General features: G+C 34.0%; 1 pseudogene; it reads left to right on the forward strand.

Annotated features, from left to right (window-relative positions):
- The first annotated feature begins 47738 nt into the window (after positions 1 to 47738).
- LOC114211883 (large ribosomal subunit protein eL20 pseudogene) lies at positions 47739 to 57285 on the forward strand (annotated as a pseudogene).
- Positions 57286 to 72089: the final 14804 nt, after the last annotated feature.

A 72089-nucleotide genomic window follows, 5' to 3' on the forward strand; every position in this document is an offset into this window, starting at 1 on the left:
TTGAAGAGCAGTGGTGAGAGTGGACATCCCTGCCGAGTTCCTGACCTTAGGGGAAAAGCTCTCAGCTTTTCCCCATTGAGAATGATATTCGCTGTAGGTTTTTCATAGATGGCTTTTATGATGTTGAGGTATGTACCCTCTATCCCTATACTCTGAAGAGTTTTGATCAAGAAAGGATGCTGTACTTTGTCAAATGCTTTTTCTGCATCTATTGAGAGGATCATATGATTCTTGTTCTTTCTTTTGTTAATGTATTGTATCACGTTGATTGATTTGTGGATGTTGAACCAGCCTTGCAGTCCAGGGATAAATCCCACTTGGTCATGGTGCATATTCCTTTTACTGTACTGTTGGATCCTATTGGCTAGTATTTTGGTGAGAATTTTTGCATCCATGTTCATCAAGGATATTGGTCTGTAATTCTCCTTTTTGATGGGGTCTTTATCTGGTTTTGTGATCAAGGTAATGGTGGCCTCATGAAATGAGTTTGGAAGTTTTCCTTCCATTTCTATTTTTTGGAACAGTTTCAGGAGAATAGGTATTAATTCTTCTTTAAATGTCTGATAGAATTCCCCTGGGAAGGCATCTGGCCCTGGGTTCTTGTTTCTTGGGAGATATTGGATGACTGCTTCAATGTCCTTAGTGGTTATAGGTCTGTTCAGGTTTTCTATTTCTTCCTGGTTCAATTTTGGTAGTTGATACATCTCTAGGAATGCACCCATTTCTTCTAGGTTATCTAATTTGCTGGCATAGAGTTACTCATAATATGTTCTTATAATTGTTTGTATTTCTTTGGTGTTGGTTGTGATCTCTCCTCTTTCATTCATGATTTTGTGGATTTGGGTCATTTCTCTTTTCTTTTTGATAAGTCTGGCCAGGGGTTTATCAATCTTGTTAATTCTTTCAAAGAACCAGCTCCTAGTTTCGTTGATCTGTTCTACTGTTCTTTTGGTTTCTATTTCATTGATTTCTGATCTGATCTTTATTATTTCTCTTCTGCTGGGATTAGGCTTTATTTGCTGTTCTTTCTCCAGCTCCTTTAGGTGTAGGGTTAGGTTGTGTATTTGAGACCTTTTTTTTCTTGAGAAAGGCTTGTATTGCTATATACTTTCCTCTCAGGACTGCCTTTGCTGTATCCCAAAGATTTTGAACAGTTGTGTTTTCATTTTCATTGATTTCCATGAATTTTTTTAATTCTTCTTTAATTTCCTGGCTGACCCATTCATTCTTTAGTAGGATGCTCTTTAGCCTCCATGTATTTGAGTTCTTTCCGACTTTCGTCTTGTGATTGAGTTCTAGTTTCAAAGCATTGTGGTCTGAAAATATGCAGGGAATGATCCCAATCTTTTGGTACCATTGAGACCTGATTTGTGACCTAGGATGTGATCTATTCTGGAGAATGTTCCATGGGCACTAGAGAAGAATGTGTATTCCGTTGCTTTGGGATGGAATGTTCTGAATATGTCTGTGAAGTCCATTTGGTCCAGTGTTTCAATTAAAGTCTTTATTTCCTTGTTGATCTTTTGCTTAGATGATCTGATCATTTCAGTCAGGAGGGTATTAAGGTCCCCCACTATTATTGTATTGTTGTCAATGTGTTTCTTCGCTTTTGTTATTAATTGCCTTATATAATTGGCTACTCCCATGTTAGGGGCATAGATATTTACAATTGTTAGATCTTCTTGTTAGATAGACCCTTTAAGTAGGATATAGTGTCCTTCCTCATCTCTTATTACAGTCTTTGTTTTAAAATCTAATTTGTCTGATATAAGGATTGCCACCCCAGCTTTCTCTTGGTGTCCATTAGCATGGTGAATGGTTTTCCACCCCCTCACTTTCAATCTGGGGGTGTCTTTGGGTCTAAAATGAGTCTCTTGCAGACAGCATATCGACGGGTCTTGTTTTTTAATCCAATCTGATAGCCTGTGTCTTTTGATTGGGGCATTTAGCCCATTTACATTCAGGGTAACTATTGAAAGGTATGAATTTAGTGCCATTTTATTGCCTGTAAGGTGACTGTTACTGTATATTGTCTGTGTTCTTTTCTGATCTGTGCTGCTTTTAGGCTCTCTCTTTGCTTAGAGGACCCCTTTCAGTATTTCTTGGAAGGCTGGTTTCATGTTTGCAAATTCCTTTAGTTTTTGTTTGTCCTGGAAGCTTTTTATCTCTCCTTCAATTTTCAATGAGAGCCTAGCTGCATATAGTATTCTTGGCTGCATATTTTTCTCCTTTAGTGCTCTGAAGATATCATGCCAGTCCTTTCTGGCCTGCCAGGTCTCTGTGGATAGGTCTGTTGCCAATCTAATATTTCTACCATTATAGGTTACATATCTCTTCTCCCGAGCTGCTTTCAGGATTTTCTCTTTGTCTCCAAGACTCGTAAGTTTTACTATTAGATGTCGGGGTGTTGACCTATTTTTATTGATTTTGAGAGGGGTTCTCTGTGCCTCCTGTATTTTGATGCCTGTTTCCTTCCTCACATTAGGGAAGTTCTCTGCTATTATGTGCTCCAATATACCTTCTGCCCCTCTCTCTCTTTCTTCTTCTTCTGGGATCCCAATGATTCTAATGTTGTTTCGTCTTATGGTATCACTTATCTCTTGAATTCTGCCCTCGTGATCCAGTAGTTGTTGATTTCTCTTTTTCCTGGCTTCTTTATTTTTCATCTTTTGGTCTTCTATATCGCTGATTCTCTCTTCTGTCTCATTTATCCTAGCAGTTAGTGCCCCCATTTTTTATTGCACCTCATTAATAGCCTTTTGGATTTCAACTTGGTTAGATTTTAGTTCTTTTATTTCTCCAGAAAGGGTATCTCTAATAACTTCCATGCTTTTTTCAAGCCCAGCTAGTATCTTTAAAGTCATGATTCTGAACTCTAGGTCCGACATCGTACTAATGTCCGTATTGAGTAGGTCCCTGGCTGACGGTACTACCGCTTGTTCTTTTTGCTGAGGTGATTTTTTTCGTCTTGTCATTTTGTCCAGAGGAGAATAGATGAATGAGAGAACAAAATGCTAACAGGTTAACAATGTCCCCAGCAAATATACTCTATACAAGTCAGAAAAGACCTGAAACCAGAGGAAAAGAAAGGGAAAGAATGAAAAAAGAAAGAGAAAAGAAGGAAAAGGAAAAAAAAAAGAAAAAGATAAATACAAAAACAGAACAATACGAAAAAAACTGAATATGATCAAATATGATCAGGGTAGTGCGTAGATCAGTACCACACACTAATTTTGGGTGTGTTTTGGTCTGTTAGAAAAAAGTGCCTCCTAAAATTTTAAAGGAAGAAAGACCTATATAAGTACAAAATAAGGGTTGATACAATGAAGGGATGGAAGATGACTGTAAAGATGAAAATTATAAAAGATTTTATAAAAGGAATTGATAAGAAGTTGTTTAAAAAAGAAAGAAGATTTTAAAAAAAAAGAAAGATAGAAAAAAAAAAGGGAGAGAATGTGATCAGGCAGGAGACTAGAACAAAGCCATACACTAGTGTGATTTAGGGTATATTTTGATCTGTGAGAAGAAACTGTATCTCAAAATTTTAAAGCGACAACAACTTATATATATATATATATATATATATATATATATATATATATATATATGCCAAAAATAAGGGTAACTACTATGAAGGGATAAAATATGACTCTAAAAATAAAAAATAAAAATGTTTTGTTTTTTTTTTTTTTAAACGGATTGATAAGATGTTGGTTGAAAAAGGGAAAAAGAACAATTAAAAAAAACAGTTAAAAAATTAACTTTGAAAAACTAATGAATCATGGTAAAAAAAAGCCATGAATTCTATGTGCAGTATTCCCCTAGTGCTGGAGTTCTCCCATTCTCCTTGATCGGTAAACTTGGTCTTGGCTTGCTGGCTGTTCATGCTGATCTTCTGGGGGAGGGGCCTGTTGCCGCGGTTCCCAAATGTCTTTGCCGGAGGCAGAATTGCCCCAGCCTTGTCATCCGGGCTAAGCAAGCTGCTCGGGTTTGCCCTCAGGAGCTTTTGTTCCCTGCAAGATCTGGTACAACTTTGGAGGACCAGGGTGAAAATGGTGGCCTCCCAATCTCCACTTGGAGGGGCGGAGAACTCGGGCCCTGCTCCTCAGTGCGCCCCCAGAGAAAAGCAGTCAGTCCCGTCTCCCCGGTCTCTGGCCGCACTCCGTGCTCACCCGGCCTGTGACCCAGCGTTTCTATCTCTGGCACCCGACCCCGTGTGGAGTCTCCAAACCCAGGAGATCCCTGTGGTGTGCTTCCGCGCCACTCCTCCTGGGGGAGGGAGGGGAGTCTCCCCGGCTCTGCCGCTTGTTGGGTCCCTGCTGGAGGAGCAGTGGCCCGACTGGGCCACAGATCACAGTTTATGGCAACCCCGAGCTGAGAGCCCGCGCCTCGGCTCCGTCTCTGCAGCCAGCTTCTCCGCTCCGATACCTGGGAGCTCTGCCGCACTCAGGTACCCCCAGTCTTTCTGTGACCCCGAGGGTCCTGAGACCACACTGACCCGCGAGGGTTCCACCCCCCGCTTAGCCACTGGAGCGACGTCCCTCAGCGGAGCCGGCTTCTAAAAGTTCCGATTTTGTGTTCCGCAGCTCTATCACTTGCCAGAAGCGGCCGAGGGAGGACCCCTCCCCCGCCATCTATCCTCCCGAATATCGCCTCGGATTCACTTCTCCGCACGTCCTACCTTCCAGTAAGTGGTCGCTTCTCTGTTCAGTGAGTTGTTGCTACTCTCTTCTTCGGTCTCCTGTTGAGTTCGTAGGTGTTCAGAATGGTTTGATCCCTATTCAGCTGAATTCCTGAGACCAGACGAAATCCAGGTCTCCTACTCCTCCACCATCTTGCTCCGCCCCCTGAAAAGTACTTTTTAAGAGTCACCAGCCAGCACAATTTCTGACTGGGCTCTAAGATTTACACTTCCTCCGTGTACCTTTTATATGTCTCTTATTACAACATTAATCAGTGAAGGAAGTATTTATTAGTATCCATAGCATAAAAAGATCTTTGTCAAAAACAAAAACAAAAAACCCTGAGGAATATCAATGTGCTCATCTTATGAAAACCTTAAAGCTTTAGGGAATTGAGAGATAAAGGCAGATACCTATGAATCCAGAACTGTGGTTAGAAGGCTTACAAGAGAGTGACATATTTTGAACTAAAAATCTTGAGACACTCTCTAGCTATGTGAATTTTCACAATTTAAAGTCTACAAGCCTCAGTTTCTTTATCTGTTAAATGGATATTCAAAGGAATGAATAAAATGAAATAATGCAAGCAAGTTGTTTTAGAATATTTCCTAACATAAAATAAGAACTTCAGAAAAGCCATTTTTTCTTTTTGTATAAATTCAAGGCAAATTACAACCATATGAAGGTATTTGTGATAAAGAAATTGAAATTACAGTTGATGCTTGAACAACACAACGGTTGGGGTGCTAGTACCTACCACAGTCAAATATCTACATATAATTTTGACTCCCCAAAAACTTAACTACCAATGGCCTATGTTGACTACAAGCTTTAGCAATAACACAGTCAATCAACATGTATTTAGTATGTAATATATATTGTATACTGTATTGTTACAATAAAGTAAGCCAGAGGAAAAAACATTATTAAGAAAATCATAAGGAAGAAAAAATACATTTATTATACTGCACTGTATTCATGGACGAAAATCCACATAGAAATGGACCTGTTCAACCAGACACATTTTGCTCCTTAGAGGACAGTGTATTCAGGAAAAGAGGGATTCAGAAGGGATAGAGCAGACCATAACTTAGAGATGATAATAGATTGGATTTAAAGAAGCTACTGCAGAAACCACATACAAACTGAAGTTTTTTGAAGGGTTACACTAAGTTCATGGCAATCAAAGGGGAAAGATAAAGATCTAAGAGTCCTTACTAGTAAAGAATGAACAAAATTAGGGACTCATTTTATATATAGTTAGTTAGTTAGTTAGTTAGTTAGTTAGTTAGTTAGTTAGTTCACATTTAAAAGAAATGTAAGCATTAAGTGCATAAGAGTGAGGAAAGACACTGATCAATTAAGAAATATCTTTGTCTTCTACTTATGCCGGTTTTAAAACTCTGGGGAATATGTGTGTGTGTGTGTGGGGGGGGTGATGGTAGAGACAAAGGAACATGTCAAATTTACAAATTTGCTCATTGGATTAAAGATGCTTTGGAAGAGCTAGGAGAATAGAACCTGTGTTGCTAGTGAATCCATATAGTTTCCAATGACAATTTTTTAGGTACTTATTATGTGTGAGGCACTGGTAAATTGCCTATACAACAGTAAACAAGATAAAATATGACTACCTTCATTGTCCTTATATTTTGCAAGAGGAGGCAACTAGGGAAAATAAACTAATAAACAAATAATATAAACTTAGGTATGAGTATTTGTTATATATGGATATTATTATACATTGAATTTGACAGCAGAGAGTAGGAGCTATATATGTCTACTGCAGATGTGCTATATATCACCATATATAAATAGATATTTGGTACAGGTTTACAATACATTGCCAGTGATTATAAAATTTAATCTGAAACTCAAACTTGACACCTTACAAAACTACTGTATTACATGCAAGACAAAACAGTATTATCATAATTATTAGTAATAATAATAATAGCAACAACACACTAAGGTGTTTTTTTTCTGGTCTAAAGAATAAGAGGTAAACATGCACTCTTATTAGCATGAACGCTTTTTATTTTTTTAAAGATTTATTTATTAGAGAGAGTGAGAGAAAGTGCATGAACTGGGGGTGGGGCAGAGGGAAAAATCTTAAGCAGACTCTGCGCTGAGCGTTGAGTTCCATGGTAGGGCTTGATTTCACAACCTTGAAATCATGACCTGAGTCAAAATCAAGAGTTGGATGCTTATCTGACTGAGCCACCCAAGCACCCCAACATTAATTCTTGTAATTAATTGCCAGATGTGTTATATACACCATAAATTTATTACCTAATTTAATCTCTAAAAAGCCCTATGAGTTACATAATGTTATTATTCTTCATGTATTAGAAAATTTTATATTCCATGACCTATTATGAACAAAATATCTGAGGTAAATGCCTTGCTTTTCTTATTTTTTCCCAACAATTAATAATTAATAATAGCTATCCAGAGGAAAGAAATTATTAAATGTTTTCAGATGTGACTATTTCAAATATATATTAGTTCTTTATAATATATTTTGACAAATTATTAAATCCATATGGATAAATATGGTGTCATATTCACTTTAACTTTCTTTTTCTTTCCTTTTCCTTTCTCTTTCTCTTTCTCTCTCTTTCCTTTCTTTCTTTCTTTCCTTCCTTCCTTCCTTCCTTCCTTCCTTCCCTCCCTCTTTAAGAGATGGAGGTGGGGGGGGAAGGAGGGAGAGAATCTTCAGTGGGCTCCATGCCTAGCACAGAGTCCAACACAGGTCTTGGTCTTACAAATGTGAACTCATGACCTGAGCTGAAATCAAGAGTTGGATGCTTAACTGACTGAGCTACCCAGGTACCCATCTGTTATTAACTTTAATTCCATTTAATAGCTAGTATAGTCACTGTCACACATAGGTATTTGAAGTAGCTTTTACTTTAGCTTTCTAATATCTCCCTACTCACCTCTTCCCACTTTCTAGAATTACACCTTTATTAAGAAATTTCTATTCATTATATAGACTTGATGGGAGCTAGTTTAATTCCTACAATAGAAAAAACAACATAATTAGATTCAGATTTTCCTCCCCAACATACTGAGGCAACAGTTGTATGCTTCATATTCAGTCAGATATACCCTCTCTTGAAAAATCTTGAGAGAGTGACATAATCTTGAAAATGAAAATTTGAGAGCATGACATAGGGCATGAAGACATGAGATCACCTTCGCTGAAACAACAGACTGAACTTGTGGAGGACTAGACTTTCTGGGGAGTGATTTCTGTCTGCATTTGCTATTAGTTTCTAAACTAGTCTCCATCTTTAGGCCTGAGGATAAGTAAATTAAATTTAGCTGGACCTGTTATGAAACATAATTATATTCCATTAGAAAGTAGACATGGATTAATTGGTAATTTCATCATAGACTCAAGGTTTCAAATGATTATATAATGTATCAACTTTCCATTATGTTCAAAGTAAGAAATATTTTAATGGCATAAGGACAATCTTTTACCTAACATTATTTAGGATAGAATTACTATATTTATTTCCAAGTACGGTTGTTTGGTGTTTGATTTTCACACTCCTTTTTGTATTATGGGAACAAAGCAGCAGAAATCAAGAAAGGGTATCCTTAAATATGTAGACCAAGCACATCTAAAACACTGATACTTCTTTTATCCCAATAGGCCTAATGTCACCATTCTTCAGTATGCACCTAGCTTGAAAAATATTACAGCAATGCAGAAAAGCTATAACATAAAAAGAAGAGTATCCATCATCAATCTTCTCAAATTCTATATTTGAAAACCTATTATATTAGTATATTAAGTTGCTTTCTAGTATTTCCCTGATAGTACTATATACTCTTCCACAGCATTTATTTTACTAATTTTGATTACAGTTTGGTTAAGCATTAATCCACTTTTACCATTCTGTTTCAAAATTTTTGCATTTGAATTCAGATTAGACAAGTGCTAAAGCCACAAGAGAATCGATATCTAATATATTTCTGAATATAGTCCTCAGCATTTTTATCTTGAATTAAAACAACTTGAAGTGTTCACAGTACCACCTTTAATCAAGTGTAACTGTAAACTACAAAGAATTGAAAATGAAATGAGTATAAGATATTTCACACTCCAAGCAGTCAGATGATAATAAGTTTCCACCTGTTAACATATTAATAACAGTGTTAAAGAGCACAGTCTGCCCCAGGTATTACAAGTCTGTGCAATTTTACATGTGTCAAAGAAATGGTTTGCTTGTTAGCAACTAGTTAGAGTATCAAAGCAGAGTGAAATCCATAGGGAAACTAGTTGTGTAATAAGGAAAGGGAAAATCTTCATTCCTTGAGTCATTTAAAATAACCCATAAAAAGCACTGTATAATATAGCAAGAAGGATTGCCCTCTAAAGGGTATGAGATGACCTACAGTAATAGATCATTTCAAACCCTAATATCTGTTAATATGTCATAATTTTGAATGGTGCACTCGAGAAGAAGAGAGATGATGAATACTAATACAACAAACCATAGCACAGACAAGGGGTAACCAGTACCAATGACTGAAGTAATAAGGCTAGGTGGAACACATGGATAGATTACCTCAACATAATAACTGGTTGGTTAAATTAGATTTCTAAGATTATTTACTTTCTTCCTGTAAGTGTTCCCCTCTGTTCAAAAATCTTGAAAGTATTTTAGCACTAAGCTGAAAATCTGAATATGAAAAAATTAAGCAGGCCAAACAGAACATAATGTACTTTACCTAAATTTTCTAAAAGAATATTAAAGCCTAAACAAAGGCCAAAGCCAAAATAAAAATGCAACATTTTCATTAAGCTCTTTTATTGCTGAAAAGTCAAAAAAATGTTCATAAAAAATACGTCTAATGTCCATAACAACTATTCTGCTTTGTTTTTCTTCTTTCTATATTTAATGACTAAAACATGCTAACTTTGAAAATCATGATAACTATGTTTAGTATAATTGTCAAATATTTGCACTTCCCTCATAATCTCCCAATATGTTTGTTTGACTGTATCATACACTTTTTCTTCAATGAACCAACCGTAAAAATAAAAAAACAATCCCAAAGAGTCCTCAATTAAAAATTGCTTATCTATTGGTTGATTATCCATTGATAATTCATTTGGGCTATTATTTATTCATTATCCATTGATTATTCATTTGGGCTATTATTTCTTTTTCTCTTTTAACTTGCAAAGTATTCTTTATTGCTTTTTATAAATTTAAATTCAATTAGGCAACAAATAGTACATCATTAGTTTCAGATGTAGAGTTCAATAATTCATCAGTTGCCTATAACACCCAGTGCTTATCACATCGTGTGCCCTTCTTAATGCCCATCACCCAGTTACCCCATTCCTTCACCCACCTCCCCTCCAGCAACCCTCAGTTTCTTTCCCATGGTTATAAGTCTCTTACGGCTTGTCTCCCTCTCTGATTTCTTCCCATTTTTCCTTCCCCTCCCCTGTGATCCTCTGTGCTGTTTCTTATATTCCTCATATGAGTGAAACCATATGATAATTGTCTTTCTCTGACTGACTTATCTCACTCAGCCTAATACTCTCCAGTTCCATCCATGTTGATGAAAACAGTGGGTATTCATCCTTTCTGATAGCTGAATATTCCATTGTGTGTGTGTGTGTGTGTGTGTATGTGTGTGTGTGTGTGTAATATATATATACCACATCTTTTACCCATTCATCTGTTGATGGACATCTTGGCTCTTTCCACAGTTTGGTTATTATGGCCACTGCTGTCAAAAACATTTATTTCTAATTAATATAAAAGATTACACTTCATGATGAATGAGAAATGGAACTAGCTATGTGTTATAGGCAACCTTTTTTTTACATTTATCATCCAGAATAATATGAAAATTGTATAAAATCATAGTATAAGTCAATAAGGCAAATTTGCACAGTAAACAGTAAAAAAAATTGATATTAGAAATAACCATGGTCTCCCTAAGAACAGAAAGGTGCCCTTAACTAACCTTCTACAGTGAAGAAAGACTAAATTCAAACTCTTCTGAACTAATATTAGTCAATCCCAACAGCACATAGGGAAAATTCACATGCTAACCAGATAATCAAGGAAACTCACAAGCAGTCATTATGCTAAATACATGCAGGGAAGGTCTATATAGAGGCATTTTGATCATTTACTTAATATACCAGTTTTCACAACTTAGATTGAGAAGAACTAACAGAAGCATGCTATAGAATAGTGAAAATCTGTAGTTTGTGTTTCCTACTAAGCAAAAACAAGAAAGTATGTTCTTTAAGCAATTCTAAATAGCTCATATAAAGTCACATGTAGAAATGGAAACTGACTGAGATATAGATATAGATAGATACAGATAAATTTATTTATCCTAGCTAGGTTTATAAGGGCCACACAATACTTACGCAAATCTAAGGATAATAAAAGCTCAATGTTCATAATGAGGTCTGTGCTTCAATTATCTAAATTATTTGCCCTTTCAAATGGTGCTCTGCTGGATAGGGTTGAATAGCACACTGTTAGAAAGAAAAAACTGTCCCATACTAAATATGTATGTGCAGTTCTGCTTGCACTCTAAAAAAAATACACAATGATGTAGTTTTACCTCATTAAAGGCTCAAGTGATTTAACATAAGTGGGTATGGGTCTTTTTTTTTTGCAGCATGCCAATTAATATTCTTTGGAATGATGTTATTTCAGACAAGTCTGAGGAACTCTAATCAATTACAGAGCTGAAGATGCATCTGCTAAGGGTTAGGAAAATTAGTAATTTGCCATAGCTAAGAGAAGGAACAATAACTCATATTTTTAACACAACAAATAATGTGTTGGAAAGATTTATTTTTAATTTTAAAAAACCCGTTGTTTCTTCTAAAAGAAATTAAATATAAAACCATTAGGTTATACTACAGTTTCCTTTATAAACCACTATTTCTAATAAAATATTAGGAATAGTTGAATGTCATTGCTTATTTTTTTGCTTTATCAAGCTGAAACTTGCCAAAAGACTGTGTAAGACACAGATTAAACATATCATTCAAACCATTTGGAACTTAAAAAAAAAATTCAAATCAATTTCTCTCCTGAGATTTTCTTCCCAGATAAACAGCCTCTGGCAAAGATAATTTTAAACAATTGCTACAACAATTTTATAGCTATTGCAAACACGTTTTCCCTAACCAGAGTAATAACATGTAACTGGTATCTGTGATTCATTCTCCATACAAAACTGGAATGCATTTGAAAAGTCACTCAGATCATACTATTCCCTTCTCATTATATGGAGTCTACAATTCAAACATGTTGCCATGTCATGAAAGAACATTTTGCAAACTGGTCCTTCTCTATTTTTTATCCTATCATTCACTTGCTTCTTAGGATTCAACAACACTGGCTTTATAATCTGTCCTCAGAATTGCCAGACTTAGGGGCATCTGTGTGGCTTAGTCATTAAGTGTCTGCCTTCAGCTCAGGTCATGATCCCAGAGTCCTGGGATGGAGCCCCACATTAGGCTCCCTGCTCTGAGGGAAGCCTGCTTCTCCCTCTCCCACTCCCTCTGCTTGTGTTCCCTCTCTCGCTGTCTCTCTCTCTGTCAAATAAATAAATAAAATCTTTAAAAAAAAAGAATTGCCAGATTTAGTCTTACTTTAGGGCTTTTGACCTTACCATTCACTCTGCCTGGAAAATTCTATCTCAAGACCTTGATATAACCAATTTCTTCTAGTATAGAATGTGGCTGATTTAATCACCACATCTCAAAGAGCATTTTATTAACCATGATACCTAAATAAGCACACCTACAGTCTTTGTCATTGAAATATAATGTTTTTTTGTATAATAGAGGTTTGCACTATCTGAACTGATCTCAGTTTTATTCTCTCTCCATCAGAATATAAACTCTGAGAAGCAACTTGTCTGACTTCTTCACAACTTCATATCCAGTGCCTAGAAAAGCACCTGACCCATAAATTATACTCAATAAATATTTTGGGAATGAATGACAATCACCTGGATTAATATATCATGAAAACATAAATTTGGATTAATTTAAAAATTTCTAGAATGTATACAACTAGCAATGTTTTAAAAAATGCCTTTTATTTATATCATTCCCCTAAGATACATATTTTAACTCAAAAAAGGTAACTTTATTCTTCATTTAAATAACATGAGCATCTTCCTCATAGAAGTTCATATAATTTGATGGCCATAATAAAAAAACAATTTTTTCTTCATCAGTTTTATTTCCAAGTATTATTTTTGTTAATGAAATATAAAACAATTTAGTGAAGTATGCAACTATAGAAATCAGAATGTGTGGTATAGAATGGACCTACTGGATATCTATTAATTACATGTAAATAAAACAGTAGACATCTTGATTGCTAGGAAAAAATTAAGTTGTGTCCATGGTGTTCTGGCAAACCCTCCTTGCATAGCATGGCCAATGATATATTTTGTATAATAAATATTTCAATCACAATTTAGATTTCCCAAATGACCTCTGCATAGCAAATTCTAATTATATAATAGTTCTTTCTTAATCTGTAATATAGCTATTTTATGCAAGTGCCAGCCACTGGAAATTTCTGTGGGTTATGAGAGCCTAACTTTCAAGACAAGACAGTGTGGATAGTGATAGGAATAAACAAAAAGGCCATTAACATAATTCTTAAACATGTTCAAATGTCATTTATTAGGTATGTTCAAATATTCAAATATTAGGTATGATGAATAAAACTTCAATTTTTAGAAGATTATAAATAAATTACGAGAGAAATCTCTCTTATTTAACGTTCTTATGATAGTTATCATGGGTGATTCAAAATAATTATTACTAAATGACTTCTAAAGGAAGAAATAATATTTTGTGGGGGTCCATACCTTTTAGAAAACTGCCTATGTACCATTTGTTGGTGGCTGTAATATCATGAATTTCAATGAATTTGTTCACTCTTCCTCAAATAACTAAAGATTGCACTACACCGTGAATGATTCTTTTATGAAACTTTAGCCACCTGTGAGTGACTAATCATAAAACAGTTTGAAGTTGTCATCTATTATATTTTGGTAAACTTTTAATAGATCAAGTTAACTAGGTTTGACATGCTCCATCACATCTCTAAAAAAAGTTGCTTTCACCTAAGAATTGGATATTGATCCTTCTTTAAATACAGACATATGACTTGTGTGTTCAGTCATAGAACACGCATCTCTCAAAGAAGTAAAATTGCACCTACTATTTTCCAGCAACAGTGTAATTTTATTAATGTTCCACTCACTAATCTACTTTTTATTATAGTTAGGGAGACAAACACTTATTATAAATTGAAACCACTGTTTCCTAAATTCATTAAAAATCTAATAAAAGTATCCTTTTAGAACATTTGGTAGAGTTATCTATTTGAAAACCAAACACAAGTGAGTAATAAACAGTCTCTTTGAAAGACAATACAGGTCCTTAAAACTAACTATAGGAATCACAAATATATATAATTAAGTCTCAATCATGCTTAAGGTTTTTTTTTTTTTTTGCCTCCAGATGACACAAATCTGCTTGAATAGCTCTGATTCCAGAAGGTGTGAGAGCATTTGTTCAGAAACTCTTTTTAACTAGGAGTCACTAAATCGCAAAACAAAGTGACAAGCTTTGATAATTCTTTATTTCTTTTGTACTTTTGTTTTTGGAGCTTACAACAGAAGAACAGGTTTTTTTTTTTTGGTTTTAATTAAGAGAATGCAAATTTTGGTAAAATACCTTCTACATGGCTAATTTATCAAGCACTTTTTGATTGTGAAATGGTGCTTTTTCATTTCTGTCCACCTCCATATTACTACCTCTCCAAACTGCCGGGAGTTCAAGCTACTTATTTTATAAATAACTCACATAAAAGAAAGTTCATAAAATATAAATGATTAGCTTTGACACATTATGATACAGATATTAGTCACGTAATTATCACAGCACACATACCTGCAGTACAGAAGCATCTTGCTTTCCCTATACCACCTCTTCCTGATCATACCACCTTTATATCCAGCCTTTAATTTTATTGCTTACTTCCCCTTCTATAGTTTTACTAGCTGGGTTTGCATACTTAAAACATTAATATTTATCTTTGTTTTGAAATCTATAAAAATGTTTTCTTCAAGAATCTTTGCTATGTTACATGGAGCTGTAATTCATCAATTTTTACTAAAATAGGGTATCCTATGTATATAACACAATCTTTTAGTCAGGAGGTTTGCTAAAATCTTTTATTAATTTAATTTTATATATATATTTTTAAGATTTTATTTATTTATTTGACAGAGAGAGAGACAGCAAGAGAAGGAACACAATCAGGGGGAGTGGGAGAGGGAGAAGCAGGCTTCCTGCCGAGCAGCGAGCCCGATGCGGGGCTCAATCCCAGGACCCCGAGATCATGACCTGAGCTGAAGGCAGATGCTTACCGACTGAGCCACCCAGGTGCCCGTAAAATCTTTTATTAATTTTAATAATACGCTTGTAGATTTTCTATTTTCCTAGTAGATAATCATATCCTCTACTTAAATGAAAGTTGGTATACTCTCTTTAATCCCTTTAAATTTTATATCATTTTCTTCATTAAATACATCAGGACTTCCAGAACAAAATTAGGCAGCACTGGTGATACTGAAAACCCATCTCTTGATCCTGTTCTCGAAGGGGAAAAATGTCAATGTTTTTTAGAGACCAAATATTAAGGATGATGTCTTCTGTGTAATTTTGTAGGTATCTTTTTAATTTTTTTTAATTAAGGAAGTTCTCTTCCTACTTTGCTGAGGTTTTTTTTTTCTTTCATTATAAATAGATTCTGAATTTAATCAGCTTTTTCTTTATTGAGATAATGTGTTTTCTTCTTTATTCTGTAATGTGGCAAATTGTATTTATTGATTTTTCAAATGTTAAATGAACCATGAATTTCTAAAATAAGCCTCAAATGAGCACATTTTTGTGTTTACTTTTTATAGATATGGGTTTCTCAATTTTGCTTAATAGTTTTGAATTTCTGACTATGACTAAGATTACCTAAGAATAGTATTTTCCTATACTCTCTTTGCTGGGTTTTAGTGTCAATGTTTTACCAGGGGGGAAGAAAAAAGGAAAAAAAAACTTAGCTGTTTTTTTGTTGTTTCATACTTCGGAAATTTGTGAAATATTGGTATTTATTTTTCATGCACATTTGTTAGAAACTGCTAGAAAAGCCAACTGATCTTAGAAAATTATGGAAAATTTTAATTACTGATTCAATTTTTTTAAAAAGTATATTAATATTCAAGTTTTCTATTTCTTTTTCTGACAATCTTGGTGTACATTCCTATAAATTTCCCTTTTCATTCAAATTTTCATTTTTGGCATAAAGTTTGTTTATAACTTTCTTTTATATTTTTAATGTTTACTCTAGAAGAGCTATAGTAATGTTTATTCTTTTCATTCCTGATAATAGTTATTTTTGTCTTTATTTTGTTCTCTCACATCAATGATTTTTCATAAGTCTATTAAAAATACTTGGGCATTTTTTTTCTTTCCATTGCCTATATGTGTTTCCATTGCATATATATCCTTATCAGAGCATATATATTTACATACACATGCTTTTATAAATTTCTACTAATTGCTATAGCTTTATTAATTCTAATTTCTACTCTTAATTCTATTTTTTCCATCTTTTTATTTTTCTTTGGCTATATATTGTTTGTGTTCTAACCTCTTAAAATGGATACACAGATTAGTGGTAGCTTCTTTTTAAAAAATATAAATACATAAGGCTATTAATTTCTACCAAGCAGAACTTTAACTATATAACACAAATTCTGATAGGTAGTGTTTCATTATCATTCAGTTTCAAATATTTTCTAATTTCCAGTTCTGTGATACTCTTTTTTCCTTAAGTATTTAGCAATGTGTGTGTATGTATGTGTATATATATATGTTTGTGTGTATATATATTTGTATGTATATGTATATTTATATGGATAGATATTTGTATATGTATGTAATTATACATATTTATTTCCAAATATATGGGAATTTTCTCAATTTTATTTTTGATTTCTAGTATAATTGGACTATAGTCAGAGAACACACATTATATGATTTCAGTCCCTTAAAACTTCTTGAAACTTACATCTAGTTCATAATGCAGTCAATGTTTGCAAATATTTTATGTGTGCTTGGAATGATATATTCTGCAGTAGGTGGGTACAATATACTAACAAGTTCACTAGATCAATTTTGTTGATTTGCTTTTCAAATCTTCTATATACTATTTAAGTTTTGTCAGTTTTTTTTTCTATTTATTAATACAGTAAAAAAAAAAGCATGTTAACATCTACTATGATCATGGATTTTTCTATTTCCCCTGTCAATTTCATCAATTTTCACTTCATATGCTTTGAGGGCATGTCATAGCTGCATACAAATTTAGAACTGCTATGTCTTCCTCATGAATTAGATTTTTATGTTTGATATATAGAGATAATCCTCTTTATCTCTATAATGATTATTACCTTAAAGCCTACATTTCCTGATAATAATATCAAGCAATATCAGCTTTTTTGTGTTTAATATTTGTAATTATATACCGGTTCTATTATTTTCAAACTTCTTATATTCTTTGTTACAGAATACATGTTAATGAGCAGGTTAATAAAAGCAAAATATGGATTTTGTTATTTCTCCAGTTTAACAATCTTTGTTTTAAATTGAAACATTCACCTCACTCAGTGGGAAGCCTGCTTCTCCCTCTCCCACTTCCCCTGCTTGTGTTCCCTCTCTCACTGTATCTCTGTCAAATAAATAAATAAAATCTTTAAAAAAATAAATAAATTGAAACATTCATTCCATTTAAATTTAATACAATTATTACTTAGTTTATATTTAAAGTTAACATTTTGTTTTTTCAGCTTTATTGAGATATAATTGACATATAATATTGTGTAAGTTTAAGATGCACAATATGATGATTTCATACATTTATATATTGCAAAATGATTATCACTTTAATACCTCCATCACATCTCATAATTACCATTTTCTGTGCTGAGAACATTTAAAATCTACTCTATTAGCAACTTTCAAGTATATAATACAGTATTATTAACTATAATCACCATTCTGTACACTAGATCCCCAGAACTTATTCATCTTACAACCAGAAGTTCGTATTCTTTAACTATCATCTCCACATTTCTGCAATCCCCAAGCCATCGTAACCAACATTCTAATCTCTGCTTCAACAAGTTTGGCTTTTTTAGACTTCACATATAAGTGGTATCAGACAGTATTTGTCTTTCTCTACCTGACTTATGCACATTTTATATGCTATTTGTTCTCCCCATTCTGTTTCTATCTCCTTTCACCTTTTACCTTCTTTTGCACTGATTAAAAAAAAAGAAGAAAAATGAGTCACTCAATATTTCCCTCTAATAGTTTGGAATGAATTTACATATGCTTATTCTTTTTTTTGTGGCAATCAAAAGAATAACGACTGCTCTGTTCTCTCTCATGGTATCTTGAATCTTCCTGTTCCTTGTTATCTGTCATGATGTGCTGTATATTATATTTGAAACATCATTTGTGAAAATATCTTAGGGTTAAGAATGATGTTACCTTTATTCAAAAATGATTCTTTTGCTTAATTATGTTTGTCTGCTTGTTTTTGCCAGTGATTAGAAATGTAGAAATCCCTTAATCCTTGTTAAGAGTTTGGGATTTTCCAAAGTACCAAAATGGCATGAAACTAGGAAGAAGTCCTTTCAAAGATCAAGCAATTTTGAAAACACTCTTACTTTTACAGTACAATTACAGTGCTAAGTGACTCTGATTTCTCACTTTGTTCCACTTTGCCATTTGAGTTTTTCAAAAAACACAGCTCAGCTTCTCAGCTACCTGATATATAGTAACAAATGCCTCCAGGAAATTTCCAAGTTCTTTGCTCAGTGATACATTCATACATATATAAATACATACACATATACATGCTTTTGTGTGTTTGGCATTTTTGACAAGATTTTTAAAAAAATTTCTTCTGTCATTTTAGTGTCTTCAGAGAGAGGGTTGGTATCAACTAACTAATCCACCTTTACTGGAAGAGAAAGTCCTTGAGACCGGCTATTCTTATGACTGAGGTATATGTTTTGAAAACATACTTTAAGATAAGAGTATTCTTTCCTTTTTCTCTAACATTTTTCTGGCCTTAGTAACAATTTGTATTATCATACTCTTGAAATTATTATTTTTATATGTTTGATTTTAAATATTATGATGTCTCCTAATAAATTCAAAATCCTCACTAAATATAGCTAAATTTGTATCTATATATCTTCCCTTATTCTCTTAGTCACTGAGTTGGCAGAGCTGGTAGTTGGACAAGTAGAGATGAGGTACTTTTCTCTGCAGTGAGGAATAGTTCTTTGACACTGGTACTCACAGGTTCTTAGAACACTTATTTTATCTATTCAAAGAATCAATACATACCCAAAACATACTTATGATAGTTATATCATTTAAATGTCTGAAACACATCAGTCTCTCCAATGCCTTAATGGCAGAAAATATCTCTAAACTATTTGTCTTTAATTAATTAAATGTAATTGAAATTGGAGGGGGAGATGAACCATGAGTGACTATGGACTCTGAAAAACAAACTGAGGGTTCTAGAGGGTTCTGGGTTAGCCTGGTGATGGGTATTAAAGCAGGCATCTACTAATGGAGCACTGGGTGTTATATGCAAACAATGAATCATGGAACACTACATCAAAAACTAATGATGTAATGTATGGTGATTAATATAACATAAAAAAAGGCTAAATAAATAAATGTAATTGAAAGGAAACAAAATTTAACACACAATTTTCCAAGTGATCTCTTAGGTGGCATTACTATCTGTTTAGAGTTACTCTAGTTAGAACACTTACCATTGTAACTTCTTATGTTTATAACATATATCTCTTATATTCAAAGCATTTCTAAGTAATTTTAAGACTAAACTTTTAGACATTAAAAATAATTTGTTTTTTTATGGTAGAGAGTAAATATTTAACACGGCTCTAAACATCACTCTATTTTTTTTCATTTTGAAAAAAAACACAAAGTAGTACAGAAAATAATTTGTAAGTATTGCCCTTAGGCTAGACACGTTCCTCCTTCTTCTTAGTTTACTCCATTATCTTGTTACTTAGTTTCCTCTATTAGCTTCCTCTGAAGGGGCTTTAGGAGTTTTTGTTGTTGTTGTTGTTTGTTTTTTCTATGTTTTACATGCAAAAAAGAAGCCGTAATTCAATTTTCATCTCCTATTGTCACTTGGCTAATCCTAATAATCTATGCTGCTATTTGCCACCTTAGAATTTTGATAGCAATTTTCCACAGTCTTCTAGCTTAGGGTATTGCTGTTAATAAGTCCAGTGCTATTCCTATCCTTGAAACTGTGAATGTAAACTGATTATTTCCCTCTGGAAGTTCTTGTGACCTTGTCTACAACCCTGGTATTCTAAAATTTCATAATGATGTGCCTAGTGTGGATATTTTCAATTTAAAAAAATCATGTCCTTCAGTTGTGAAAAATTTTATTGTGTATCTCTTTGATATTTTTATCCAATATTTCACTAGTCTTCCTTCCTGCTTTCCTTCCTTCCCTCCACTCTCCCCCCCGACCCCAACCCATAACTCCATGAAAACATTCTTTTCCCAGCTCTTATCTCTTTGGCTCCACAGGTATGCTTTCGTTTCTTTTCATTTGTTTCCTCCAGACTCTTCACTCTTGTAAAGTCTTTGATCCTCCAGATACACTTTTGGCAATTTTAGTTAATGTAAAGTTGATTTCTATTTCTGCAACCAAGGCAAGAGCTCTAAATGACACACCAACCAGTGTTACAAGAAACAGACACATTAAGGCTATATATGTTTACATAAACATACTTAGAATATAATCATTATACTTAAAATGATTCTTATATTATCTTTTCATATGTCTTTAGTGATAGAATTATATATGTATAATTAAGCAGTTATAATATATAATATATAACTAATAACAATAAATATTTAGTAAAATATATATGTAATTCTGTCAATAAAAAAAATACAAGAACCATTCTAAATATAATTTGAAGTTAAAAATGTGTCATAGCATATTCATTTGATGCTGATTGTAACAGGTACAAAAATAAACTGATTTTAAAGCCAAGAAGTTTTAGGGGTGCCTGGGTGGCCTGAGCCTTCAGCTCAGGTCATGATCTCAGGGTCCTGGGATGGAGCCCCGTGTCAGGCTCCCTGCTCCACGGGAAGTCTGCTTCTCCCTCTCCCACTCCCCCTGCTTGTGTTCCCTCTCGCGCTGTCTCTCTCTCTGTCAAGTAAATAAATAAAATCTTAAAAAAAAACAAGAAGTTTTAATCTTGGATCAAAAAGAATTAAAATATAAATGTTTCATAGTCATGAAAACAATGGAAACTTTAGAGGATTTATCTGCTTTGGAAGGGAACTTTTTAGTTCTAAATATTTTCTAATGTACTAAATGATATTTTTATCAATCTAATATTCAAACAAATTATTTAACATAATTATATACTGGGTTACAGTGAAAATTAATTTTGATGCATACAGTATGCTTCTTTTACAAGCATGGAAAGAAGCAATGGTATATTTCAAATTATCCCAGAGGCTATTTTAAACTTTTTCCTAAAAAATAATTTTTCCATTTACATGTAATGGTATAAACAAAATTACATTTAATTTTATTGAAGATGCTTTATTGTTTAATGATGCTGTTATACAGTAATGTTCTATTATGCCATCAATAAAAACATTACATTGTGTTGGCGTAACTGTCATCAATTATGCATTGTAAAATGCAAATATATTTTCTCACTCTTACTAATTGAAATTACTCTGTACAATTGAAGTTAGATTAAGGTATCTATTCTATTGAAAATATGAAAAATATAAAACATTCAATTCCTTCAGTGATTCATTGTATACTTTCTTTGAATATGTAAAAAAATAATGTGGCAATGGACAGTATGAAAAGAGATCATTAGTTTTTAATATTCTTTTTTCTATATAAGGGAATGATTCTTGTGATTGAGTTTTATTTCCCTCAAATTAATTTCAATACTCCTGAGTGGGTTTTTTTAAAACCTAGTAGAATGGGTTTTTTTAAAACCTATGTTCTAGAGACACCTGGGTGGCTAAGTCAGTTGAGTGTTCGACTCTTGGTTTGGGGTCAGGGTCATGGAATCAAGCCCCATGTCAGGTCCTGAGCTTGGCATGGAGTCTGCTTGTCCCTCTCTCACTACTCCTCCCCTCACTTGTGCTCTCTCTCTCAAATAAATAAATGGATAAAGTTTTTAAAAAGGAACAAAAGAAGAAAAAAAACTTGTTCTAATTATATCTAGAAGAATCAACCTTTTATTAAAAAAACACAAATAGGTAGAAAATAAATGATAAAAAATATACCATGTAAATAGTAACCCAAAAGAGCTGAAGTGGCTAAACTAACATCAAAAAAATAACCTTTAAGGGGCGCCTGGGTGGTTCAGTCATTGAGCGTCTGCCTTTGGCTCAGGTCATGATCCCAGGGTCCTGGGATCGAGCTCTGCATCGGGCTCCCTGCTCCACAGGAAGCCTGCTTCTCCCTCTCCCATTCCCCCTGCTTGTGTTCCCTCCCTCGCTGTGTCTTTCTCTGTCAAATAAATAAATAAAATCTTTTAAAAAAATAATCTTTAATACAAAAATTTTTATAGAGACAAATAAGGACATCTTACATTGGTGAAATGGTTAATCCACCAAAAATAAATAACAACTATAAACATATTTGTAACTAGTAACAAAGACCTTAAATATATGAAGCAAAAACTGATAAAACTGAAGAGAGATATAAACAATTCAACAATAATAGTTGGATACTTTAACACCCCACTTTAAGTAATAAATAAAACAACTACAAAGAATATTAAAAGAAATAGAAGACTTTATAAAAACACCATAAAACAAATAGACTTAACAGACAAGTAACATTACACTTAACAACAGCAGAATATACATTCTTCTTTGCACAGGAAGCATTTATCAGAAGAATGGCCTATGCTAGTCCATAAAACAAACTTCAATAAATTTAAAGGATTGAAATATTTAAAAGCATTTTCTCTGAGCACCAATAGAATGAAATTAGAAATCAGTAACAGAAAGTTGATTTGAACATTCTCAAATATGTGGAAATTAAAGAACACATCAACTAAATAACTGATGTGGTTAATAATAAATCACTGTGAAATATTAAAATATTTTGAGATTAATAAAAAAACACAGTGTATCAAAATTTATGGATGCAGTGAAAGCAGTGCCTAAAGGTAAATTTATAATTGTAAACTCCTATATTAAAATGAAAATTTCAAATCAATAACCTAACATTCCACTATTAAAAGCTAGAAAAACAAGAGCAAACTAAACAAAAAGCAAGTAGGAGAAAACAAATAATGACAATTAGGCCAGATATAAGTGAAAATGAGTATAGAAAAACAGAGAAAATCAATGAAATCAAATGTTGTTTCTTTGAAAAGATCAAGAACACGGACAAACCATTAGCTATATTGAACAAAAGGCAGGGGGGAAGAGAGAGACAGAAAGAGAAAGAAAACAACTTATTAAAATCAGAAACAAAAGAGGTCATATTACTGCTACACTGAAACAATTTAAAAGATTATAAGGGTATTTGTTATATGAACAACTTTATGCCAGCAAATTAAATAACCTACATAAAATGAATAAATTCCTAAAAAAGATGCTAAGTGCTAAAACTGACTCAAAAATAAACAGGAAATCTTCAAGGGCCTATAACAAAGAAACTGAATTGGTACTTTTTTAAAATTCCGCAAAGACTAGCCCAGGACCACATGGCTTCACTTGTGAATTCTATCAAATATTTATAGAATTGCCACCAACAATTCTCAGTTTATTTTATGAGGCAAATATTACCTTGATACCAAAACCTGACAGACATCATTAAAAAATGGGGGGCAGGGGGGCGGGAGACTGAGAGAGAGAGAGAGACTACAGATTGATATTACTTATATACTCTTTACTAAAGACTAGCAAACCAAATCCAAAAATATATAAAAGGATTATATATTATGACCAAGTGGGATTTATCCTAAGAATGTAAGATTTGTTCTATATATCAACAAGGCTGAAAGATATAACATCAATATTTAAAATTTCGTTGCATTTCTAAATGCTAGCAATGACCAATCTAGAAATGAAATGAAAATAAACAATTCCATTTACAATATCACCAAAATGCGTAAAATATATTAGTTTTACTATTAATAAATTTATAGAAATTAATTTAACAGAAGAGGAGTAAGACCATAAGCTAAAAGAAATTTAAAATGCCTACATCTGTGGAGGATCCTGGGTTCATTAATTAGATTTATTTTTTTTTAAGATGACAGTATTCCCCATTGTATAGGTGCAATGCAATCCCTATCAAAATTCTAGCTGTTTTTTTTTTTCTTTCAGAAATTGGCAAACTGATCCCAAAATTAATATGGAAATGCAAGGGACCCAGAATATTTAAAAAAATCTTGAAAAGGAAGAGCAAAACTGGAGGACTCACAAATCCCAGTTTCAAAATTTAATACAAAGCACCATAATCAAGACTGTATGGTAGTACTGGCATAAAGATAGACCTAACAATCAAATGAGTAGAATCAAGAGTCTAGAAATATACCTTTACATTTATGGTCAATTCATTTTCAAGAAGAGTGCCAAAACAATTCAGTGTGGGAAGGATAGTCTATAACAAGTGGTGCTGGGATGACTGGACATCCAAATACAAAATGAAGAAGTTGAACCACTAATTAACATAAGACATGAAAAATAACACTATAAACATAACAATGGAAACTAAAATTATTAGAAGAAAACAGATTTAAACCCTGTGACCTTGGATTGGACAATGTTCTTTTAGATAGGAGACCAAAAGCAAAAGCAACAAAAGAAGAAAATAGAAAAACTGGATATAATTTTAAAAATCTGTGCATGAAAGGACATGATTAAGAAAGTGAAAAGACAACTCACAGAATGGGAGAAAATGCTTGCAAACCATGTATCTGATAAAAAACTTGTATTCAGTGGGGGCATGGCATGAATTTTAATATCCATATGATGGTTAACTCAAATATTTAAAATAATTTAAAACTCATGACATGAGTTTTAATATTTATATGAGGATTAAAATCAATAATTTACAGAATATGTAAATAATTCTTATAACTCAACAATAAAAAGACAACTCAAGTAAGGATGAGGAAAGAATTTTAGATATTTCTCTAAAATATATAAAATTTAGGTATTTCTCTATAAAAAGGACTTCCAGGGAAGATGGTAGTGTAGGAGGACCCTAAACTCACTTTCTCCCATAGATCCAACTAGATAACACCCACATCAGTGCAAATAACCCAGAAAACAACACAAAGGCTTACAAAATAAACTCCACAGCTAAATGTAAAGAGGCCACATCAAGTGGGTAGGAAGGGTGGAGATATGGTAGGGAGCTAATGGACCTGTGGGAGTGTCCCCTGGAGGGAGGGATGCTGCAGGAATGGAGAAAGAAAAATAGACTTGCACACTGGGGAGCCCACACAGAGAAAACAAATCCCCATAACTTTTGGCTTTGAAAACCAGAGGGGCTGAATTTCATGAGTTCTTATAACCAACAGAGCTTAACACCTGGAACTTTAAAAATCAGTGGCTGGGCTCTGGAACAGGTGAGAGGTAAGAGGAAACGGAGTCCCTGCCCTTAAAGATGCAGCACAACAAACAGCTCCCAAGAGATATAACACAGAAGCAGCAGTTTGAAAAGTGCCTGAGATATATGGGAGGGAGTTTATTTACTAATCCTAATACCTCAGAACTGAAGGGGGAAGGATCATGGGAGACTTCCCCAGGAACAAAGGAGGTGGCATGAGCCATTTCCCTATCCAGCTCCCCAGCCTAGAAACAGTGACACATTCAAAAACTAGCAAAGTTTGAACTCTCTTCATCTAACTTACTAAAAGCACATGGTGCCACCACATTCTCCTGAGAACAGGCAACCTCCAACCAGGCCTTGGCTTCAGGTCTCCTCTCACAGCAGAGCCACACAAACCTCACTAACACCATATCCTACCCCTGTATGCTTCTGCAGATCCACTCCCTCCAACTGGGCCTGCCTCAATCTCTATGGCTTCAGGTGCCCTCCCACTATGGACCTTGGCAAACCTTGCTAACACCTGCTTGCTCTACCCACTGTGTTCTCCTGCAGTCCTGTCCCTTCTGATAAGCTCTTGGCTGGAGCCAATCTAAACTGATATTACAGGTCTGGCAGTGTGCAAGCAACCCTGACACAGGGGCCAGCACCACTCCGAAGTGACTCCCATCCCAGGGAGAGAAGAACATAATCACATACGCCAGTTTAACTGCTGCTCCAGCAGTGGGTTGGGGGCAGACATCTGGTCTAACTGCAGATACTGCCAATCAGAAAAAGCTTCTCAGAAAACAACACAGGGAAAATATCCTGCCATTCATTGCTACTGCATCTTTAGTAAAGTCCTGGCCTGATTCAACTCAAACCCAAGGTGGCCAGACTGGCCCACTAACAACACAGGAACCATGCTCTGCCTACAATAGAGAGCCACTATAGATGACTGGACTGAAGACCAATGCAGCTCAGCCACCACAATAGGGTGCACACAACACACATAGGAGACACACCTGAAGCACCAGGTTCTGGTGAACAGGTGACATTGTAATACAGGACACCATGGGACCTCTTCTTCATAAGGCCACTACTTCTAAAAGCAGGAGACATAGCTGTCTTTCCTAACACATAGAAACAGACGAAGACTTAAACAAAATAAGGAGACAGAGGAATTTATCCCAAATGAAAGATCATGACAAAAATCACACAAAAGAAGAGCTAAATGAAACGGAGATAAGTAGTATTCCTGATAGAGAATTTAAAGTAATGGTCATAAATATATTCAAAAAACTTGAGAAACGAGTGGAGGACCTCAGTGATATGCTTAACAAAGAGACAGAAAAACAGAAAAAAGAACCATTCAGAGATGAAGAATTCAATAACTGAAATTAAAAATACACTAGATGGAATGAATAGTAGACTAGAGAAAGAAGAACAGATCAGTGACCTGGAAGACAGAGTAATGAAAAGCAATCAAGCTGAATAGGGGAGAGAAAAAATAATAATAAAAAGTGAAGATAGACTTAAGGAACTCAGCAACACCATCAAGTACAATACTATTTGCATCACAGAGATACCAGATGGAGAAGAAAAGAGGGGGCACAAAATTTATTTAAAGAAAAAATAGCTGAAAACTACCAAATCTGGGGTAGGAAACAGAAATCCAGGTCCAGGAACTACAGAGAGCCCCCAACAAAATCAACCCAAGGAGGTCTACACTAAGACACACAGTGATCAAAATGGCAAAAAGTAGTGATAAAGGGAGAATTTTAAAAGTAGCAAGAGAAAACAGTTACATGCAAAGGAAACCCAGTAAGGCTGATTTTTCAGCAGAAACGTTACAGGCCAGAAGAGAGTTGCATGATACATTCAAAGTGCTGAAAGAAAAAACTTGAAGTCAAGAATACTCTATCCAGTAAGGCTATCATTCAGAAAAGAGGGAGAGAAAGAGTTTCCCAGACAAACATAAGTTCAAGGAAGTCATGACCACTAAATCAGCCTTGTAAGAAATGTTAAAGGGGACTCTTTGAGTGCAAAGGGAAGACCATATATAGGATTAAGAAAAGTAGGAAGCATAAAAGCAATAAAAATAAGTATATTTATAAAAGTCAGTCAAAGGATTCACAAAATAAAAGAATATAAAGTATGACACCATACACTTAAAACATGCTGGGGAAGAGGAGTAAAGAATGGGTTCAAACTTAAGAGATCATCAACTTAATATAAACTGCTATATCCATAAGATGTTATATACAAACCTAATGGTAAACACAAATAAAAAACCAATAATATATATGCAAAAAAAAAATAAAGAGAAAGGAATCCAAGTATATCACTAAAGAAAGCCAACAAATCATGAAAGAAGAGAGTAAGAGAAGAAACAGATAAGAACTAAAAAACAATCAGAAAATATATAACAAAATTGCAATAAATGCATACCTGTCAATAATTAACTTAAATGTAAATGGACCAAATGTTCCAATCAAAAGACATAGGGTGACAAAACGGATAAAAAGCAATACCCATCTCTATGCTGCCTATAAGAGACTCACTTCATACATGCAGACTGAAAGTGCAGGGATGAAAAAAATACTTATAATGCAAATGGAATGAAAAGAAAGCTGGGGTAACAATACTTACATCAGACAAAAGACCCTAAATAACCAAAGCAATCTTGAAAAAAGAGGAACAGAACTAGAGGTATTAAAATCCTAGATTTCAAAATATACTACAAAGTTGTAATAATCAAAAAACTATGATTATTGGCACACAGACACATAGATCAATGGAAAAGAACAGAGTCCAGAAATAAATCCACACTTCTATCATCTATTAGTTGGGATGACAAAGGAGGCAAGAATACATGATGGGGGGGAAAAAAACAGTCTCTGCAACAAATGATGCTGAAAACCAAACAGCTACATGCAAAAGAATGAAACTGGACCACTTTCTTACACCATAGACAAAAGTAAACCCAGAATGGATTAAAAACCTACACATGAGACCTGAAATTGTAAAAATCCTAGAAGAGAGGCCCTGCAATAATTTCTCTAATATCAGCAATAGTAACATCTTTCCATATATGTCTCCCGAGGCAAGGGAAGCAAAAGCAAAAATAAACTATTGGGACTACATCAAAATAAAAAGTTTCTCCACAGTGAAGGAAACAATCAACAAAGCTAAAAGACAACTTACTGAATGGGAGAAGATATTTGCAAATGACATGACCAATAAAGGGTTAGTATCCAAAATATATGAAGAACTTATACAACTCAACACCAAAAAACCCCAAATAATCCAACTAAAAAATGGGCAGACAATATGAACAGACATTTCTCCGAAGACATACAGATGACCTATAGACATAGGAAAAGATGCTCAACATCACTAATCATGAGGGAAATGCAAATCAAAACCACAATGAGATATTGTCTCATACCTTTCAGAATGGCTAAAATCAAATATACAAGAAACAGCAAGTGTTGGGTGAGGATGTGGAGAAAAAGAACCCTCATGCCCTGCTGCCAGGAATACAAACTGGTGTAACCACTGCGGCAAAAAGTATGGAGGTTCCTCAAAAAATTAAAAATAGAACTATCCTATGATCCAATAATTCTGCTAATGGGTATTTACCCAAAGAATATGAAAACACTAATTTAAAAAGTTATATGACCCCTACATTTATTGTAACATTATTTACAACAACCATGGAAGCAAACCAAGTGTTTATCAGTAGATGAATGGGTAAAGAAGTGGTGTGTATATATATATATATATATATATATATATATATAATGTGTATATATATATATATACACTATATATATATATATATATGTACACACACACACACACACACACATATATATACACAGACACATGCAATGGAATATTACTCAGCCATAAAAAAAGAATGAAATCTCGCCATTTGCAACAATATGCATGGGTCTAGAGAGTATAATGCTAAGCAAAATAATTCAGTCAGAAAAAGATGAACACCATATGATTTAAAAAAAGAAAAAAAGAAAAAAGAGACAAACCAAAACACCAGACTCTTAACCATAGAGAACAAACAGGTTGTTACTAGAGGGGAGGTAGGTGGGGGGATGGGTAAAATAGGTGAAGGGGATTGAGAGTACACTTTTCTTGAAGAGCACTGAGTAATGTATAGAATTGATGAATCACTATATTTACACCTGAAACTAATATAACACTGTATGTTAACTATATTAGAATTTAAAAAAAGATATGCAAATGTCCAATAAGTACCTGAAAATCAGATACTCAACATTATCATCCCGCAGGGAAATTCTGTGGAGTTGTAAGACTGTTTTATAAATCCTGGACAGATTTCAATTAAATCTGAAAAACATAGTTGAAATCACAACTATCAGGGCACCTGGGTGGCTCAGTTGGTTAAGCGTCTGCCTTTGGCTCAGGTCATGATCTCAGGGTCCTGGGATCCAGCTCAACAGCAGCCTCCCTGTTCAGCAAGGGAGTTTGCTTCTCCCTCTCCCTGCCGCTCCCCCTGCTTATACTCTGTCAGATAAATTTATATATATTTTTCCACAAGCCACCTACATACTTTACATGCACAATTAACTTTAAGAACTGATGTCCTTATTTGTTATGCAGTTAATAGTACTTGATATTTCTGATTTCATTTTATTAAAGATTTTATTTATTTAAGTATCAAACATCAGAGTATAAGAAGGGAAGGGTAACAAAAGAACAAAAAGGAACATTTTTATTTCTAATAAGTCATTTTTCCTAATTTGTATATATTGCAATAAAAATCACTTTGTCCAATACTGTTAATAAAAATATATCAGAATGTCTTGAAATATTGACATATGTCCCCAAGTTCTTTAAATCAATTAAACTGATGCCTATAAGTATCATACATTTATTAAATGATTCAAATATTTTTGAGTATCTATTAAATCTAAGACTCTCTTTTTCATTCTATCAGTAAACAAAACACTTAGAGAAAACTAAGTTTATATTATTTTAATTATCTAAGAGTTCATAAATTAAAATATTTTTTATTAATATTTGGTCTTATATTGGTAAAATATAAAAAATTCAATTAAACAAGTTTATAGAAGATTTCTAGGTTCTAAACACTACGTTTACTTTTTTTAAAAGAATTTATTTATTTATTTGACAGAGAGAGAGCACGAGCAGGGGGAGCAGCAGGTTCTCTGCTGAGCAGGGAGTCTGATCCAATCCCAGCACCCTGGGATCATGACCTGAGCCGAAAGCAGCCGTTTAACCGACTGAGCCACCCAGGCGCCCCTATTGTTTACTTTTCTAATGAAAAATGGTTACATGAATTGAAATTCATCTAGTTGTTAAAAAGCAGCCAATTCATCATACCAGTATTTCTCTCTTTTTTTAATATGGTCACAAGTTTCTTTTGCATACACACACACACACACACACACACACACACACACATACACATACACGCAATCTTTAAAACCAGGTGTGGACACATACCATCCCTATTATTAATTATTATATGCTAACTGGAAAAGGAATGATATTCTAGAAAAAGATAGTAAAAGGGATATTTTCCCTTTCTATATGTTTTTCAATTTTAATTTTTGCAATTAAGCGTAAATGATTGATTTAAAAGTATGATTAAACAGAATTATATGAGTTGTTTTTGGCAATGAAGAATCATGGAGAGTTTGTAGGGTGACAAGCATCATAATTATAGTTGTGTTCTATTTTGTTTTCCTGATGAGCTATATAGGATAGACTGGCAGGGGAAAACAAACAAACAAAAACTGAAGAAAGCAATCCAAGTTAATTATCCTGATCCAGGGACTAACAGTGAGACTGGAATGAACTGGATGCATATGTGCCACAGATGTATTTTAATTCATCATTGTTACTAAATAAATGTGTGAAATCAAGGGGAAATATATTCGATACAACCATGTTTTTCGGTGTGAATGATCGGGAAGATCTTGCTAATGAGAATTTAAAAATAAAAGAGAAAGAAAAATTAGAAATCTTGTTTTTTTAGACTGTGCATGTCTGTGCAATATATGAGAGGAAGGAGAAAAAGAGACAGGTCATTTTTGACTGGCCTGTAAAATTTCAAGAGAAAGAAGAAAAAAATAAGAGAAAGGAGAATTGAACTTCGGGACGATGAGAGCCCATGTATCATTTGTTAACCTGAGTTCTCTGAGGTAAATTTAGAAAATAAAGTATAAAGAATTCACATGTAAACCAGTCTGTGGCAACTCATGATTTTATAGTATACTTCCATTTATGTTTCTTTTGCACATTGAATTATAATGGAAAATGAAAGAAATACACACTAATTTACACACATATTCTCATATGTTCACACTGCTGTGTGTAGAAGGAACAATTTGTAATAAAATTGACATCTCTAAAGTCATGAAGAGTTTTCTCCTTCCAACTGTATTTATATGCATAGAGTTGATATTTCAGATATTTTTGTGGTGAGATAGTCTTTTGGGACTTCAACTACTGGGGATAAAAGAGTGTGATGTTGATAGAATTCAAAATGCTGTTTGAAGAGGCATGCAAAAGTGGATCTCTCTTATTACCTTCATAAAAATTGTGGAAAATAGCAATCTTATGTCAATTATATTAAATACACTTATTTTTATATTTTCTGCACAGGGCTTTGAAATTTTAACAAGATTTAAATGTAAATGATAAGCTATCATGATATGATTTTAATAGCACCAACACATCAGAAAAAGATAATTACCATCTTACACTTTCAACCATCCTTGGAAAATTTAAAATATGCAGTTGAGTTTAGGCATTTGGTAGTTGTCTAATATAGAACATATTTAAATATAAATGCTTTCTAAATACAAATCACTGACAGTTAAATATGCAGTGTTCACAAATAAGTATTCGGCCTCCAAAACTCTGCCATACATGTGTATATCAACATCTATCTTCAGTCATAAAAATATAGGATTGATTTAAATACATTTAGCAAATGGCAACAATGCATTAAGCTAAACTTAATAATAAATATGCAGATCACACAATACCCAAGGGTTAAAAAGAACATATATATGTAATTTTAACACAAATTTGATATTATCTTAGCAATCTACAATAATCTTCATTCCCATGCTGGTCTCCATAGTAATGGCATATACCTGCGTAAGTCCTGTTCATCTTAATACCAGCTAATGAAGAAATGGTCAACATCTGTCAGCCAAAGTGAGCAAAACATTAGGAGAATTTTAAGATATAATTGTAAAACATTGCTGAGGACAGAGGCATACAGTGCTGTCCTTTGCCTTGTTAAAAGACTACAATCATTCAACAAATGCTTATTGAGTTCCCACTCTAAGTAGATACAGATCTATGCATTGGAATATCAGGAGAGGATAAGAAAGGTTACCGCTCTGCACAAAGTTTGTTCTAACAGCTGGAGACATGCAATAAATAAGAACAGACAAGATACTTTCATCCAAGTACTATGAAGAAAAAGACGGATTTTGTGTGTGTGTGTGTGTGTGTGTGTGTGCTTGTGTGTACATGCACACACAGTATATGGGACAGAGGGGATGATTTGAGCTTTCATCTAATGATGAGACATGATGGAGGGAACAATGCCCATGGAGACCATAATGTGTAAATGCCTTAGGATTATGTGTATGTGCACTCAAGTGCATGCCTGCACATGTAACATGTGGGACTGAAGGGAAGATTTGAGCTCTTGTCTAATAACAAGAAGTAGGCAGCCATGTAAATACGGGGTTTTGGGAACAATGTCCATGGAGGGAATAATATGTGTAGTTATCAGTGCCTTGATGCTGGAAAGAGATTGGCATGGTTGAAGGAGAGAAAGAGGGCAGTGTTCATAGAACACAGTGAGAGACGGGAAGAGAGGGAGAAAGTATAGGTAGCCATGTCTCACCCAATTCCTGTTTCTAGTATGAAGTCACTATTCCTGTTGAATTCTCAAGTAAATTCTAAGGTGACGTACTACAATTATTACAGCAGTATATAGTTAATTATCTCAGGAAAATTCTTAATAATATTTTGTGAATATAATAGCAATGCTTCTAAATCTTCCCATAGTTATTCAGTCTTTGACTTACAAACACAATTTCAAGAAAGTAAGGTAATAATGTACACATATTGGAATTCTGTCCAAATGTGTAGTGATTCGAAAGACATGTTTAGTACTGGTGTGTTTATTTCACTAAGTTAATCCTTTACTCCACTGTAGTCAATAAGTAGTTAGATTACATTAACTTTATCACAAATTTTGTCCTAAGAAACTGCCCAAATGGTATCTCTCATTATGCAGAGTTCCTTTTATGTTTGTTATTTAAAATTTTTGGTTAAATTTCTTATGCTAGATTTTTTACTAAGAACATCTGGATTAAGAGTGGGAAGATACATTTTCTCCGTTTCCAGTTCATTTTTTCTCTCTCTCTCTCACATCAGATAATAGAGCCATATCCCAACCCAGGATGGACATATGGAAAAGCCAAGGTTGGAATTTTATTCTAAAATTTTAATCTTAAAAAAAATAAAAGAGGTTTTAGAGTCAACTGATGAATTTCATAGTAGACTTGAGAGCTCTACAGATAACAGTTTGGGCTAAGTATTGTCCTGATTATGTGAGATAACCATCTGCAACAATCAGTGAAGCAAAGCAAAACCTCAGTAGTTAAAGCATTCTGAAACCACTTCAAAGAAAAATCAATCTTCCTTTTCGCATATACCTACCTCCCCTTTCCCCCAACACACTTCCCAACTTACTTGTAAGATTATATTTGGCCCAATGTTACTCAACACTTTCAGAATCACTAAAGGTTGTATCTTCAGTTGGTGTTGCACAAATGAAAGGTAAGAAGCCCTGAAAGTTTATTCCATGCAAATAATTCATTGCCTAAATATGTCCACTCAGTGTTCCCCTCTGTGACATTTTTACCTTGAATGTACTCATGATAAAGTGAGATTCCATTATATGATAAAACAACACATTTGATATTACGATTCATGATACATTTCATACAATTCAGCCAGGTAACAGGTACCAAGGGGGAGAGAGACAGTTTTGAGAAATAATTTTATATACATACATATATTGAAGCTGATTTTAAGTCTGTATCTCCAACCTATCAGAATTTTTCTGGGATATATAACAAAAGTAATATAATAATTTATGTGATGTTTATATGATGAAACTAACACATACATATGTATATATTCATACAAATAAAAGTTAAAACACTAAAAATGTATTACAGAACAATTTATTAATAACTTTAATGAATGGTATCAATAATGAAAAATAATAGTTATTTTAGGTATTTTTAAAAGAATAAGCTTATGGTAATGTATAATTGGAAGAGGGAGGCATTTTACATGAAGGAAATGAAAACATGGAATGAGGAATTAAGTGGTAGATGACCAAATATTTGACTGACATAGCAGTGTTAAGCAAAGTAATGGCAATTGTTCTTGCCAAATCAGAAATTTTTCTCTCAGTCGACTTTCTTTCAAGTCCTCCTTTCTTTGCTTCAGGGACTGTACACTTCCCAGGCCACTTTTTTTTCTAAGCATACATCTAATTTTTTACGTCAAATCTCGTTGCAGGTATTGCCCACTGATTGCCTCCTGAGTCAGTCTTTAACTCTCTCACTTTCGAAGTTTCAATGTAGAAAAAGTCTTGTCATCTACAGTAACTAACAGATCATCTCTCTTCAATTTATTTCTTCAAATGTTAACAGAGTTCATAATCCATATCAGAGCAATTAATTAAAACTGGTACCTATTCCCAACTTCTCTCCTTACATTTTCTTAATCTACCCAACTCAAGAATTGGACAATAATTTCTTACTCTCTTCCTCATCACAATTAGTATTTAACATTTATTAACTTTGCTTTGAAATGTCATCCACCATTTCCAGCTCTAATATAATCTTAATACAGGCATTTATCATTTCATTCCATATTATTATAATGGCCTACTAAGATTTTCTGATTCACTTAATCTTTTCCATTCTGGTTTACAAATTGCTAATCTGTAAATGTGCTTTCTTTTCTCATCATGAATTGATAGTTCTTCAGAGTACTCTCCAGTGCCAGGTCACAGAAACCTGTGAGTCAGAGCCAATTGTAGGCTTTAGGATCAAGTATCAGGAGCAGGATAAAATAGTTATCATGAGTCTGAGATCACTGTGGTAACCTCAAACTGACAGTTGAGGCAAGAGTCCAATTTTGAATATATCAGCTAGTTTGGTATTCAAATATTTAAGAGTGTTACAGGGCACAGACAAGATTAACAATTAATTTTAGGGGTAGTAATATATCCTTCTCACTGCTCTGTCCTCACATGCATGGGTTTGTGTGCACACAGTTTTTCTCTGTAATACTTCTATTTCTGGTACAATTGAATCTTCCAAAAGATAGCTTCCATGTGTAAGTCTTTATTAAGCATATATATTTGATTTAGGAAAAGGGACCAAACAACTCTTTTCGTTCACAATAGTTTTGATAAATGAATTGGAAACAGAGGCATAAAGACAAAGAGAGGTGAAATTATTTATTAAATATATCAAAGTAGGTCAATAGAGTACAAACTAGATCCAAGTCACAGGAGAAGAAGAGGTGTGGGAAAATGTATTTAAATTTTTTAAAAAATAAGGTAGCCCAATATTAAAAGTCTCTTGCATGTGGGCTGGAAGTCCCAAACTCTACAAGATTTCAAGATGAATTTATATTGATGGTTAATAAACTGTGTTGCAGGTAAGCCTTCTGGAGCTGCCAAGTAGGGCAAGGGTTGAGGCCAGAGGGGAAAAAATGAGAAGGAACTCCAAGCTACCTACCCTATCTTCAAAATTGCTGAATTGTTGTACTTTTATTTGTGTTACATGTTCAGTTGAAGGAAAACAAATTCCATTTATTTAAAAAGAAAAATGTGATAATTATTTCAATGCCTGGGAACTTGTAGAAGTGGTTCCTGAATAATGTTGAAAATTGGGTGAGAAGTTTCTAAGATTTAGTTTAAATTCTACTCTCTGGGATTTATGTTATTGCAGTCTCATAACTCCAATGAATTTATCCATAAATTTTTAAAATGTAATCAAATATCAGGAAGTATTTGAAGAAAGCACTTCATTTTTGCCATAAAATTCCTGATGGATACCTGGTTCTGATCCTTATTATTAAGAATCAGTGAACATTGGAAAATGACCTTATGAACATTGGTAAATGACCTTAGATGAAGGGTACAAAATGATCTCTTTGTAAGACTAGAAAGCCTTTGAAAAGATTCTAATTATTTAATGACAAAATCAAAATACACAACTTATGTGAAGTTTGACTCAGATGCATCCCTAAGCCAACTTAAGGAAAAATGGAACATCAAGCAAAGGTTATCTTCAATCCTATCAGTTTGGGCTTCTATACTTCTCTCCCTTTCTATGATGGGTACTTTGGTGTAACAAGTCTTTATGGTTTTTTTCCTTCATACTTGCCAACCACCATACCCGGCATCAAAATCAGCATTCTCATATATTTAAATCATTATTTACAGTAAAAGTATTATTAAGTAACTACATATATGTTAAAGTACTTCACTTACCAGGGATATTTGCATTTTTAATAACAGTTTATGCTATAGAAACAAAAGGTCCTGAGTTTTTTAAATTAAATGAGGCTTCTATAAATCTGGTATACGACTATTCGGAATGGTGAGCAGTGGGGAAAATCAAAAAGTCAGTGCCACTTTTAAGACACTAAGTCATACAAATCACATCTGAAGTTCAAATATAGAGCTTGGCTATACCCTGTAACTAATAAATGATTCTCACTGGTCCCTAATATATCATGCTTCTTTCAATGAAAAACACTTAGCTTATACTGCAAACCCTTCCAAGATAGTCCTTAAAACTGCCTAAAGAAACAATGATAATAATAGTAACAATAACACCAACCACAATAGCAACAATAGATAGGGATTCCTGCATGTGTTCTATCACTCAGTTACTAATCTGAATTTTAATCTCTCACACCTGTAGCTCGTCTTCTTATACAGATTCTCCCGCTTCTAAAGGACAACATGCATACATAGACAGCAATGTGAAAACTTAATAGTGGTTTTAAAATACCACCTATTTTCTCTATTAAGAATAATTATGGCTTTTAATTTTAGTATATTAATCATACTTAAGGATTTATGTTTATTTCTATGTTTTGTATGGTAATTATAGTCCAATGATTATTTATATTTATTTCAATGATTAAAGTGTTTAAATGTACATAAACGACTTCTACATAACAGTTTTCCTATTTTGGAGTTTTGAATTTTATTAGCTTTTGGTTGCCTGGATGATACCCAAAATTCAGACGTCAATCTGCTGAGAAATGTCTTCTTTCATTATATTTTTCATATTGTGTTTCCTCCTTTTATTCTAGTTTATTCTCCAGGAATATCAATTATTCATAAACTGGAATTTTACTCTTTTAATCTATTGACCTATTTCTCACTATTTTTATCCCTTTTTTCTCTCTGCAGTTCATCTTCCATAGTCTTTCTGATCAGACTTTCTGTAGTACAGTGTGTCCCATATGCCCTCATTTTTTTAGTATTTGAGCAGAATATTCATTTCCTAACATTCATTTTCTGAAATATCCAACTTCTAAGTCAACTGTTTTTTTGCCAACTTTCTTTTGCTTTTGTAGTTAACATTTTTAAAAATGTTTCTCTTGAATGTTATAGTCTTCATATTTTTGTTGTTGAAAAAAATTCAAAGTCTTAATGATGTCACTATTTTCCTTTTTAAAAATGTTTATTAATCATGAACATGAGGCCTAGGTTTTCTGCTGCAAGAGAAGAAATGTTTCACTGTTGCATAGGGACTCTTCCAACCTTGTGTTCAGCTACAGAGCTGTTTGATCATTTACATCAGTCTTAGGACCCAAGAGCCAGTGGAGACTCTGTAGGGTTCTCACATATGGGCAGACCTACAGAGCAAAGTGTTGTCTCTGGATTTGACAAAACTGCTATTCTTTCTAGTTTTCCGTTTAAAATGACATCAACTCTAGATAAGTGGTTTGACTGTGTGGGACTCTCATTCTGGTGACACTGCTCAGTGGATCACAGACAAACTTCACTACATCAAGGAGATGTTTCCAACCAGTTCATGTTTCCAGTTGCCAGGTGTGCTCTTGGGGGACTCACACCAAACGCTGATCTAAAGTGCCTAAAGAACTTCTAAGGGGTGCACACACATCTATCCCAGTTTTCTCTAGCCACTAGATTTATACCACCAAGTTAGTGATTATTTATAGGGTTCTGTTAAGCCCTTAATGAAAGCCATTCACAATCTTTTTTCCCAATATTTTGCTTCAGTCTGTCCCTATAGGTATTATGCATGACAAATTTTATATTTAGTCTATGGCATGCATCCCTCACAAAATTCCACAGTTAACATAGATTTTCTTCTTTATGTCCCTTTGAATGTTTTAGTCAGAATTTAGTAGGATGACATTAGGTTTCTATTTTACTCATAAATCCCATGTGTGGATTGAGGGGCATAATAAAAGATCTCAATCTGGGTATACTGAAGTTGGCACAAACTTCATAAAGGAAGTCTAATACAGAGGGAAAGGATAATCCAGTAAACATAAAGAGCACGGAAAAGGGCTATTTAAAAGGAAGTGACATATAGAGATTCTAGCAGGTAGTAAAACAAACAATTACCATCAGGAAAGTCTATAAGCCATGAACAGACATTTCTCCAAAGAAGTCATATAAATGGCCAAGAGACACATGAAAAAATGCTCAACATCACTCATAATCAGGGAAATACAAATCAAAAACACAATGAGATAACACCTCACACCAGTCAGAATGGCTAAAATTAACAAGTCAGGAAACAACAACATCAGCAAGATGTGGAAAAAGGGGAACCCTTTTACACTGTTGGTGGGAATGCAAGCTGGTACAGCCACTCAGGAAAACAGCTTAAAATTAGAGCAACCCTATGACCCAGCAACTACTCTACAGGTACTGACCCTAAAGATACAAATGTAATGATCCAAAGGGACACATGCACCCCAATGTTTATAGCAGCAATGTCCACAATAGCCAAACTGTGGAAAGAACTGAGATGTCCATCAACAGATGAATGGATAAAGAAAATGTGATACACACACACACACACACACACACACACACACACACACACAATGAAATATTACTCAGCCATTAGAAAGGATGAATACTTACCATTTACATTGATGTGGATGGAACTGGAGGGTATTATGTTGAGCTAAATAAGTCAATCAGAGAAAGACAATTATCATGTGGTTTCACTCATATGTGGAATATAGGAAGCAGCACAGAGGATCATAGGTGAAGGGAGGGAAAACTGAATGGGAGGCGATCAGGGAGAGAGATAAACCATAAGAGACTCTTAACTATGGGAAGTGGGCTGGGGGTTGCCGGAGAGGAGGTGGGTGGGGGTTGGAAAGACTGGGTGGTAAGCACTAGGGAGGGCGTGTGATGTGGTGAGCACTGGGTGTTAAAAGCAACTGATGAATTATTGAACACTACATCTGAAACTAATGATGACTAATATGTTGACTAATTGAATTTATTTATTTATTTTAAGATTTATTTATTTACTCGACGGAGAGAGACATAGCGAGAGAGGGAACACAAGCAGGCGGAGTAGGAGAAGGAGAAGCAGGCTTCCAGCTGAGTGGGGAGCCCGATGCAGGGCTCAATCCCAGGACCCTGGGATTATGACCTGAGCTGAAGGCAGATGCTTAACTACTGAGCCATCCAGGCGCCCTGGATAATTAAATTTAAATAAAATAAATAGAAAATAAAATCCATTGGAGCAATGGAAAAAAAAAAAAAAGGAAAGTCTATAAGCAAGTAGCAGGGTGTTTGCCAGAAACAAATGTATAGGGTCAGGATTCAAGACCCTGGAGACTGGTAAGATCTAAGCAAAAGTCGCTTGAAATTGGGATCTAGCTACCACAATTACAGGATACAGGCCACAACAAGTCAATTTTCCAGAACAGAACTAAGAATGACTTATTATAGAATTCTGATCTAAAGTACCTTAATTCTTTATAAGTAGGGTCATGATGACACTGACAGTTTAGGGAGAGAAGATGACTTAGCTTGGGGAGAGGAATGATACAGAGACAGACACTGATATTTCGCTATAATATTAACTTCTGCAATACTGGAATCCAAGTGATAAGAATCACAAACAACTCACTGGTTATAGTGAATAGTATGTTAAAAAGAAATTGAAGTTTTCTGGGTTTATCCAATAACTCATCTCTTATTTTCCAAATGCTATATTGCTTCTCATATATAATTTGTATTCTTTAAAAAACACAGTTCTTCATTGTCCAAAGCTCTACTGTTTGCTTTTAGCATCTATATTATACATATTGAAATTATCCTTAAGTTATATTAAGAAAATGTTCTCTATCACATAGTGATATTGAGTTTGCTATTCAACATGAACATAAGGGTTTTTTTCATGTTGTATCAATATATAAATTTTAATAATATGTCTACAAATGATTACATTTTCCTTATATTTTATTCCTTTAATAAGTACTTGTTTTATACTGTTTGAATGCATAATTCTATGTTATGATATATTGAATTATAAAATAGAGATGTGATTTCTAGCCCCCAAAGGCAACATTATATAAAAAATAGCATTCAAATTCAAAACTATGTATGAATAACTAATATTATATAAATTGACCTGGGAAGATTGGCAGTATGACCATATAAAATTGCTTACACACAAATGAGTATAAATACAAAATAATAACCTATTAATAACATTATTCATAAGAAGTTTATAAAGCTAAAAATTCTTGTGGAAGGAGAAATAATAGCACTTATTACCATAAGGAAAACTTCCTTAATTGGAAAATAGATGAATATATGTTCAGTGCAGAAAATCTCAAAGAAAGGACAGAAAGAATGGTTATGTTTATTTAAAATTAAATTCATTAAAATTAATTTCATTTTTCTGTTCCTTAAAGAATCACAAACCCATCAAATATATTCACTTTATTATGATATTTTTTCAGAATAACACTGATTTTGATATATAATTAGATACATAGAAGGAATTAAATTATTTTATAGATCACACATAGTAGCAGTATAGACTAGTCCTTAAATTATTAAGAATTATTTATCAAAACAAACTAAATGAAATTAAATAATTTTGAACTAATTCTCTTTCAATTAAATTTATTTAACATTTTACTATTCTTTTCAAAGAAAATACTGGATCTCAGGCATCCTTTTTTATTCAGTTGAAAATACACTGCAACAAAAGAGAGTAATATACCTAAAACATAAATTTTTTTCATCTAGTCATTCTCTTGATAAAGAATATTCAATGGTCCCTTCATTGCCCATTAAGTAGAACCCAGAGGTGATGGGCATTTAATCTTAAAGTTTTATCGACCTTAGAGGTCATCTTGTCTGAGAGCCTACTTAATGTATATATCACCTCTGCATTTCATCAACACAAAGGGTGAAGTCAGGGGAGTTAATTTGCATCTGGGTGGTGATCATGGCTCTAATCTCAGGGTGACTGGGGGCTGTCAAAGGCTCTATTTACATAAAACCAGCTCTTGGCACTTGAATGATGCCACTACACTGTAGCAGAAAGAACTTGGGGATTCTGGAATTAAATAAAACTCTACTTAAATCCCAGGTTTTAAGCAATTACACACTGAGACTGAATACATGCATGCATGCTAAACTCTTCTTTAATTCTTTCTGTGCATACAGCCTGATTGAATTTCTCAGCTTCTTTGTAAGTTACAGGTAACCAAGAGACTAATTTCAAATCAACCTGAGTGAGAATGATTTGCACTGCTTTCAGGTCTTAAAACCACCCAAATATTATCTTCCACGTTTCTCCCCATTCATTCATTGGCTGAACGCAAAGGACTTTCAGGCTATACAGGAGAGAAAAGCTACACTATAAGCCTGGACTTTCAGGCTATACAGGAGAGAAAGGACTTTCAGGCTATACAGGAAAGAAAAGCTTCACTATAAGCCTGGGTCTCTACATGATCTAGAAACTGCCTGACAATTAAGAACATCATTTTTTAATTTTACTTCATTATAAATATATTTATAATTATGTACTTAATTATAAATAAATTACAATAAGTGTTGTGTTTGCTATGGAAACTAGTGTCATTTTCATTAATGCAGTTGTAATGTGAATATACCACCTAAATATGGTTATTATAACATTAAATAGTCCATGTATTGCTAAGAGTAAGCATAATAATGCTCAACTTTATGCTTTATAACTTTTTACTGTTTGTTCCCAGAAATTCCGTCAACCTGGCCAGGTTCAAGACTATGGTATATAATAAACCAAGTTTACTAATCCTCCCATATTAAGACATTTTAAATCTTTTAAAAATCATCATTGTTATTTTCTTCTGTTTCACAAGAATATTTTTAATTTCTTTTTTCTTTTTAATTTATTTGAGAGAGAGAAAGAAAGAAAGAGGGAGTAGCAGAGGGAGAGGGAGAAGCAGGCTCCCGACTGAGCAGGGAGTCTGACATGACAGAGGGCGCCATCCCAGGACCCTGAGCTCATAACCTGAGCTGAAGGCAGACACTTAACCAACTGAGCCACCCAGGAGCCCCCCCTCTTTTTAATCATTAATTTATTTCTTTGAGATAGAGCAGGAGAGAGAGAGAGGGAGGGGAGGAAAATTTCTTAACCTTCCCTTGTATACTGTTATCATTAGCCTGAAATTCTACCTGGAATATCCATTTATAAAGCAAGGATTAGTTGGTCCTCAAATATATGCTATGTGCAATATTCTAAGAGCACCAGGGATATAAAGATAAAAAAAAACTGTAAATCAAAGTCTACTATAAAAGGCAATATAAACAGATATGATACTTATATAACATGGGCTATAGTAAACATACAGTTCAGTTTTTAGTATCATAAACAATATAATTGTCCAGATATACTCTGAACTTTGTAGAGTATGATCAAGGTATCATTTCCTTTAGGACATGATATTTATAGCATTCACTCAGTCACACAATAAATAAATACTCAGTGAGCATCTTCCAAGTGACAGGCACTGGTAGTATTTAGAATAAATACATACTGTTCATGCCTTTATGGGGCTCATTGGTTAATTAAGAGATTACTGAATGAATAAAACAGCCTAAGGAATGTCAATAGAGTTTTGACACATATTTTAATCCCTTGTTCTTTTCTTCCCCTTTCCTCTATCTCTTCTGGCCATAAAATAATTCTCTAACATCTCTATAGTTTTATGCACCACTAGCTCACAGAATCAGTGAGACCCAGGTACTCCAGCACAGTTTAAGCTTATTAGCATTGCAATTGCCACCAAAATATAGAATTTGTCTTGTCAAATGGTTGGACCGTAGGACAATGAGAATAAAAATGAAAGACTTAGCTATAATAGATTTTTAATAAATAGTTGACATGATTTGGTGGCAGCAGGACAAAAGAGAAGTAGCAAAAATGATTCTGATTTTGAAGCATGAAAAATATTGTTATCATTAATACAAAGAGTGAAGTGAGGAAATAATCTGCATATAGGTGGTAATGATGGCTTTGGGGTCTGATTTGGACAACCAGAAGGAAACATTTAGAAAGCAGCTCTAAAAAATGGTTTTGAAACAAGGAACATCTGATAACTAAAGTACTGAAGTGACATATCAAGACAAACTATAGAAAACAGAGGTTAATAACTACAAATCATTTCATCCAAATAAGCGATTAAGTGGGACAGTATTCAAATCTTTGTACTTCTCTAACTTAGGGTGATATACCTAGGGGTCCTAGATGGAGGTGTGCCTTTACCCAACCAGAGCATACATGCTGCAGAAGTTAACTATATTGTTGTTAAATATTTAAGAATAAATTATCAGTCTGTGGTCAATCAGGAAAACAAAACTATTCTAAGTATTTCACAAAAAATGATTTAATATAGGGTATTAAGTATTTACAAGACCATTCAATGCATTGTAGGAGTGAAGGTTATTAGCTCTGCAGTATCTGGACACTAAAAGTCACAGCTGTTATAATAATAAGGCAGGAGGTTCACTGGGGAAAGCCACAGGTTGATGCAAAATTTCTATCTGCTGAAACCGGTACATATACCTTTTACTATCAGAATAAATAGTCTTCCATTCTCATTGGTGGAATCAATGCTGACAAAGGAGTTGGATCATTTAGACTTTTAGCTCTGTGTTACAGCACAGAGAGCAGGAATAGAACTAAATACCAAATAGGAAATCTGGTACAGCAGCATTAGTTTGTTGGCTATTGAAGGCTATGTTTCAAAGAAGATGTGGTTCAATATGGTTGATTGACCAAAGTGCGAGCTGAATAACTCAATTTTACCTCTTTACCCTAGTAGTGATCAGGTTTGTGAAAGCCAACACAGGAATCTCTAAAAGTTTAATTTTATAACAAGGTATTTAGTCAATTGATTATGAAGGAAGATGTAATAAGAACAGGAATTTTTAGTGGTTATTAGTTCAATATGTTACTCCGCACTAGATTATATGTTCCTTGTGAGTAGGGAGCTTCTCACTTTTGATCATAAGTTCACATGAGCCAAATGGAGAATAATAAAAAGATGGCTTTTAAGGTTTTATTCATGTTATTTATCTTTATGAAAGACCTTTTCCTTCTCTGCAAATATTTTTTTAAAGATTTTATTTATTTATTTGACAGAGAGAGATAGTGAGAGAGGGAACACAAGCAGGGGGAGCTGGAGAGAGAGAAGCAGGCTCCTTGCTGAGCAGGGAGCCCGACGCGGGGGCTCGATCCCAGGGATCTCAGGACCCTGGGATCATGACCTGAGTCAAAGGCAGATGCTTAATGACCGAGCCACCCAGGCACCCCTCTGCAAATATTTCTTAATATAAATATTTAATAAATAAAATTATGTAATAAATATAATTAAAAAGTGTTTAATAAATAAAAGTATTTCTTAATAAAAATAAGTATTAATAATTGCATAAATCAATAGCAAAATGGAAACTCAGGGTCAAAATAGTGAACCTAGAGGGGATAATCCCTAAAAGGATTATTGAATCATCAAAGAAAAATGGATTTGTTTTTTGTATAGTTTTTAAGTATAGTGTATCATGTTTTATCATACACTATTTGAAAAACTAGGAACAGTATATTCATTCACCAGACAACTTGAATCAGAAAGCTCAATTAGGGGCACCTGGGCAGCTCAGTCGATTAAGCATCTTCTGCCTTTGGTTCAGGTCATGATCCCAGGGTCCTGGGATTGAGCCTCGCGTCGGGCTCCCTGCTCAGCAGGGAGCCTGCTTCTCCCTCTCCCATTCCCCCTGCTTGTGCTTGCTCTCTCTTTCTCTCTGTCAAATAAATAATCTTTAAAAATTAAAAAAAAGAAATCTCAATTAAATTTAGAAATTTAATTGAGAACACTCAAAATTCAATTTAAACTTTAGGAGCAGTGTCCATTAATAGGGGATCTATTAAATAAATTACATGCTGTTAATAGTTAGCCATTAAAATAAATAATGTTAATAGCATGAGAAACATTCACTAAGTGTTTACTTTGTGGAAAACAGTTTGCTAAGTGCTTTATTTGCATGAACTCTATAAATAATTTATTAGGAATAGTAATAGTATTTTATTGTATAAATTTATAATATAATAAAATCTCTTAAAATAGAGATACTTCTGTAGAGAAAAAAGTAATACCAAATAAGCTTTTGATGGAAGGTTAGACAACATTAATTATTTTACAGCCATTTGATATGAATACTGGGATGTCCTCATTCCATGCAAATGGAAGTTTTTAATTATATGCAGAATATATGTACTAAGACCATTTTGTTAATTATTTTTACTGAAAACTCTACATACATTATCAATTACATATTCCCTTATAGGAGAAAATTATTACTTACAATAAGCTCACAGTAAACATTAAATATATATCATAAAAACTAAAACAAAGAGTCATTCATGCCTATTACATTCCTCAGTTTTTCCAACTTACAAATGCTTAAGTAATTCTCAGCATACTTAGGATCCGCTAGATCAAATATTGATTCCTATTATAAAGAGAAATCATTTCAAAATATAATTATGATGAAAAATGAGAATTTTGGAATTTTATTCTACATAGATTTCTATAAACAATGGTATGACATCAACTTCACTAGAAGACAGCTTACGTTTAAAGCCATCATATCTTTCTATACTTTCCTTCTTTTGCATCCTTAATTACTTGTATGATAACTCTTTGCCACATACCTAAGAGTCCCAAAAGACTTATTCTAATGGTCCTCATCTGCAACCTTGAACATATATAACATCTTACGCTTACTGTAAATAGCCAAACCACCTACTTTGTAGGTTCAGAGACAACAAATCAATGCATGATAAATTATACCATTCTACTTTTGACTAAAAAACAGGAGGTTAAGGTGTTTCTCATTATTGCTACCAAGAAAAAAAAGAAAACTTTCTCCCTTTGAAAACAGATGTTGGTTTCTCTTCTTGACAGAATATAAGTTTGTCTATAGAAGGCATCCAAGGCATTCTTAGTACATTTTTTTCACAATAATCTAATCAGTCCTTTAAAAAATAAATATAAGAAAAAACTTTATATGTATTCTCTATAAGAAGTATTTAAACCATTTCATATGTCTACAGAGAGTTGAGTAGAGAGTATATTAGGTACAGAGACTTGAGTCCTATTTTGTGGTTCTTATAAGGCAGATAGACATAAATGTGAATAAATATATCACAAAGTACTGTGCATCTGCCATAGTACAGGAACAAATATAGAAAATATTAGCAGTTAATTATAATGGAGTCCCCATGGTGGTAGTGGATGGTGGGCAAGGACGCTGAGAACAGAGTGTAAATGAGGGGGAAAAAGTTATGGATGAAATGGAATTTAAACTTGGTCTTGATAAATGAGAAGAATTATAGTAAATAGATGGATTATAAAAGCAATCCATGTCGATTGAATATGATGGGTGAGGTCTGAATATTCCCATGTATATAACTTAATTAGAGAACAGAAATTGAAGCATATAAAAGCATCAGGATAGGAACTTAAATATGGGTGTAGCTTTTGACAACTGAGTGCCAAAATAAAGCATTCACAATGGACTTTGTAAGTAAGAAAGAGAAATTAAAGGATTCTGAGGAGGAAACTCGACTTGCAAGAGAAGATGGGAAGTCTACTAGAATTTGTAGGAATGATGTTGCAAGACAATTTTGATAGTCTAGGTAAGAACATGTAAAGCCCTGAACTGGGGGGAACTAGCTATAACAGAAGCCTGATAGCTATTGGTATAACTCTAGCACTTGGCTATGTGAATTTCCCCAGAAACATATCCCAAAACAAACATGCTAAAGAAAATCATATGTTATAGGGAAGGCCAGCAAAAGAAATTATGTGCATTTGTATGTATAATTTTTTCTTTTGTTTTGGATGCTACTTTTTTTTTTTACACTATGGAAATTATCAACTTCTGTGCACCATAAATAGGTAAAAAGACAAACATAGTTTGGGCTTAATTTACAAATTAACATACATACCAAAAATCATCAAGGACATCTGTGTGTGATACTTCCCCCACTTAATGTGTCAAAAAGACCACCTAGCCTCTTAAGAATGTGCCTGCAAAAGACAGAGAGGAAAATGTTCTCATCAAGAATGTTTTTTTCTTTTTCCTACAGCAACATTAATTACATTGTCAGCTAGAGCCAAAGAATGAGATAGGCAGAGGTAATCTGATTCTCATCTTGTTTAAACTTGTCAGTTCTAAAATGAAGTCAAGAGTTAGTCAGGGAAAATGGAGAAGGTCTCCTTCCTCACTGAGAGATAAATGGGAAGTCCAACTCCTGAATTTTTTTTTTTTAAAGGAGGGTCACTCTCCAAAAGACAACTGTCTCTTTTCAAAAGTATTACTAATTCAGCCCTTCACATGACAGCCTCCCAGAGGCAGAGAGTGATGTTTTATATCAGGAGACACTCCCATCTTCAGCATAGCTATGCATCATCTGTTGTGCCTTTGACCCTCTGCTAAAAGAAAATGTAACTCTAAAGTGCTTAGGAGCTGCCAAGACTTACAAATTTTTAAGTTGAATTTTTGCTTCAACTCAGTGTTCTTACTTCCTAGCTCTGCTCTTTCATGTGGCCTGCTAGGCAACTCTGAAGAGAAGCCGATTTCAATAAGCATTTATTTGTTATAATTCTGACTCACAAAATGATCTTTGAGATTATATACAATATTATTATATTTTATTATATGTTATGTTATGTTATAATATAATAATCTCCAGAGGAGAGAAAGGAAGAGAGGGAAACCTGCAAGAAGAACAAAAATGAAGTATGAATGAGTAGATTACTCAGGGATGGGAAGGTTAGAGAGTATCATATATAGACGTGAAATAAGGGGCTGAGAGGACAAGATGCATGTGATTTGCACCAAGGATCAAAATATTCTGAATGTGCCACGTAGTATAGGGAGTTTAAATATAGATCCTATTCAGTCAACACATTTTTTTCCTTCTGAGTTGTGAATCTCCAGCCCCCCTTCAAGTTGTGTATCCCTAACCTTTTTTCCCCAAATAAAGCCTTTTATTTCTTCAAGTGTTAAATGAGTGGAATGAAAAGAAAAAGGTCTTTTTTTTAATTTCTCATTTCCCAAACAGATTTGTTATTCCAAAGAAAGTAAATAGATTCAAATAATTACTTACTGAAATTATCTGGGACAATGCTTTAAAAAACCCAATGTGTGAATGATTTTATTGTTGAGATTAATATAGTTCACCAAATTCCACCCACTATTCCACACTGCTCTGATTGCTCACATGAATCTTTTAATTAGATAAGTTTTTAAAGTGTGTTCTTAAAAGAATCTGGTTTAAATGTCGATTTTTTAAAGAGAAGCTTAGATACATGAGTATTGACTTTATGGGAAAAAAAAAAATCACTTGAATCAAGACATAAGGTTTGTTCTATTCACCAATGTTGTGCCTACAACTTTGACAAAACATTCCAATGAGACCCAAAAGGTTAACACTTCCTAAATTCAGGTTATCTCCACATGGGCTGGGAGATAACAATTTCTCCAGTATCTTCTTCATAACCTGAATCTTAAAGGTCAGTTAATGATGGCAAATGGATAGTGGGAAAAAAGCAACAAAAACAAAACCAACAAAAAAGTTTTACTGTCAATTAAAAAAAAAAATAACCAGCCCATATAAGTAACAAAGAATCCCGATTTTTAAAAAGAAAGTGCATTTACCAATTTTTTTTCTAATCTCTTTAAAGTTTTTCAATAGTTCTAAATTAAATCCCTTTCACCCATATCTCTTTATCCATCAGAAAATCCGAAGGGTATTTGGATTCAGACATCTATTGCACCAAAGATCTTTCATTACACAGCACAAACAAGCACTTTTATTGAACAAGAACCCAATTACTTAAGCTAGCTTCGGGTTTCATTCTACCCTGTGGCATCTACTTTGACAGAAGCCTACTAATCTCTTCTGATGGACATTGCTACATATCAGTCCTGATACACAGAGATGATTTCTAACCTTCTTGTAGAGAACCACTGATTAAATAAACTGAGATGCCCATCTCAGCTTCCTTGGACCGATGAATAACAATGAGAAAGACTTCAGGCAGACATGGACCCTTTCCTCCACTGTATAAGGCACCAGCAGAGAAAGAGTTGAAAAAAGGAAGTATCTACTCTAAGAAAATGACCAGCGTTTATCAAAGTCCTGTACTGACATTGTCTGAGATTCTCTCCAGTTTGTTTCTGCTCTTTAAATGACTGTCATACTTCCCACATTTTGCTACAAGAGAAGAAAATCAATTCCATAAGGTTCTTATACCTTTGCGACTACCATTCTTGTTTTCAAACTTATTGATAAACAATGTTAATAACTTGACTTTTATGTCAGTAATTCTCAACACTAAATGCACATTAGAATTATCTAAGAACTTTTAAGAGAGCCTGACACCCATCCCTACAGATTCTGATTTAATTCATCAGGATTGGAACCTGAGCATTATTTTTTTTTTTTAAAGTTCTCCAGATGGGAAAACAAAAAAGGAAAAAAAAAAAAGTTCTCCAGATGATTGTAATATAAAGCTAAAGTTGAGAAGCATCACTTGATGTAAATAGCAACAAACAAATTTGTTAATTTTTATATTAGAATTTTGAAGAGCTGTTAGGAACCATTTAGTCTAGCTTCAGTTACAATGCAGGAATATTTTAAAGAAAAGCCTCTGAAAAGCTACATTAATGAATACATTGTTACCTCATGGCAGTCTATCTCTTTGGTTTCCTTTTAATATTAAATCTTTAGAAAAAGTCCCCAAGATACTTCAAAGTATCCATGTATAAGACTGCTCATGACAACAATGTTCATATTAATAAGCTCAATAATATCCAATAATAAAGAATTGGAGATACAGAGAGAGAGAGAGAGAGATGGGCCCACCCAACATAAATGAGAATAGGGAGAATACCTTCAGTGTAAAATATTTTAAGGATGTACCTATGTTCATGTATGTACACTTATATACATAATACCTTTTTAAAGAATATGGTAAAGATTGGTTTCTAGAATTATAAGGTTAGGCTCTTATTTTTAGTTTACACCTTTTAAATTATTTCTGTATCTAATCATTTGTAGGAACTGCTTTCATGTATTTCAACTAGCAGAGGTTATTTGGATATTGGGATAACAAACCATTTGTGTCTCCTTTTTTAAAGTTTTCAGTATTTTCCCAATACTGATATGAAATTAGCTACCCACACTTTTTCTTGTGCTACCATTTAGAGCTAATGAAGTTCTACATGATGGCCTGTTGGCTATTTGAAAGAAAACAATAATGTTTTCCCTTAGTGGGGGAAACTCATTTCAATTCTTCTTCATATTCTTTTAAAGATTGTGTATTGTGTGCTTAACATTAATGTGCTGGTATTAAAGGATATGAACATAATTTCACCGATTTCTGCCATGAAGAAGCTCATATTCAGTCAAGGAGATAAAAATAAGAACAAAAATTAAAAATTAAAATATAGTAATTTCATTGCAAGTTTATTTATAAACAAAGGAAACAAACGCATACAGGGGAGTCTATTCTTTCAAGATGGTGGCCAAGTCTATTCTTCCAAGATACAAGGAGAGTAAAGTTGGTAAATAGGAATGGAATACTTTTATAAAAATTTACTTTTCAAGTTAACAGCATTTTTATGTGTTATTTTAATTCACTTTTAGAACAGTACCAGATATTATTATTCCCAGTTTATAAATGCATAAATGGAAGCTCATGATATAATGGCTTTAAGATCCTTTTCGTCTCTGAACATGCTGTGATTCATCAATGTTGCTCTACAATAGCCAAGAATTAAAGATATCTTCTAAATGTGGTCTGATCAGTGCAGAGGCAAGGGACTCTAACAGGTCCATTGATTTTAGGACTAACACCTCTGATAATTTGTTTTAGAGTGAAGAGAGTGGGAGGGGGGAAAAAGATCAAAGGAGATGGGTATATGGAGGAATAAGCAGCTAAGCCTGCCTGGAAGAGTCAGTGATAGCTTCAGAGAGGACATAGGGTTGGCTCAAACTGAGATTTGAAAGGCAAGGTATAGTATTATACCTTGCTATATATATATATAATGTACATATATATATATATATATATATATATATATATATATATATATATATAGCCAGGGAGGCAAAGAGTGGGCTTTTCATTCTAGGCACAGGGAGTAACACAACCAGAAACACTGTCTGTGTAGGCACTAAGGATGCTTTCATGCTGCATAAAGTTACAAGGACAGGAAAAAAGGGACAAATGGAAGTGAGGTTAGAAAGGTAGATAGAAGAATGACATTATCTTGGGGATTTGGATATGATTTTACAGGCAATTGATCAACAAAATAATAATATATTTTATGTCCTGGAAAATAACTGTGTATTCACTAGAAGTTAAAAAGGAATAAAAACATGTATAATAGAGATGCTCTCAGCTAAAATAAAACATCCACATCAATATCAGTAGTTTTTAAGTTAAAAAGCCACTTTATTACTTTTGTAATTTTTACTCCCTGTCAGGAACACAGTCACACACTTTTGTGAGAAACAATGGTCCTCTTCATTAAGTTATGTGTGATAGAGAAGAGTCAAGAGGTGCCTCACATGACTGCTTGTGGTTAGGATCACTTTCAAATTTATTTTGGCATAGTATTTCCATCAGAATATTATAAGTCAGTTAATAAAAAAAACATGTCAAACTTCTATTAGAGGTCATTTATTGCAGGTTATTTACTATGATTTCTTTGCTTCCAATTTCTTGTCAAATGAAAAGCCATATCTTAGCTTCTGCCGAACAATTTTGAGCTTTAGCTTCTATAGTATAGATGTCTACCACATATTCTAAAATTGGGATCCCTACTGGGAACAACAGGAAACCATGGTAAGGAAAGAAAATACACAGAAATATGTATGAAAAGAGAATTTTTTCTCTCTTAGTTTTAATGTTCTTTAAGACAACATGCTGGTTTCCTCTGATGTGAGAACATTCCTCAAAAGACATTAAATTTAGAGTCTTTAAACAATATTCTGTTCTATGAAATTCTTATAAAACATCCACTGTTGAGATTTAAAAAATATGGGTTAATAAGTAGTTTCAGACAATAATAGAACAAAGCTACTTATTTCATATTTGGAATATGAGACTAAATGTTTTTGTGAGATCCAATGTTAGGGATTACACTGGTTATTTTTACTTGATAGAAGTATAATTTATGGCATCTGTATGTAGATTAATTGTGATTGTTTCATGTTTTATTGTCAAATTTCCTTTGCTAATAAAGCCATAGATAATGAAGCTGGCAGAAGAGATCATTTTCTAGAGTTTTCAAGGTCAATATGTCAATTAAGCTCTGTGGGCTAATTCATTAGTACTGGAAAAAAATGAACATGCTGAGCAACAGGATATTGCACGTCTGGGATATCAACCATCTGTATTGACTTAGGACAGCCTCAAGTTCTCTCTTTCTTTAAGAGATTTAGAGAGGCAAATTACTTTTTCATTAATTTGACAAAGATGAGACTTTTTAAAACTTAAAATATAGGTTCAAAGATGCTGCATCATATAAATCAGTGAACCATGATACACATATTGAGCCAAATTCTCCAAGTACATAAGTTTTGCGTGTCATTTAGCAGCAGCATGAATTTGTTGCATTCATTCAACAAAGATTTGTAATTTACTGAATATGTACTCTGCACAAAGTTCTATGTTAGCCATGCAGGAGGGGAGGAAAAAAAAAGAGGTATCCACAGTCTTCAGTCTCAAATACCCTACAGAGACAGATATTGAACAATTAAGTACATAGTTGTTAATTATAGCTGCCATAAGTGTCACAAAGGGAAAGCTGTGCAAAATGTGAGAGCATACAACTGTTATCACATAGTAGCTTCAAAATGAGAAAAACATGTGGTCTGAACATATTCATGGAATAATTTATAGATATTAATTTAATAATTAAATATAATTGAATAAGTATTTATTGAGAAACTACTGTATTCCATTCATTCTGTTGGGGTTAAGGATATAAGGAAGTCATACAATGTAACTGGGGAAACAGACATAGGCACAGAAAACTGCTAAAAGCTATAGATATGAGTGGCCCTTGAGGTTAAAAAAAATAATACTTTGGAGAGAGGACTCATTCATTCATTCTTAAAGTATTTATTGAATACTTATCATCTTTCCAACATGGTGCTTGGTGTTAGGGATATATGTCAATAAAATATAACCCCTGTCTGTAAAGGACTCACTTTCTAGTGAGTCTAACCCAAGGTGGTTTTCCCCTCAGGGGACATATGGCAAAGTCTGGAGACATTTTTCTTTGTCACAAATGAGGAGAGGACGCTACTGTCATCTACTAGATAGAAGCCAGAGGTACTGTTAAACATCCTACAATAAAAAGATCCGTAGCCCCCATGATGAATAATTAAACATCCCCAAATGCCAATAATGCCAAGATAGATAAACCCTTGAGAGTCACAGAAAAATAAGTAATCAATTACAAATCAGTAGTATTAGTGATGAATGGGGCTATGCTTTAAAAGACTGAGGAAAGTGAAGGATAGACTGTGACATGTCAAGGAGAGTAGGCAAGAAAACTCATTTGACTTGGTTACAGTATTATGGCAAATCATGGTGAGATACTGGAAATAAAGATAGCAAGGCTGATAAAGAATGGATATGAGAGGGTATTTGAGAGATAAAATAAATATGAAGTTATCCAGCAATTATATGATGAAAGTTTGGGAGGAGAAAGAGTTGAAGTAGATGGAAGAGTCAATGATTTCCTTAACATTTGTTTCATTTAGGTGGTAGGTTAGATGGTGTTAACATTCACATATACTGGAATGAAGGAAAAAGACAAAGTTTTAAAACTTTAATATATTAATAACTATGACAAAAAATATTTATATGTTATATGTCAGACAGTGTGCTAGTCACAGCAAACTGTTAAATTTGTCATAACCCTTGATAGGGAGATAGAGCTATTTAAAGTAAGTACTGTTACCCCTAGATTTAAGACAGGGTAAGAGGTTAAATAAATTGTTCAAAGTCACATTGCTTATTAGTGGCACTATCCAGACTCCAACTGAGATTTTTCTTCTAAAGCCTATGTTGTCAAACTCTATGCTTTATTTGATAAGGAGAGATTATAGACAATCCAGGTAGAGTTTTCACAGTTTGGATCCAGTTTGCCTGGGTTCTTCAGAAAGCAAAAGCTGGCATAAAAGCTTGTATACTACCAGTTTATTAGGGAAGACAATTCCAGAGAAGCAGAAATGAAGAGAAATTTGGGTGAGTCAAGGACATAGGGAGAGCAAATATTCAATATTAAGTTAAACACACTTGATCTCTTGATCGTAAGACAGTCTTCAAAGAGGGCATTCGAACAGTTGCATTTCACTATAGTCCATGTGGAGGATGAAAGGGAGAATATTCACTAACTCTCAACAACATTAAATGTTTGCTCAAAAAGCTTTAACTCTCCTGCCCTTCCTAGGTTGCTCATGCAAAGCTACCAAGTGGGCCTCAGTGGCAACAGAGATGTCTTGGGACAGGATGCAAGAAAGATTCAGCAGGAACGGAAGATAAGGCACTGATGAGTTGTGCATTACACAATCACAAGGAAGCTAATACAAAATAAGAAACCAAGACCTTGAGACAAGTACGACTGGGAACTATGCAACGGTGTGTAAGAAATAGCTGATATATCTGGTCTCTAAATATTATCAGCTTTGTTGTTCTCTTAAGTTATTTTCCCTTCTGGTGTCTTAATTTCTACAAAATGGAGAAAATCATAGTATCTATCCAGGAGTGTTGTGGGGATTAAAAGTTTTAATATATATCAATCATTTAAAATAGTAACAACATAAGCACCAAATGCACTTATCATTTGTTACTGACATCATCACCATCACTGTTGTTGAGAAGGAGACAATCGGCCCCTTAATATCCAGCAACTGGCTGACTCTAACAGCAAGGCCTGGGTATTGTTAGGAGCTGGCCCTGGCACTCACAGCTAAGAATATAATGTTCTCTTGTTGAATATAAACAATCTCACAGAAAACATGAGGACCCATCAATGTCTCTTTGTGACCATGATGAAGTGAGACAAACAAAAAATTCATCAAATAGGGAGTATAAGAGTCAACACTCCAAAGAGTATTTGAGGAAATGGGTAAAATAGAAGACAGATTACATTGGGCAAATTGATGAGTAGGAGATGGGGAAATCAGTCACTTTTAAAGTATGAATGTGAATAGAACAGAGATGGAAATTTAACTTGAGGGAAATGTAAGGTTGCAGGAGAGATTACTTATGACAGGGAAAAGTAAACATTTTAGTTTGCTTTAAGAAAGGGTCTGTGGAAAAGAAGGGTTTGAAGATCCAAGAAAGTAAGGAGAAATTTGATGAATTTAGTTCCTAGAGTACATAGAAGAAAGAGATATCAAGAACATGGTTGGAGAACTAACCCTGAAAAGGAAAAGGTATTTCATTCTCTGAAATTGGAGGAGAAAAGGTAGATAAATCCTAGTATTGCTGAATGTGAAGGATCTGTGATAGACGGTAAAGGAGGGAGGCAGTAAGAAATTTTATCACTGTTGACTTGTTTTCTCAGTTAGGAAATAATCCAAGACATCTGTTGAGGGTAAGTGTTAGTAGCCTTCCCACCTCCAAATGCCGCACGCCTACCCTCTCCCCCAGGTGAATCTTTACACCTAATCGTGGTGTTGCCAAGATTCACTTCTGGTACTTTGTGTCTCAGCTGAAGATGGAAGTCTTCAGGGGAAATTGTCTACTGTGGACAGGTGTTCAAGAACTCCACCTTGTGGATGAAGAACTTCAGCACCTGACTGCACTATGAGTCTGGCAGTGGCACCCACAACATGTACTGAGAAGACCAGAATCTGACCACTGCTGGAGCTGTCACCTAGTGCTACCGACACCTGGCCGCCTGGCACCGTATCCAGTCCCACTCGATCCAGATCATGATGGTGGAGGAGACTGCAGCTAGCAACTACCCACTGGCAGCCAAGCAGTTCTATGACTCCAAGATCAAGTTCCCACTGCCCTGCTGGGTCCTGAGTTGCCAACACAAGCCATGCTTTACCACCAAGAGGCCCAACATCTTCTTTTACATGTAGGGCCTCCCTGTCCCTAGGTCTGCCCAAATAAACTCTTTGGGAAAACCAGGGGAAAAAGAGAGAGAGAGCAGTTAAGTCAGAAGATTCTATATTCATAACCTTAATGGACCTGATCAGCAAGGCTAGTAATTTTTCTCTAGAAGTCCTCAGCAGCTGAGATGAAGAGAAGACAAATCAAATGCTTGAATTGATTCCTGTTCTCAGTGGCAAGTTTTCTGGGGTGGAAGGTTAGTTAAGAGGAACAAAGGAATAAAAAGTCTGAAGAGAACCTAGTTGAAATGAGCGATGAATGTGTCCAGGCTCAATAACAGGTAAGCAAAGCCAGCTACAGACTGACTTACTAATGGAGCTCAAAGTTCTAGCTCACGGGAGCTGCAGGATGGAGAAGGAAGGTGGAAATGCAGGGCGGGGAGGAGGGATGACGGCTAGGGTCAGTAGCAGTGCCAGTGAGGGAATTGGAAGGTTGAAAGGATAGATGGTTTCAGATAAAGAGTTTAAGATTTTGGAAACTGAACAGTTGTAAAGGATAGTGAGATGCATACAATAATTTAGAAATCTGTCCTTGAAGTTGGGCAGGGGTGTGGAGGGAAGTAACTAGAGAAGAGTTCCAAGACCCTAGCTGCCAAAAAAGGTATTAAATGTTAATGAGACAAATTTTGAAAAAATTACCAAATATTAGTTATTCTATTTTCTCAGGGAAATAAGATTCCTAGTATATCATAAAAAGAAAGAAGAAAAAGAAAACCCCTTTAATGTTTCATATTATAATTCAGAAAATTTACTCTATTGTATAATAACAGTTTCATTAAACTGCAGTGAGAATTATTTTTACAGAATGCTCATATGCTACATATAAACATTATGAATAAATTGCTGGTATCTACTGATACAACTTTAAAACAGATTTAAAAAGCTACATTGTTAAAAGAATGGTATATAATTCTTATGCTGCTTTTCTATGTATGAAATTCTTAATAGGAAAAGTAACTGGATAAATCTGGTGACCCTTGTAAATATTTGGTTCTTACACTGAAGCTTTACTTAGCCCTGAAAAGAAATTCAGTAGTCTCACTCTTGCTGAAATTTTAAAGAATGACTCATTACACCTAATTGTTCTTCCAGAATGCCTGGCTGTTACAGGTGATTTAGTAGGGCAGAAAATAAAACATACCCATATTTTACTTGGTACAAATAAGACTGTAATCTCCGTCTGTATTATGAAATATTAAATCCCATTCCCACGGGGAAAAGTTACCTGATTACATCCCTGAAAAAATACATGTGGGTTAATTCTTAACATCTTAACTTTGCTAACATTTAGTAAGACCTTATTTTAAGGTTTGTCTTTTTCCTGCTGCCGATCATAGACACTAGGAAAATAATCAGAACCATTAAGATAAGATGGCAAAGAAATGCCTTAAAAAAATACTTAAGTAGGATATATTGAAAAAAAAAAACGTGTTATCTGGGCATTCTTAACTGTGGTATGTAGAATATTCTTTTACAAAAATTAAGTGATTTTGAGTGGTGTTTACAACTAACAGATAGGGAAAGTCAACATTTTTTAATTTAATTTTTCTTCTGGAATCCCCAGGCAATATCATAACCGACTCATTTAACTCATCTGAATTAGTTTTTAATAAGCTATCAAAAGGTGAACCAATTTTCTCTAGTTTCTCCTGAGAACTGGAGATAATTAAATGAAGGTGCAATCCTAACTCTTAAGGATATTTTTTGGTTAATTTTTGACACTTCTTCCTTCTAATTTTCCATGGATCTATATACCATTCTGACCCCAACTCCACCATGGATGATTAAGAGTTCTGCGGCAAAGCCAAGAACCTTGTCAATCACCTAGCATTATACTCTGTTTTTTTTCACAAACAATTCATTTATTGATTGATTGATTATTGATTTCATATGTAAGTAATGAAGCTGAGTTTTATGTTCTTAGCAATTAACTTCTCCTTTTGGTGTGGTGTATATTAGATTTCAATCCCGAAATCCTTACTCTTGTCTCTCAACTTCCACATATCTATTGGGATAATCAGAAATTATGAATATGACATGTTTGAGTACCTAGAATTCTGCATGCCATATAACAGCCACTAATCATGTGCAGCTATTGAGCCCTTGAAATATGTCACTACTCCGAACTGAGATGTGCTATAAGTTTAAAATACAAAGCAGACATTGATTAGCACAAAAAAAGGTAAAATATCTCATTAATTTTTATATTGGTTAGATGTCAAAATGGTAATATTTTATTTGTTAAAATAAAACATATTAAAATAATTTTACCAATAGTATGTATACTATATAGTGGTATGGCTATAAAAACTTAAAAATTACACATGTGATTCACATTTCCATTTCCCATTACAATTTTATTGGACAGTACTGCCCTAGCACAAAGATCGAAATTAGTATTCTCAGTAAATGTTGTATCCTACAAAAGAATGCAGGTATGGAGAATATTATAGGAAACCCTATTATCTGCCCCACCATTTCTCAGAGGTTTTGCTCATTCTTTCTCTCTGAAAGTAACCAAGATTTTAAAACAGCTGTTTAAAGGTATGGATTGACAAGAACCAAGTTTTAAAGTGTTTCCGAGTGCAACCCAACAATTATATAGTCTTTCTATTGCTTACAACATAATGTGTTATTCTGTAGTAATAACATTCAAAATAGCTGATGATGTAAGAAGCTGAATAGAACCTCTGTATCTTCTAACTCTAGCATTCTTTAGGCATTAAAATGGTTATGGAAAAGTAGACCAAAAAAAAAAAAAAAAAAAAACTATGGCTCTCACATATTTACTCTTCGGTCACAAATGTGCAATGATTCCTCATGCAGCATTTTATAAGTACCCCACTGCTGAATGCAGTAAATGATTCCGCACTCCTCTGACCATGAATAATTCATAGGGAAAGAACCAAATACCAAAACTGTTGGCTTATGTGATGTTTACAGTGGCTTTTAAAACTTATCTACAGACTTACTCCCATTGCTCTATTTCTTACCATATCTTTGTGTGAGGACAATTACTATGATGGACATAAAACCTAAAACAGTTAAATGATACTGCAAAATGCTCCATAAAATTTAAGTGCAACATGGAATAAATTCTCCATTTCTCTAAGTATGATGAGTAACCCTGGGATTCACAGAAACATCAAACCTCTGTTTTAAATAGGGACTTTTTAAAGTATGGCAATTTTAGCTTTGTAACTATGGATGGTATACAATGTTTAAAAAATCATTGACTTTTGGGGCACCTGGGTGGTGCAGTCATTAGCATCTGCCTTCAGCTCAGGTCATGATCCTGGGGTCCTGGGATCGAGCCTCGCATCGGGCTCCCTGTTCCACGGGAAGCCTGCTTCTCCCTCTCCCACTCCCCCTGCTTGTGTTCCCTCTCTTGCTGTGTCTCTCTCTGTCAAATAAATAAATAAAATCTTAAAAAAAAAATCATTGACTTTTGTCAAGTTTCGTCTTACTTCTTCCTCACATTTTATTTTCTTTTAATCATCACTATTAATCTTTTAAAATAATTAAAGAATCCATATTCCTTCTAACAAGTTGCAAAAAACAAAGTGAAATATTTTATTTCTTTATATTTTATTTTTTTTAAGATTTATTTATTTGAGAGAGGGAGAGGGAGAGCAGGGGGAGGGGCAAAGGGAGAGGGACAAAGAGAATTTCAAGCAGAATCCACGCTGACCGTGGAGCCCCCATGTGGGGCTCGATCTCACAACCATGAGATCATGACCTGAGCTGGAACCAAGAGTTAGTCACTCAACCGACTGAGTCACCCAGGCGCCTCTCTTTTGGTTTTATAATAGAAATAATAATATCAGGTTTAAAAAAGAATCTTCAATGTCTAAAACTCGCTGGTTGTCTAGTCTTTGATATATCACATATGTCAATGAGGAATTACCACCTCCAAAACTAATTTCTTACTCCTAAAGCCATTAGGGTCTAAAACCTTTTTTTAATACTTATGTGAAATTACCTTATCTGTAATTTATACCTACTGATAATAATTTACATTAGAACTATGAAGAACAAGTATAATCTCTCTTCCATGTAAATTGAAGTACTTTCTTAACATTTTTTTAGCTCTTTATATTATCTTTGTAGGTAATCTCACTCACAATCATTTATATATTATATATACACAGCTTAAAACATTTCTCTCTGTGCTATAGTTCTATTCAACTTTTTGATATCCAAAGCTCATGCATTGAAAATTAAACCTCTATGCCCAAATTTGGTGAGTGACTGTACTCAGAATGGAATCATCCTTAGATCAGCTTCTTCTTCACTTCCCATATCCCATCAATCACCACGTCTTATCAACCTCATCTCCTAAATATCCCCTAAAACCAATGATTTCTCCCCAGCAATCTCCCCAGCTCTCTGGATTAATTTCTATTATCTCTCACCCAGCTGGAGGTAATGGCTTTCTAAATGGTCTCCCTGCATCCATTCTTGATACCCTCTGTTCATCTCTGAGCAAAGTGTTTACTTAAATATATAAATAAGATGAAGTAACTCTCTGCTCAAATTTTTGCACTGTCTTTTCCAGTTATTTAGAAAAAGCTCAAAAGACTTAATAGTGGCAGACTATTGGCTATAAAGTCTGGGTTCTGCTTACCATGCCCTTGCTTAATTAATTACTCCTCACAGTTCAGATATCAGGAAAAAGACTTTTGCCCAAGAAAGCCTTCCCTAACTTCGCTGAGCACTGTCCGTTCCCTCATTACAATTTTTTCATCATACCATGTATCTCAACTTCATGGTGTTTAATGTTACGATTTCATATTAATTCTGAAAGAAGGAATAAAAAGGTATATTAAATAACCTTTAAAATACTTAAAGAAAACGTTTATGTCTAGATCTACACTGTAGTCCTGGTATATATTCATATTTAACATTATTCGAGCAAACAACAACAATTCAAAGATTAATTACACACCCAAATCTAAAAAACACAGGCACACTAAACCACTATAACTCCAGGCAGCATAGAAAAGTAACACCCTTAGCCTAAAAAATACTAAAATCTGTATGGAGAAAGGGTATACTTATTTTCAAGACTACCATTATAATATAGCTGTGAGTGAAGGAAAGAACATTACCCTGAAAATAGTCAGAAATATAATATATAATATAGTCTTTGCTAGATCAGAAGCTCTATTAGGCAACCAGATCTGCTTCTGCTTACACTACAGATAATGTGACAGGATTGCCTTAGGGGATGTCACAATTTCTCCATAAAGCCATTATCATGAATAGATGTTTCAGGTGGATGGAAATTAAAAAACAAAAAGCAAAGAAAAAAGTTACTTTATTAGTGGGCACTTTCTCAGATGGTCACCAATACATTCACTTTAAAATACAGAATAATCTGGAAAACCATCAAAATAACCATCTGTTAGAATGGTCTTAAAGGGGTACATTTTCTTACAGCCAAACTTCAGAGCTGACCCAAGAGAATCTGAGAATGGGAGTGGCAGATGGCTCCTGGAGACTACATTTTAAATAACTTTGTTCTAACCTGTGGAAATATAAGAAGTTATAAGCAGGAAAAAAAAAAATAGAGATAAACTGGCATTTGCTGCATTTACCGTGACACAATGGAGGATTTAAGTCATTCTTTAAAAGTCCTCATATATGCTTACACACATTATAAATTTTAAAATAAAGTGCACATTTTGCCTAAATTTGTCCACTGCATTGCATTTTTTCTTAAGAGAAGATGCCATAGAACACTGTCACTCAGAGTTATGTAAAGCTCCCTCTTGTTGAAATGAACTGTGCATGGCGGGAAACAGTCTTGTTTATTGTACTACTCCACTTATTTTGATATCAATTCCTAGTTAATATTTTAGAAATTTTACATATTACAAATCTAGTGCCCCAGAATCTTTTCTATCCCTTAAAAATTATAAACTGGTTTAACAAAAGCTGTAAATATCTGCTATAGACTGAATTGTGCCTCCCCAGAATTTCTATGTGGAAGTTCTGGCCCCCAATGTGATGATCTGGAGCTGGGGTCTTTAAGGAGGTAATTAAGGCTAAATGAGGTCATAAGGGTGAGTCCTAATCCAATAGGTCTAGTCTCCTTTTAAGAAGAGAAAACTCTGTCTCTCCCTGTCAACAAGAACACAGAAAAGAGGCCAGGTGAAGACTCAGTGAGAAGATGGCCCTCTGAAAAACCAGAAGAGACCTCACAAGAAACCAAATTTGCCAACACCTTGATCTTGGATTTCTAGCCTCCAGAACTGTGAGAGAATGAATTCCTGTTGTTTAAACCACTCAGCCTGTGGTATTTTGTTATGATAGTCCCAGCTGACTCATACACTACAGTATCTTTAGAGGGCCTTAAGTTCTTTGGTTTGTTTCTTTGGCTTGTTTGTTTTTGGAAGATGCCTGTGATAATTTGGACAAATACATAGTTTTTAGCATACCTATGAATATAATTACATAAACTTTTTTGATGTGTCAAAATTATTTTCACCCCCAAAAAGTTTTTGTGTCATCTCAATTTCATGTTAACTAATGTTTGATACGTTATCAAAATACAATAGCAAATCTGAAATTCTAGAAAATATGTGGCAACAGAAGCTTACCTTAGACTACCTCCCCAATGATTAATAATGACTTGTCCCTAGCAATACCACTACAATCACGTTAGGTAGCTTGGACAAGATCAAGTTTTGCAAATGATATCTTTAGCAAAAAGAGTAAAATGGCTACTAGCTCACAAACTGGGTATGCTACTTAATTTTTTTTTATTGAAAGAATGCTATAGTCTTCATAAAACCTTAAAGTCCTAATAGATCTTAGAACTGAGTATGGATACTAAAAAAAAATACTAAAAAGCAATTTAAAAAAAGGAAAATTATATAAATATGCAATTAAACAAAATTCAGAATGAATAATACACTTGTTTTAAAAGTTCTTTTCTGGGGCATCTGGGTAGCTCACTCTGTTAAGTGTCTGCCTTCAGCTCAGGTCATGATTATGGGGTCCTGGGACTGAGCCCCACCCAGGGATCCCTGAACAGCGGCATCTCTCCCTCTGCACGCTCCCCCTACTTGTGCTCTCTCTCTCTGTCAAATAAATAAATAAAACCTTAAAAAAATAATAAAAAATAAAAGTTCTTTTCTCATTTGCTAGAAGTATAATGCAAATTAAAATATGATAAGATTTTGCCTATCTAGTCAGCATTTTTTTTTAAATTTAAACTTTACTTTTTAGAGCAGTTTTAGATTCATAGCAAAATAGAGGGGAAGATACAGGAATGTCCCATTTACCCAATGGCTCCCCACACATAAAGTCTTCTCCTTTATCAACATTCCTCTATAAAATGATACATTTGTTACAACTGGTGAACCTACATGGACATATCACAATCACTCAAAGTCTACAGTTCACACTGCAGCTCACTCTTAGTGAAATATTCTATGGGTTTGAACAAATGTATAATGACATATATCCATCATTACATTGCCCTAAAAATCCTCTGTGATCTTCCTATTCATCCCTTCTCTCCCCAAAATGCCTGGCAACCACTGATCACTTCATTGCCTACATAATTTTCATTTTTCCACAATGACATATAGTTGGAATCATACAGTATACGTAGCTTTTTCAGATTGGCTTTTTTCACTTAGTAACACATGTATATATTTCCTCCATGCCTTTTTTATGGCCTGATAACTCTTTTTTTTTTAAGTGCTGAATAATATTCTACTGTCTAGATGTACCAGCATTAGTTTAATCATTCACACTGAAGGACATCTAGGTTGCTTTCAAGTTTTGCTGAATTCTGAGTAAAATTGCTACAAACATCCATGTGAAGGTTTTTGTGTGGACATAAGACTTTCAAATAAACTTTCAACTCCTTTGGGTAAGTACCAAGTAGTAGATTTTTTTTGAAAAATTTTATTTTACTTATTTGACAGAGAGATAGAGAGCACAAGTGGGCAAAGCAGCAGGCAGAGGGAGAGGGAGAAGCAGGCTCCCCGCTGACCAGAGAGACCGATGTGGGGCTCGAGCCCAGGACCCTGCAATCATGACCTGAGCCAAAGGCAGACGCTTAACCATCTGAGCCACCCAGATGCCCCACCAAGTAGTAGATTGCTGGAAATTATGATTAGTTTTGTAAGGAAACACCAAATTGTCTTCCACAGTGGCTGCATCATTTTGCATTTCAACCAGCAATGAATGAGAGTTCCCAATTCTCCACATCATTACTAGAGTTTGGTGTTGTCTGTATTTTTGGATTTTGACCATTCTAATAGATATACAGTGGTACATCATCGTTTTCATTTGTAATTCCCTGATGACACATGACATGAAGCATCTTTTCATATGATGATTTGCCATCTGCATATATTCTCTGGTGAGGTGTCTCTTAAGGTCTTTGGTCCATTTTTTAATGAGTTGTTTATCTTCTTATTGTTGAAATTCAAGTGTTCTTTGTATATTTTAGACAACAGTCCTTTATCAAATATGTCTTTTGTAAGCATTTTCTCCCAGTGTTTGGCTTGTCTTCTCATTCTCTTGACATTATCTTTCATGGAGCAAAAGGTTTTAATCTTAATTTTTATCCATTTTGTCATTTATTTCTTTCATGGACTGTGCCTTTACTGTTGTATCATTATCAGTTAGCATCTTTAAGGTTGCTTTTATATATATGCATATATATTAAAATGATCTAATTTATAAAGATTAATGTATATAAATACTTATAATTCTGTTTTAAAATGGAAAAAAGAACATACCCAAATTCTGTGGAAATTTTAAATAAATTACAGCATATTCAAAGACTGAAATATCATGTATTCATTAAAATGATCCTGAGAATATTCTATGATATAGGAAATCATCTATAATAAAATTTTAAAATAAAATGCAAAAAAACAGGGGTGCTTAGGTGGCTCAATTGGTTGAGTGGCCAAGTCTTCGTTTCAGCTCAGGTCATGATCTCAGGGTCATGAGATCGAGCCCAGTATTAGGCTCTGGGCTCAGCAGGAAATCTAAGAGATTCTTTCTTTCTCCCTCTGCCTCTTTCTCTCTAATAAATAAATCTTTTAAAAAATGCAAAAAATATATATGTAATATAAACTTAATTTAAATAAAAAATTGATATTTATACAAAGGTAATAATAAAATATACAAAATGTTTTCTCTGAATAGCAGGATTATGGATGCTTCCAATATTATTTTCTGCCACAATTTCATTTTCAACTTTTCCAATTTTTTTAATTATAAAAATATAAAAAGAAACTCACCCTTTAAAAAGAAAAAACAGATTTAAGAAAATCTGATGAGATCAACTGATGAGATAGTATTTTCTAGGTTATTACTGGATTTATATTTGAAATCTCTGAACAATGCTGATGATATTCCTGAGAGATAAACTTTAAGTAATCCCCCAACTTTACCAAGTCTATTTTCAGGAAGAAGGAAAATTGAAAATTCTAATTATATTAAATATTTGGTAACTGTAGATCCTTAAATTCTCTGAAACTTCTGGGTCTGACCCATGCTTTTGTTTCAAAATAATTACACACATAAATTTTGTTTCAAATACATTAATATAAAAATACCAGAAGCAAAGAACAAAATATTTTTCAATATGTACCAAAATTGGGCAAATTTGATTTAAACTTCTAAGTTCCCAGGAAAAGGAACTATTCATTTGCTTACCAGGTTTTGAAAGTGTGTGTACAGTGCGTGACATTTTCTAATTTTCTCAGCTTTAAAATCTTGTCCTCAACCCTAAATGAGTAGATCTTCAAGAGGTAGTTCTTATGGGGTAATAACTACTCTCGGCAAGCCCAATTTTAAAACACGTCAACCCAAGATTATGTGAATTTAAAAGAAAGATAAAATACAAACACTGCACATATCCATATATACACACCCAGTTAGAAAGATGTTTTCTTAAAGTTCAAGTAATATATTCCTAAGTTTAAGGTAGATCATATACTAAAATAAATTAATCCTTTGTTTCATTCATCTCATTATTTAAATTTCAATCTTTTCCAACAATTAAAATAATTTTTAAAAATTGACAATTCTAATTATATATTGCACAGTTGCCTAATATGCTAAATAAAACAGACTCTGAAGCCCATTCAACCTCCCTCTAAGGACAATAGATAAACTCCAGTACTTCCCCACAGCTGATACTCTAAGCATCTATTTTCTTTCCTTTTAATTTTAACCACACAATATTGCCTTGTCTTCCTTTACATTTGTTTTGAAATCTCCTGCCACTTTCTTTTCCCTTTCTTGTTGAAGTTGTCAGAGTCTATATTTTCCCTTCAGTATTTCACTCAGCCTTAATGAAAATTAACTTCACAGTCAAAATAAAATGGAGCTTAATGGAAGAAAAGAAAGAGGTAATAAGTTTATAAGAAAACTGATGCCATACCTAGGAAAATCAGTGTCAAAAGCTGTGATCATGTTATCGCTTGATGATGCAACATCATTAACACAGCTGATGTAAAGTTATCCTGAGTGTAAGTAATTGTGTCTGAGAGAACACAGGTGTGAGCGTACAAACCACCCACTGGATTTCACTCAGAATCTGTGAAGGTCATATGTTGTCATCACATTTCAGGACCTGATACCAAAATAGCAGCACCTTTGATGATAAAAGATAAGGCTGAAGCATGAATGGAAAACCAATCGCCTTCTTATAATGCAGAAAGCTCACACTGCAAGGCATTTCCATTCTAATACACTTCACACATTCTACAGATCAAAAGGTATTTGAATCTCTCATATCTGGCATATGAGGATATTTCATTTCATGTTCCAGACTATTTTTTTTCTCTCTCTCTTCCTCTCCACTCCCCTTCCCTGTTCTCTCCTCTTTGACCCCTGACCGTGTTTCCTTACTAAATCACACCACAAGAAAGTTTTAACTTTGCCTTAATCAAATACACATAAACCAATCAAAGTGATTAATGATTGAGCAACCAAGATTTACAACAGGCTCCGTAGAAAATAAAACTAAGGATACAACATCTATAGTATAGCTTACATTTTCTAAGTGGCAGACTTTCCTTCTATTCTCTTTTAGTTCACTTGATTATTTTTGTAAACCTGAAGTTCAGGAAGCCAAAGAAAATCCACAAGAGATTTTAGAGTACAATAATAATCTGGTATTTAAATTTTAACTTTTCCTAAACAATTTAAAAAATATATAATTAAAAAGAAAAATAACATCTTTCTCTAGTTTTCTGGAATTCAGAAATAGTTGATTCTGGAATAAATTATTTTGTAAATTATTTTTTACAATTGATTATAGTTTTGTAAAAGTTTTATTAGTTTGTCTGCATTTAGTATGATCTTCCTTATTTTTTAAAAGCGTTATCTTCACTGACAGTAATTCTATTTGTGGCCATAACATTCAAGATTCTGAATCCTTCTTCAGTTTCCGTTTTCTTATTAGAGTCATGTCCATCCATTCTTCAAGGCCAAACTATTCCAGGTTCCTTTATAAAACTACCCAGGTTATTCTAGATCTGTCATGTAGTAGCTAATATATGTTTTTGGCTATTTATTCTCATTTTGGGAAATATTCATCCCCTATTCTCAATACATGTGTTTCCCATGAAAATGATTCCATTTATAGTTACATGCCTGGCATGTGACAAACCTGGTCAATAAAAGCCTCACATTTTTCTGCCTCAGTGATTAGCTCAAAGATGGGTACATTACCTCATCAGAACCAACTGAGCAGGTTTTACTAAGATTTCTCATACAGAATTCATCTGCTTTCTTTGCAGTAGTTAGCCTAGTGGTACCCAAATTGCAAACACAAGGAGTATGTCTGTCTGAGAATGGAGCTAATATGAAAGAGAACCAAGATCTAGAGAACAAATGGATTGAAGGACCATTGTTTGATCCTCTGACTCAAGCAGCTAATGAGTTTATATGTATTGTTGGAAGTCTCAGTTTCCAGGGATAATGATTTTGCCTTTTGTCTGAACCAATCTGGGTTAAATTTTCTGTACCTTGCAACCAAAAGTCTTAATTGACACACAGCAATGATCACTGTCACTTCAGATTTCCTGTAGAAATTGAAACAGTACAAATTGTCATTTAATAATATCCAGGCTTAAATTATTTAGCATATATTAAGGAATGCTTGTTTTTAATCTCTCTGATAGGATTTAATTTCTACAAGGAAAATTTTATCTTATAATTAGCCATGTTCTCCCGTATAAAAAGGAAAACAGAGACACATTAAAATTTTCAAGAGCTTGTTTGAGCAAATTTCTAGTGGAATCACATAGGCAAACCAAGAATAGTTGAAAGCATTCCACAGACAAGCTAGGGGCAAGGTTTTTATAGAGAAGACAATGAAGCAAAGCAATTATTTGATTGGTTATAGCTTAAGCAGTTGCCTGATTTGGGAAAGCCTTGGTGTCTGTGATTAATTGTTGTTAGGTTTCATTTTCTTAGATTCAAGTGCATTGACTCTGGCATAGGTTTGGTTTGTTTATATAGATTACTGAGGCATTAGAGCCACCCCAGTCTAATGGCCTTCTTCTTTCAATACTTTAACACCAGCATATATTTCTCCATATGTTTAAGTTTGAATATAATGCATAGAGACAAAAACAAGCCTTACTGAAACCAGGTTCTGTTAAGGATACTTCTAACCTGACCTTCTCACCTTAACTACAATAATAAGAGAGAGAAGGGAGGTTCACCATATCCAAATACCTTTCCTGTTTAATTATCGGAGCTTATTTAGGAATGAATTTTATCATAGTAACAACACAATTGATTAAGAATGACAGCATTCCCTAACAGGACATTTTATTTAATTTATTGTGTTATTTACTTAAAGCATAATTATATATATTTTCATGATAAAAAGTGGGTTTCTGATATAATTCTTAGTACCATAAGCAATGGAAATCCTTACACCAGTCTAAGGATTATTTTTGAAACTATCAGGTCAAATTTTCCCTCTATATCACCTACTTAATGCTATTTTGTAACTCTGGGTATTACAATCATCATTTTATGCCAGTCTCTGTTGAGAAGTCACTTCTATGTATTTGGTCTAAATTACTGATTGCATAAATGTCTGTCTATATCTACCATTTTTTTTAAGTTGACTTCTTAGGTAGAGTCTTTATCATTGGTTTTTACATTTTTCCAATGCTTTCAAACAAATTTTTGTTTTTTACATTTATTTATTTAGTTGAGAGAGAGAGTGGGTGCAGAGGGGAGGGACAGAGGGAAATGGAGTGTGAGAATCTCAAGCAGACTCCCCTCCCTGCTGAGCACAGAGCCCTACACAGGGCTCAATCCTCTGACCCTGAAATCATGACCTGAGCCAAAATCAAGAGTTGGAAAGTTCAACCTACTTAGCCACACAGGTGCCCCTCGAACAAATTTCTATCTCAGTTATTATCACTTAGGATTTTTTCTTCCTAATTGGATAGCTATGAATGTGGTAAAAGGTACTATCTCTCTGCCCAAAACCCACATCTTCTCAGTTCTCTGATTACATGGCAACATTTTTTCTAACTCTTACTTCAGTTGCTTTAGTGTGACTTTATACATAAGCCATGTCATTTAACTGAAAGAACCCTTTCTGCCTAGATAAATGCAGATCCAACTGAGAGCCAAAAAAACTGGATATCAAGTTATTTTCTATTAATTACATTAAACATTTCCCCCACTTCAAAGTTACAAGTATTTTATTTTTATTTAAATGCCATAAGATATGTGTTCACCAGAGTCTTGCACTTCAGATGCACTCACTGATTATGTTGACTGATAAGAAAAACTGGCTAATAAAGGTAATGGGCACCATTTTCCGTTCTCAGTTTTCTAAATTGTGGCATTCAACATTAAGTCCTGTTATAGGAAGTAGGATACTAAGTGTAGATCTATTAGCTGAAATAAGAATTTCTAGGCTGATGATCAGTAATTCAATAAATTACTAAATTCAATTGAATACATGTGTCAACACCTAATTAAGAAGGTCATCAACTCAACAAGAATTATGCTACATCTTCATTGTGTTTTTAATAACCTCTCAAAGAGCAGCTCTTCACCCTCAGGTTCTGCACTGAATCCATGCTTTGAATACAATTCCTAATCCAAGATTAATTCATTTAAACTTTACCTTTGTGTAAAACCTATCAACTTCAAGCAGGCTTCAGTGGGACAATAGGAACTCAGGGACTCTATGGTATCAAGGTGTAACAGTACTGGATTTTAATATAAGAAAATTTATATTTTATTAGAACATGTGAAAAGTCATCTTCTTCACTTGTATTTTAGCTTACCAAATTATTTAACAAAACTATTTCTCCTGAAAATCAACTTGCCACAAAGCTTTTCTGTATAAACTGTTATATACAATACCTTAAGTAATAAGAGATTTACGTTATAATGGTTACTTCTTTTGAGGAATTTCCATTATTATAAATATTTGAAAACCTCTAACAACACACAATGGGAAAAAAATAATTTTATTTGGTCAGCTCTCCTAATGCTAGGGAATGGAGATGTTGATGAAAGCTGAGAGAATGTTTTATAAAAGCAAAATTTGAAATTTTAAAATTGATAAAGAGCATTTTTGTAAGAGAGTGAAATGAAAGCAACTAAAACGTGATCATAACGAAGAAGTTTATCAGCACCTCATCATTAAAGAGTAGTCAGGGAACTAACCTTAGCGTATCAGTGAGGTGGATGACACAAAAAATTAAAATACAGACAGATAGTTTAAAAATACCATTTTGCAGGCA

The sequence above is a fragment of the Eumetopias jubatus genome, unplaced genomic scaffold (genome assembly GCF_037043125.1).
Source record: "Eumetopias jubatus isolate StellerSeaLion01/CBP00866 unplaced genomic scaffold, mEumJub1_p1.0 scaffold_5, whole genome shotgun sequence".
NCBI classification, from domain to species: Eukaryota; Metazoa; Chordata; class Mammalia; order Carnivora; family Otariidae; genus Eumetopias; species Eumetopias jubatus.